The sequence below is a fragment of the Seriola lalandi genome, unplaced genomic scaffold, assembly GCF_002814215.2.
Source record: "Seriola lalandi dorsalis isolate HSWRI2012SDOR001 ecotype SW California unplaced genomic scaffold, Sedor1 jcf7180002054365, whole genome shotgun sequence".
NCBI classification, from domain to species: domain Eukaryota; kingdom Metazoa; phylum Chordata; class Actinopteri; order Carangiformes; family Carangidae; genus Seriola; species Seriola lalandi.
Window position 1 is genome coordinate 237,029 of NW_019524918.1, and position 70,992 is coordinate 308,020.

Consider the following 70,992-nt stretch of genomic DNA (forward strand, 5'->3'; position numbering starts at 1 on the left):
ATAAGGGGGGAAAAGGAGAAGTTGAGATGTAGGCAAGAGAAGAAAATGAAGGAGCCCCTGATGCAATTACCTCAGCCCAAACTGAGCTCACACCTCCTACACCTGTTCCTTCAGAGAACAGCTTTCTGCCATAGCAGCATCCTTTAGTTAATGGGTCTCATTGTTTTACCCTAATGCAGTATAAATAAGTATAAGTAACTACTCCTGACAGCAACCACCTGTAAATTCTTTATGTGTACCGGTCTAGCTTTCCACAATCAATTAATCCATGGCTTTGACCAATTTAAAGAAAAATAATACTTGTTTGTTCATTTTAAAATGTAGCATATTATCATCATCCCCATTTAAGATAAATTGTGCTTATACATTTTACATTGGAATTAAGTGCTCACTCTTTGGTTTGCAGTTAGAGCCTTATATGGCCAACCTCTTCTGCTTTCTGTTATACAGTTTAGTCAGGGCTATTATGGGCTCAAAACAGCCAAATGTACTGCCTGTCACCGACAGGATCTCCATTTTTCATCAAGTTGTGTAACACACATGCAGCACCAGTCACATGTGGCATCGTCTGAAGAGGAAGTACCCAAAGAGATCTAAAAGCCAGTAGAACTTTGCCATTTGTTGGGTTTACAACAGAAAGACTGTTGTACAGGCTGAGTTACCATGCAGCTGATGGCTAGAGAGAGACTGAACTTGCTGACTATCATGCACTGCCTGAAGGGGAAAATTGCATAATCTCTGTCTGCTGATGAAGGATTCTAGAAGTATGCTGTAAGTATCATTTTTGCACCTAGTCACTACCAGAGCGCAATTTTTACGCTGCAGATTATCCCAAACTTTTTTCAGAAATTAGATACCATTTAATGTTTGATTTCGATATTTCTCTATCTTAAGATGATGCATAGTGTGCAGTTAAAGATGCTGACAGCTATTCTGGTGTAAATCCTCAGGAAAAATACAGTGGAAGGCCTTGAGATTAATTCTCTGGCCCCTCAACAACAAAGCCTACTGTAGAGGAGGATCGCCAGGGCAAGGTGCGTAACACTCTGTTCCAGTGGACTTGCTAAGTAGCCAATGGTAGACCGCTTGTGTTAGTAGTGTACTGGTTAATTCCATGATGTGGACCATGGAAGTATGCATCTGTGAATGTGTTTGTGTGTGTGTGTCTGTGTGTGTGTGTCTGTGTGTGTGTTTAAGTGCAGAACAGGATGACAACAAAATGATATTGTGGATTTTTTTGACACAGTAGTGTAGATAAGCTGACATCTGCTGCAAAGCTGATTCACTGCCAGTGACACAGCAAATTAATGTATCCCTGAGTTTCTGTCCTTGCTTTTTCATGTGTTCTTGGGCCAAAGTCTGTTTCTTCTGGTGTTGTCCATAATCTATCAACACTACAAGTGGTCAGCATTACATGAATTTTGGCAGGTATATATATTTTTTTTGCCGAAATTAAATTAAAAAAAAAATGAACAATGTTATGAACCAAAATGTTTGAACACTGCTGAAAGAAATCTTGCTACTGATATTTATTGTACAGAGAGAATGAATTATCCTACTGTGTTATTAATGAGGCCGTGACCATTAATTTCCACTTGTATGTAAGAAATAAATAGCCAGTGAAATAACGATAAAATAACAGAATTGGTAGACCACAATGAAAAGTAAAGACCACCTCCATGCTTTCCAGAGGATGAAACTTTCCTATTTAGACGCTATGAACTTTACTCTTATGCCACCTTCAATAGACTAACTACAAAAGTCCACAAAATAAAATCAGTTCTATATAGGTCAGTATTCAGTCTTCAGTATTTGCTCTCCTATATATTATAGCCTTAGAGTGTTTTTTTAAATTATGCTCCAGTGTCTCCGCCTCTGGATGTTGGGTCAGAGAGAGTTTACTGCAACAGGCAGGGCGGAACTGCTGTTCGCACTATGCCGAGGGAAGACGGACAGCCAGGCAGAGTTACAGCATATCTAAGCAGCAAAGTAGTTAACATGCCAGTGTGCTAGGCTAAATCTCCCGTTTTTGTAACGACATCGCGGATACTGTCGCGGCTTGTTTATGGGTGTTTTTGTGGGGTTTGAACTTCCCTCACATTCTCCCCAACGTATTTTCACGAAGGGAGGCGGCGGTGGAGCGCTCGGCAGCCATCTTTGGACCTGCCTGGGAGTGGGATTCGACTATTCTGGCACCCCAGTTACTTCAAGGGTGGGGATTTTAACATATGATATATAACAAATCTGTATGTTATAATCGATTGACAGCGTTAAGAATCACATGAATTTAGCGGGCGAAATTGCTGCAACTGGGATGAAACCGGAAGAATACTTTTATAATCCCAAACTGTTTTGAATTAATGCTACACGACATTATCTGAAGCGCTGAAACCTGGCCTGTCAGAAGAGGGTGAGTTTCAGCTAACTGGCTAAGCTAACTTAGCAAACATCACACAGGTTAGCCTGCTAATTTAGCAGTTTCTGATAAATGACTGTTAAAGTTGGTTTAATTTAACATCGTTCGCGCACTTACTCAACTCTTCACGTAGTAAACACGCTGTGATTGTTGCTTGGATTGTTTCATCATATGACACGTAACTTAGCTTAGCTAACGTTAAGTTTGCTGGGTTGCTAACATTACAGTCAACGTTGGCCAGTCTGGTTTTTTTGCGCACGCTTGAGAGTGTTGTTGGGTTAGTTTGACTTTCTTGTGTGACAACTGAAACAGCGGTTGAAAAGTGACAACTTTCAGTAAATCCCACTAAGTGCTCTCCCTAATTCCACTTATATTGTAACTCCAGTGAGGTGTTCCCTAGCCACAGGTAACTTAGGTTACAACGCAGCAGGTAAGGCAGGGCTACTAACCCAGAGTTGATATTTGTGGGGTTGCTCTAAGACAAATATTGAAAATTGAACAGTGATTTAAATCTTACAGAGCAATAAAACTACTGTATTTACAAGTGTCTACCTGTCCTACCTTGGATTAGGCCCAATTGCCACTTCATTAATGTACTGTAATGTAGGCCTGTGCATAAACATACATTGACTAAAAGATTAGTCTTTGGTTTCTATTCTTTGACATGGGTGGTAAAGATAAAGGAAACACTGGTGGTTGACACAGTGTAATTGTGTTTTTTTGTACTATGGATTGGAGATCCAAAGGGAAATTACTTAACTGACCTACATTACTGATAAGTTTTAGTTGTGTACCGATTTCCAAGAAGTGATGACACTTGCATTTTATATAGATCAATTATCTGTATGAAATGAAAGCATAAAAAACATTTTTTTACTGTGTTTAAATTTGCAATGTATGTCTGAAAGTATGCCATTGTTGTTAAGTCAAGAAAGACAGATAATCAGTAGTCAGTGTTCACCAGGGCCCAGTCCTACCTCCCTATAGCTGTGCGAACAGGAAATGCTGAGCGCATAGAGGGCATACATTGGGAATTCCAGCCCTCCAGCTTTGTTGTCCTGTCCTGCTGCATTCTTGTGCATGTGTGTGTGTGCTAGTTGGAACGCAAGGGTGTTTTATGAAGGTATCAGTTATCATCACTCACTTTTGTGCTCATGTGTCCACAGTTGAAAATGCCATCATGAGATATGACAACAAAGCTCATTCAAGAGTAACAATGTAGTAAAGAACAATGGCAATAAAGAGGCACAGTCTCACATGGTAATGAGGCTTTATTTCAGGGCTGTGGCTGCATCTGTGTGGAATAGTGAGTTGTTCAGTGTAGTTGTGAGACAAAAGATGTCTGCTTGAACTGGGGGCTGTTTCTCCCAGGCTGGGAAAGAAGTCTTGTGACTCTAGCGTCAGCTCTGCATCTGTTTGCAGCTGATCATCTGAGCCGCGTGTACTCAGTAAACTTTCCTCAGTGATCTTTTACAGTCTACATCTGTATTACAGCAGTAAAGCTGTGTAACAAACTTTTTAATGGGCAGCAAACAGTTAAAATCTAAGTCTGACGGTGGAGTTTCTGTATGTTCAAAGGGTGAGTTGACCTTAAAAAAAAAAAAAAATCTGCATTCAAATGGGATGTTGTGTCTATGGATATCTTAATTGGGAATAGATGGGTTTTTTGTTGCTGTTGGTGATGTGTGTGTGTGTGTTTGTAATTTTGTTGAACTGACTCTTAATCACTTGTAGGAAGGTTACATGGACAATGTTTGGTATGTTTACCAAGTACAGGTTTAACAAGTAGTCCTATCCCTGGAATGCTTTCTTTCAGTTCAGGCATCTATCTCATAGTGAAACATAGTGTTGTTACCTCGGTTTCTTTGTTTGAGCTGGTTCTTTGTATCCTCATCACATCTGTCTTTCTACATACCAGTCACTGAAGGTGTGAGAGGAGGTTGTCAGGACACAGCCCACTGATTTCCTTACTGTAGTTGCTGTTACCATGGAAACAGGAGACTTATCTCTTGCTACCTCAGGATTTCCAACTGGCCATTCTCCACATTCGCACCTGACATCATGGTTCACATTGTGTTTTGCGTCGCCTTCTCTTGCTCGGGTTAATGGACTCTGTTATTGCAAACATAGACAGTCAGAGAGCTGTGATTTTTACACTGACGTTTCACTCATTTGTTTAACATTGCCTCTCACTGTAACATAATAAGGTAGTGAATGTGTGTATCTTGAACATCCAGAAACCCCTTCTCGAGCATATTGTACTTGTATTAATTCTGATGCCCTGTACTTTATAGTGGGGACATATAAATGCATTAGGTTAACCCACTCTGCTGCTGTTGTATTTTTTCCATTGTACTCATTCTTGTTTCTCCTTGTACTTTTAGCTCTGAACACATATGAGACCACTGTCCTGCAGATGAGCCATTGGTGGGGGCTTTCAAGTCGCTGTCGCAGACCCAGATAGTTGCTGGCGGCAGCGGCATTGCCCCCCAACTCCCCATTATGCCCAACAGCAGTCGGGCGGGGAGCCTGAAGGACCCCGAAATTGCTGAACTTTTCTTCAAGGAGGACCCAGAAAAGCTCTTCTCAGATCTGCGTGAGATCGGACATGGCAGCTTTGGTGCTGTATATTTCGTGAGTATTTCACAATATAAGGTTAAGGTTCGAACCTAAGGCCATGTTTTTTCTGACACCTGAGCTGCATCAAAAAATGCAGCATCCCCAGTGAGGACACTTAGGGGTTTGGCAAAAAAAACTTAAGGGCTGTCAGGGCAGTTTCTTGTATACCACTGAGCTACATGAATGGCTAAATTCAGTTGTTACATCTTCATCATAGTGTAGAGGATAAAATGAATGCTGCCATGATTACCTTGCTGAAAATTAGGTAAATTCTTTTTTCTCAATATTCTGCATTTTGAGAGCACTGTTGTATTGAACCTCAAAGGCCTTGTAGATCATTGTAAACATTTCAGTGGGGTCCAAAAGTAAATATGAAAGTGGTCTCAGACTTTTGGTATTTCAGAATGATTCTAGACACGCAGCTCTGTTGTAGCGACGCTGTATCAGTGTGTCAGCCAACAACAGTCAACACTTGACTTCAAGCAAATTATTGAGTAAGCAAAATCAATTATCGTGATATTTTGTGATTCTGATGGTGTGTTTTTGTCTCAGTATCTTTTAAAATGTAATATTGTGGGTGTGACCTGGCTCTTGTGGGTGATTTGTTAGAAGCATTCATTGCTTATGTCAGTTAGCTTACTGAGAATTGTATCACAAGTCCCAATTTGTTGTTATACCGGTGGTTGTCTAACTGGAGAGTGGACCTCTGTTATTCAATGCCATGTTACCCAAACAGCTACATTGATTCTACATAGTCTGAATTCTAATGTGAATCATTTAGCTGAGTCTCAAATACAGATGGTGTTTTCATGATGGTTTGGGCAGTGAGGTCATATCCAGTGACCATCGATTTAACAATGTAAAAACACATTTGGAGATTAAAAAGAACATTCATTATAATTGGTAAAGTTTAAGTGAAGATAATCACACCAAAATGTAATGTGCTTATCATTCAGGCACGGGATGTGCGGACAAATGAGGTGGTGGCCATCAAGAAGATGTCCTATAATGGAAAGCAGTCCACTGAGGTAAGATAGGTTTCACTAATCTACAGCATGTTAACAAGCAGTTGTTACCACATTACACATTAATGTTATTGCGTGTGTTGTTATAGTGCTCTACTTTTTCTGTTTTTACAGAAATGGCAAGACATTATCAAGGAGGTGAAATTCCTGCAGAGAATACAACACCCAAACAGCATAGAGTACAAAGGATGTTACCTGCGAGAGCACACTGCCTGGGTAAGATTCAACATAATTGACAGTGATGATGACCACACTTTATTACCCACTGATGAATAAAGAGGAGAAAAATACATAATTCACACAGAACACTCTTTTTTTCATTGCAGCTGGTTATGGAGTATTGTCTAGGCTCGGCTTCAGATTTGTTAGAAGGTGAGTTGAAAACCTTTGTGATTTTTTTCGAGGCTGTATGACTATAAGCAGATAGGGTAGTCTCCCTTTTCAAATTTATCCTTGTTAGTTTTTTTCTCAATTTACATCTCTGTTGGTGAATGTATCCCTTCCAGTTCACAAGAAACCTCTGCAAGAAGTTGAAATAGCTGCAATTACCCATGGTGCTCTTCAAGGGTTGGCTTATCTTCACTCCCACAACATGATTCACAGGTGAGTGTCTCAAGTGTTCAGGAGCATGCGGGGCACCAAATGCTTATGCCCTCAGGCGTTCTGTTGTCTGTGTCGAGTTATAATCCTTTCTTTCTGTGTTTGACAGAGATATCAAAGCGGGAAACGTCTTGCTGACGGAGCCAGGGCAGGTAAAACTAGCAGACTTTGGTTCTGCCTCCATTGCCTGTCCTGCAAACTCCTTTGTTGGGACTCCATATTGGTAAGTTACAAAACATGTATTTTAAAGGTTCCTCTCACAGCACTGTGGCACATTTTTCATCAACTTGCCATTCACATATGTTTTTATTGTGCTTTGTCTGTTTTTTTTCTCTTAGGATGGCCCCAGAAGTCATTTTAGCTATGGATGAGGGTCAATATGACGGAAAAGTGGACATTTGGTCTTTGGGAATAACCTGCATTGAATTAGGTATAGTCACTGTTGTATATGGCCTGATTCACATCTAACATTTAGACCTCATTTGTTGTTGCACTGCTCACATCCACACATCTGTCTTTATACTTTTACAAACATATTGTAGCCAGCATTAATTGTGCTCATTTAATCAGTCAATAACTAAATCATGTTGCTCTTTCTCCCTCTTCCTAATTTCATTTTCTTTCACATCTGACTCCTTGGTGTAACCTGCTACTTGGTTTGTAGCTGAGAGGAAGCCTCCACTGTTCAACATGAATGCAATGAGTGCCTTATACCATATAGCACAGAATGAGAGCCCCACGCTGCAGTCTAGTGAATGGTGAGTTTAGAATTAAATTTTTAAGAGCTAGTGTATTGTTTCTTAAAAACAGAGTCCACAGAATAACTACTATGTATGCTTTTTCTACATTTCATCTCTCAACTTTAGGACGGATTATTTCCGAAACTTTGTAGATTCTTGCCTTCAGAAATTTCCCCAGGACAGGCCGAACTCTGAAGAGCTCTTAAAGGTACGAATCAGCAAAATGGCTATGATATAGCAATGTTATGTTTCATGGTTAATCCTTATAGCCACATTAGAACTCAGGATTTTAATATAATAGGTTTTTTCTGTGTCCTTCCTTTAGCACGCATTTGTCCAACGTGAACGACCGGACTCGGTTCTGATAGATCTGATAAATCGGACTAAGGATGCAGTGCGAGAGCTGGACAATTTACAGTATCGTAAAATGAAGAAGATCTTGTTTCAGGAAGCCCACAATGGCCCCACAACTGAGGCACAAGATGAAGAGGAGGTCTGTCATGTGACATGTTTCAACTGCTGCTAACCTGCATATCTCTCTTTATCTGTCATCTCCAGTTTAGCAATGCTGTATTTTATAGTATTATATCCATCCATGCTATTAGAGAGCCTCGTTGTAACTTTGTTACCGTCTGCTGTGTATGTCATTTTTAGGAGCCAGAACACAATGTGGGTAGGACAGGTACAGTGAACAGCGTGGGGAGCAACCAATCAATCCCCAGTATGTCAATCAGTGCCAGTTCCCAGAGCAGCTCTGTCAACAGTCTAACAGATGCAGGTGATGACAAGAGTGAGGTGGACATGGAGGGAGACCACACTGTCATGTCCAACAGCTCCGTCATACACCTGAAACCGGTAAGAAGTTAAGGTTCTGGTCTGTTTATAAAACCAGGTCTTTTAGTGTCTTATCGTGTTCACTGTTTAAAATTGGTAATTGTAATGTGTTGTTAATATGTTGTTCCTCTGTGCATTTTTGTGTCCCCTTCAGGATGAACAGACATATAATCAAGAGACAGAACCTCACACCCGGCCAACTGAGCCACAGTCACCACCTGCACAAACTCCACGGCCAAAACGAAACCGCGAACACTTTGCCACTATACGCACAGCCTCAGTGGTAACGACACACTTTATTTTTGGGTTAAATAAGAAGTTGGCTAAAACAACTGCTTGATAACTAAAATAGCTGCTTGTGTACCTGCTGGAAATTTTGAACCTCAATGGGTTGTTAAAAGACAAAAATCTATTGATCAGTGAGTGCTTTTGCTTCAAAGCTAGAAAGTTGTAATTTTGTATGTCATCAAAATCAGTGCCATGATCCAGTTTGAAACATTTATGCGCTTGGATATGCTTTGAAAATAAGTGTCAATTTTTTCATATTTTCTTTAATACCTCAGTTTTACATGATGCATGTAGTTGCTTCACATATATATATTGTTCTTTCAACAACTTGCACTTCCAGCCAAAAAAAATATGAAGAGAATCTGTGTCTTGTGTTTCCAGCTCACTCGCCAGATTAAGGAGCACGAGCAGGATTCTGAGTTAAGGGAGCAGATATTGGGCTACAAGCGCATGAGACGGCAGCACCAGAAACAGCTGATGGCTCTGGAAAACAAGCTGAAGGCTGAGATGGATGAGCACAGACTCCGTCTGGACAAGGAGCTGGAGAACCAGAGGAATAGCTTTGCGCAGGAGATGGAGAAACTGATCAAGAAGCACCAGGCGTCGATGGAGAAAGATGTATTATTTCCTCTCATTTATGTATTCATAAAGATTTAGCATTTACTCTGGCTAATATTTTGCATAGATGAAACTGATTATGATGTGCATTTCTCCATTAGGCAAAAACTGTTAACAATGATGAAAAGAAGTTCCAACAGCATATCCAGAGTCTGCAGAAGAAAGAGCTCAACAGTTTCCTAGAATCCCAAAAACGGGAGTACAAACTTCGCAAGGAGCAACTGAAAGAGGCAGGCAGATCAATTTATATTCTTACTCCACATATATATATATTATATATATATATTGTCCTCCATAAGGGTGTCTTTCAGCTTACTTACTGTTAGCAAATATACATCAATCAGTACTATGAAGTCAGTTCTACCAGTGACCTGTAATCTTTCTTCCATTTAGGAGCTGAATGAAAACCAGTCAACACCCAAGAAAGAAAAGCAGGAGTGGTTGTCCAAGCAGAAAGAGAACTTCCAACATTTCCAAGCAGAGGAGGAGGCCAATTTACAGCGCAAACAGAGGCAGTACCTTGAGTTGGAGTGCCGCAGGTTCAAACGGAGAATCTTGATTGCTCGCCACAATGTTGAACAGGACTTAGTGCGAGAGGTCAGTACTCTCTCCTACATTGTACTTCTTGGTTTCAAATGTTACAAATACTGTTTAATTACTTAACAAAAATTTGGAGTTATCTTGGGTGAAAATCTCATCTCTGTGTTGTTTGTCCTTGCATGTGCAAATAATTAGGAGCTAAACAAGCGTCAGACCCAGAAGGACTTGGAACATGCCATGCTTCTCCGGCACCATGAGTCCATGCAAGAGCTGGAGTTCCGCCAGCTCAACACCATCCAAAAGACGAGGGCTGAGCTGATCCGCCTGCAGCACCAGACGGAGCTCACCAATCAGCAGGAGTACAACAAGAGGAGGGAGAGGGAATTACGACGCAAACATGTTATGGAGGTTCGCCAGCAACCTAAGAGCCTCAAGGTGAGAATAAGCTTGTCAGCATCTATGTACATTGAATTTTCAGTAGATGTGCTCATTTTAATGATACTGATGCTCTAGGTACCTGCAGGATTTGTCTAATAAGCAATTCACCCCTGCTGACATATTCCTCATTTCGTGTAAGCCAAAATGTGGTGAAGCATGGTGCATGGAATTTAGAGCACGAAGACTGCATTAGGGTTATGAGTGTACGGCTTTTACCCCCCCTTTTGGTTGGGCAAATGTATTTGTGCTGTTCACTGTTTGCTTTTGAATATAAAGATATGCATAATTGAATCACTTTTCTCCACAACACAGTCCAAAGAGCTACAGATCAAGAAGCAGTTCCAGGACACCTGTAAGATCCAGACCAGGCAGTACAAAGCACTGAGGAACCATCTGTTGGAGACCACACCAAAGTCAGAGCACAAGGCTGTCCTTAAACGGCTAAAGCAGGAGCAGCACCGCAAACTCGCCATCTTGGCAGAGCAGTATGACCACTCCATCAATGAAATGCTTTCCACTCAGGCGGTGAGTCTGGCTATGCCAAGGATGTAGAATCCTAAAATTGTGAAGGAAGACCATGTCCATGAAGGCACCACCCATATTAAATGTTGCTACTTTTTTTTTTTTTTTTTTTTTTTTTTTTTTTTTTAAGAGGATGTGTCCAAATCAGTAATGGTTGTGTATGTATTCTACTCCTTGGACCCTGATTGTGATCATCTCTCTGTCCTTAGCTCCGTCTGGATGAGACTCAGGAGGCTCAGTGCCAAGCCCTACGAATGCAGCTACAGCAGGAGCTGGAGCTTCTCAACGCCTACCAGAGCAAGATCAAGATGCAGACAGATGCCCAGCATGACCGCGAGAAGAAGGACCTGGAGCAGAGGGTGTCACTTCGACGGGCCCTGCTGGAACAGAAGGTTGCCTTTTATAAATGATTCTTGAGATTTACACTGGTCTGACCATTATTATTGGCAAGATTTGAGTTTTAGAGTTACTCTGAGTACACTCACACAGGTTTTCAGTTATTCTGGTCAAAGGTGGTCAAAGCTATGCTGGGAGGTCAGTGGACTCCCATGTAGGCTACTAATAAAATTGATATAGGTGCAATTAGGTATAGGTGTAATTTATCCAGCTGTAACAGGTGTGACAAAATCAACAGCACAGTTTGTAAACCTCCACTCTGTCCTAGAGAGGTCTAATTAGGTCAAATAAGTGAAAACACCTGTGCCATTGTACCATGGTTGTGCTGGGCCTTTAATAGTATGTACTATATTAGGACCCTGGAACTGAAGCAGCTAAATGGAACGCAGCTATCATTAATTATATTGGTTACACCTGTGCATTTCTTGAGCAGCGTTACACTGGATGTGTGTTTAGGAGAAAATGATCTCTGTTCCATTTGGGATACTATTTGTCCAGGCTACTTCCTATCTAGTCCAAAAATCATTTTTTGTACCATTTATGTTATGATTTCTGTTACAGTTTATAAACACATACAGTATATAAATATTCTTATTCACAATTTTTTCCTGCAGATTGAGGAGGAGATGTTGTCCTTGCAGAATGAACGCTTGGAACGAATCCGGAGCCTGCTGGAACGTCAAGCCAGAGAAATTGAGGCTTTTGACTCAGAGAGCATGCGCCTGGGCTTCAGCAACATGGTGCTATCAAACATCTCCCCAGAGGCCCTTAGCAATAGCTTTCCTGGGGCTTCAGGGAGTTGGAGTCACCATCAGCAGCACCACCACCCATCTGGGAGCTCCCAAGGGCCACACTGGGGCAGTGGGAGTTCAGGCTTAGGGTCAAGCCACCAAGGCAGCCATCACCACTATCACTCCAGTCCAGGAGGGGCATCTATGCAGCAGGGCTGGGGGCAGGGCATGCAGGGAGGTGGGGGCCCACCAACGTGGGGCCACCCATCAGCAGGAGCCCTGGTCTCCCGCAGCAGTGGAGGTGTACAGAACAGCCCCCAAGCAATGGGGAGGACATCCTCAGGAGGGCGCAGTGAGCAGAACATGAGCAGGAGTACCAGTGTCACCTCTCAAATATCTAACGGGTCACACCTCTCCTACACATAGATCCCCCGTCAGCCATGGAGTCAGAGTTTGAGCGTGGAGATGTAGAATCCAACAAACGCAGCAGGACAGAGTGTTGGCTGAGCTCTGCTGCTCTGTCTCTCTCTGTGACACTTCCCCTTCGTTTCTCCCGTGTACAGATGTGGATGTGTGATTAAATAAATGTTGCTCAGGTCAAAAGGGCTGGAAAAGGCACAGCCCGTCCTCACGGCAGTTTATCGGCACACATACAGATCCTTAAATTTATGTTACATAAGCAATTTGAGTGTCAACACATAATACTCCCATTTGTTTTTATTTACAGCTCTCTCATATGGAACTTTTAGAATATATGTTTTGTGCTATTTACAGCCATTGCTCTCATTTTGCACATGAAACACTGTTAAAAAGCCTTTGACATGTGTTAACTATGTCCTTAGAAATGTGGTATATCAAACAATCACTGTTTTGTTTAGGACCCCCCGCCCATCTCCTTGACTCACCCAATTCATTACTCATTTATACACTGGCCAATTCTCTGATGATGGTTAAAAATGCAGCAGACCTAACTAAAGATTTTTTTTATTTGCTTTGCTGTTGTGATACCAGCCTGCTGTAATGGTCATTGTGATAAATTAGATGCCTCCTTCAAATATAGTTTTATTTCACCTGATTTCCTGGTCAGCAGCCAAAATGAGACTTTACAAATTCAGAGCCAGAAAAACTAATCTTAACTGCTTAAGGCTTATGCTACATTATTACAGTGCCTTGTCTGTCTCTTATACACATCTCTCTGTAACTAAAATCACAGGTGTTAAAATAGACTGAACTAAACATACACTGGCACTGATTAGAAGTGGTTGATGAAATTTAAAGTATTAAACTATAAACATCTAAGATTTTTATAATCAAAGGTTACAAGGCACTGTAATAATGTAGCATAAGCCTTAAGCAGTTAAGATTAGTTTTTCTGGCTCTGAATTTGTAAAGTCTCATTTTGGCTGCTGCAGCAGCCAAAATGAGACTTTACAAATTCAGAGCCAGAAAAACTAATCTTAACTGCTTAAGGCTTATGCTACATTATTACAGTGCCTTGTAACCTTTGATTATAAAAATCTTAGATGTTTATAGTTTAATACTTAAAATTTCATCAACCACTTCTAATCAGTGCCAGTGTATGTTTAGTTCAGTCTATTTTAACACCTGTGATTTTAGTTACAGAGATCCCAAATACTTTTTTCAGATTATTATATTCACTGTGTATGCAGTAAAGTTGGTTTAAGTGTTATAGATTTTGAGGAATAGATAATTACTTGTGCATATCTGTAACTATGGTTTTAGGTCTTTAGAGTGGCGGTACTCTAGGGGTGAACTTGGAAACCCCTGCATTACAGAGAATGTCATTGTACATGTTGAGAGGAGGAATTGTGCGGGGAAAAAACTCATTTGCCTTTAAAACAATCCTACTATTGATCTGTTGATTTTTATTAGTGCCTTTTTAAAACTGCTGCCTTTTTCAAAGCACTTTATACAGCAAAATATGTGTAAAATTAATATCTGACTTCTTTTCGCAAAGCACCTGGTAGATGAGTGTTTTATTGGTACGCATGTTGTTAAGTTGAGGAGTCAAGCTAACCTGTGCTGTGATTTTTAGGAGCAATTTCCTGAACACGGTCAAGGCTTAGTGAATGGCAACAAAATATGTAAGTGAAAGCATTTCCCCCTTTCTGCAGCTTTTACTGTGTTTTGAATGTGGGTTTCACTGTAGCTGTTGTAGGTTATGTCCTCCTGTGTTCATGCAGATTTTGAATGAGAAGAGGATGTGAGGATGCTGCAGACTTTTTAGATGTATTTTGGCTATAAATTCTATAGAACAAGTTCAACTGAGTTAACTGAAGAGAGCCCATTATGTGCAGGCAGGCAGTGTAAGGTAATTGTTATGACCATGACAGCAGGCTTGGCACTACTAAAAAAAAATAAATAAAAAAAACTACAACACTGTTGGAAAAAAATGTTGGGGCCCAGTTAAGTAACACTAAAAATTTGAAGGGTGCTAAGTTATAAACGATACACCATCTCAGCAGAACCCAGGTACAAGGGTGACTGAATCAAGCACACGCTCGCATGATGACATTGTAGCATATACATGTAAATGTAAAATTGAGTCAACGCACACGCTGGAAAAATGGCCAAATACAAAATCAATGTGTCAAAAAGCACTTAGGTATTTCTTTGATAGCTCTAGCAGTTCCTATCCTATCTGAATAATATCTTTCTGCTCGCTTGCTTCTTTCTGGTTGATAGAATATCACTGGAGAAGCCAGTGCCCTTTTAAACTTTTAACAGCCTCTCTGTTCATGTGAGGTTTCACATTTCCATACAGAAGATTAAAAACACTTTGATGAAAAGGCCTTTAAGGATAATTATTCATAGATAATAAGAATATATGCTCCCCTGAATCACAAAGCTGGAGTTAAATGTTCATATGTGTATATTGTATTAAAGAAAACATTTAAAAACTAAACTTGCATTTTAAGAAAATAATTTCTGAAACTAACTTTATTTAACTGACAGATCACATTGATATTAGCAAACCTTTTGCTCTCAAAGTTCAAGTGGTTTTGAGTTGTCTGGACATAGCTCATTGGAAGATATTGTTGGTTTTGTGTACAGAAACAAATGCCTCATATGCATGTGTTTGCTGTCATCTCCTATAAATGCCATTTATTTAGTCACCGGGCCATCTGAGCATTATTACTGCAGAGTTTGTTCTCTCCCGCTCTGCACATGTTTGACAATTTGTCCCCATTCCACTCTGATTCAGAGCCAACTTTTCAGATGCTGGCTCTCTCTGAATGTCATACTGTGATATATATTCCTATCATACTCGAGGACACAAAAATGCTGGGGTCTTTTTCTTAAATAGGTGGGATTTCCATTTCCCATGTGTATATATCCTACCTAGAAAGTATGCATTATAACAAGTTCTATATGGTTTGGTCCCAAAACTCATTTTTGTTTTTTTGTTTTTTTATGCCAAGTCCTTAGTTCCAGCTACTGTAACACAACAGGTTGCATTCATCATTTCTGTTCTGATTTACTGATATTTGATAAAGGGGAATGTATTTATCATTATTGGAATCTTACCTTAAGTCAAAAGCAAAGGCCAAGAGTTTGAATGTTAGGCCAAACAAACCTCACATACATGCCAACCTTAAGTTTGTGTGCACAATTTTTGTTCACTTTTGTGTCTGCGTTGTGTGTGAGGGAGTCTGGATATTGTTGTCAATCATTGTCATAGTCATAAGACCCTCTCCACCAACCTGGATTTTATTTGTTATTTTAATTTTTTTTTACTTAAACTTTGATGTCAAATTTTGTCCTACTGACTGAAAGTATATGGGATATTGAATGAGAATCGGCAACAGAAAATGGCGATCCTTTCTATGGTCAAACACTGTGCCATACCTGAGTTGCCAAGCCCAGATACCACTGCATTGTCTCATCTCCATGTTTTATCATTGGGCTGATGGCATGACATGTATGATACATAAAAATAAGTTGGTTCTGGTCTAGTGCCCAAAGTAAAAAGGCTTGAAAAGATGTTGTGGTGACAGGCAAATTATGAAAAGAGATTGCATTTCTTTGAAGATGTCAGTATTCTTCTTTGGCACATTACCACTACAACTCATAACCTGTATTAAAATGTATAGATGGTGGAGATTGTTATTGAATGTCAGAGAGATTATGAAGATACTACACAAGAGATGGTAAAGTACTAAAAGTGGATTTAAATTGTGTAAAAAGGTTCACAAAACAATAAAAATAGGATCAAATTTACTATTTTGTTTGTATTATATATACCATTGTGTTGGCAGAGGGATATTGAACAGAAATCAGCTGTAATAAAGTAATTTTAGTATAACGCCTTGTGTGTGTGTTTCTTGGACCTCACGTGCAACATAAGGTTGCTTCTGTGGCATACATGATATAGTGTCAACTATACTATCATGACAGAAGAGAAATGACAGGACCTCTGAGGGAATCAATCAACCAATGCGAAGTGGTCCCAGAAGCGGAAATACATGCAACGTGATATATGACGAGCATTGTAAACAAAAGTGGATGTTAGCATTAGCTACCCTGGAAAGGGAAGGGAATGCCGTCTCAAGAGTCTTTGACTTGAGTAAGTAGTCTCAAAACAAGATTCAACATTCATTTTGCACGACTTACCTTTGTGCTAGTCCCGTTAACAATATGAATATTTAACTAATGTTAGCTGTAAATTGTGACTTGCATTAATGTATTCCTTTATTGGTTTAAAATCCTCGAAATAACGATGCAACATATGCATTTAAATGTAATCATTAGTGCTAAAGACAAAACGAATGGTTTTTGCTTTACTAACTACACAAACAAGCGGCTTTAAAATAAGAAGCTGTTAGCTAGCTATCTGGTTAGCACAGCTACATGTAGCTGGACTTTTACTAGCATGCTAAGTTAGTCATCGTTATTATTTGTTTAACACTAAACATTTTCCCTACATCGACAACATTGACCAACAACTGTATGAATCACTGCAACGATACACAAACTCTCGTAAAGGGCAATGATATTAGGTCGTATTGCAGATTTGTGGACATTTAACGTTAGCTTACATGTTTGCACACTGTTTTGCTAACTTTACTTTAAAGCAAAATAAAATCAGAAAAGTGGGAGGTTAGCCAGGTAATGTTTCTCAAACATCAGGTTTAACTTTACGAATCAGCCACCACATATCTATTGAATTTTATTTTATTATTTCATATATGTATAGTGTATATACTGCCAAACAACACTTGCTTGTTTTGGCTTAGCTACATTATTATGCTCAACCCCATAATGTTATTGCTTAATACAATACGTTTGTGAAGTATTAGTTATTCAACCACTTCCTATGACAGTATTTTATATCGTGTACTGTAGGTGTCAAATACCAAATATACATGGGGTTGATTAGCACAAACCAATTGCAGAATAAGAATTATAATGTATGAAATATACTAAACAAGTTTGTTAAAAATGTTAGAAAAAATACTTATAAAAACAAGCACATTATTAACCATATTTCCTCTTTTATGTATATGCATCTGTTAAAAGTGGTCCAATACGCTCACACACACTGTCATCAATAAGTTTATTGAAAGCAGCAACATTTTAGTCACAGACCCAAAAAATAGTTTCTGCCTGTAGACACATTTAAATCGTCTTATTGCCCAATCCCAATTCAGAGTTAAAGAATGACATAAAAAAGTAAGAGAACAGGAGAAATTTTTTTTTATAGTCACAATATACATAAGCTCAATTCCAGTAGGTGTCACTTATTTCTTCTCCATGCATGCTGTCCTCACAGAGCTCCAGGATGTTGTGTGAAGTCCTGCTGTCATCGCTATGGTTCCTGTTTGTCATCTTCTGGGTCGAGACAATAAGTGTGTGGCTGTTTCTGTCCATGTTCTACCAGGACCGAGCATTTTACCACTGGGGAGATGGGTAAGAGATGTGTGTCCATGGTTAACTCATTTATGTGCATCACATATTCATAATGGTTTGTTCTAACTATTTTTGGAAGTAATGGGAAAGAAGAGAGCATTGAATGACATGCAATGAAAGGTAAAGCATTGTCTCTGTTTCCTTGATAAGTTCCAGAATTAGACCTTAAGAGTCCTCAACTCCTGTCCTGAACCAATGAATGGAAAAACACTTCAGACCTCATGGGCAGTGTCTATTATGGAATTAGAGTTGTGTGTACTTAGTTCATGGGTTAGTGAGCATAATTTTTAAATGGACCTATTCTTTTGATGTTACAGGGTATTTACAGATGATCCTGGACCGATGATATACATGTTGAGCAGGTATGAACTTTGCCATGACCCTGAATAATTGAGTTTATGACATTTTGTTTTGAAATATGAACTGTGTGTCTAAAGGCAAGGTCTAATCTCTTGTCTCTCTCCACAGAGTTGATACCAGTATGCAGACAGAGATGCAGACCTGAGACAGGAAGAGATCAAGAAGTCAACTGGAAGACACTAAATAGAGGGCTGTTGCAGTTATGTGACAGAGGAACATATGATGAAAAGCATTAGCTCTTTTTCCTTTGCACTGACTGCCTTGTACACAGTTGTGCACAGTCCTTGTTAACATACAACTATATTGCCAAAAGTATTCACTCACCCATCCAAATAATTGAAATCAGGTGTTCCAATATCTTCCATGGCCACAGGTGTATAAAATCAAGCACCAAGGCATGCAAACTGTTTCTACAAACATTTGTGAAAGAATGGGTCGCTCTCAGGAGCTCAGTGAATTCCAGCGTGGTACTGTGATAAGACCTGTGCAACAAGTCCAGTCGTGAAATTTCCTCGCTCCTAAATATTCCACAGTCAACTGTCAGTGGTATTATAAAAAAGTGGAAGCGATTGGGAATGACAGCAACTCAGCCACGAAGTGGTAGGCCACGTAAAATGACGGAGCGAGGTCAGCGGATGCTGAGGCGCATAGTGCACAGAGGTCGCCAACTTTCTGCAGAGTCAATCGCTACAGACCTCCAAACTTCATGTGGCCTTCAGATCAGCTCAAGAACAGTGCGTAGAGAGCTTCATGGAATGGGTTTCCATGGCCAAGCAGCTGCATCCAAGCCATACATCACTAAATGCAATGCAAAGCGTGGACTCTAGAGCAGTGGAGACGCGTTCTCTGGAGTGACGAATCATGCTTCACCATCTGGCGATCTGATGGACGAGTTTGGCGGTTGCCAGGAGAACGGTACTTGTCTGACTGCATTGTGCCAAGTGTAAAGTTTGGTGGAGGGGGGATTATGGTGTGGGGTTGTTTTTCAGGAGCTGGGCTTGGCCCCTTAGTTCCAGTGAAAGGAACTCTGAATGCTTCAGCATACCAAGAGATTTAAAACAATTCCATGCTCCCAACTTTGTGGGAACAGTTTGGGGATGGCCCCTTCCTGTTCCAACATGACTGTGCACCAGTGCACAAAGCAAGGTCCATAAAGACGTGGATGAGAGAGTTTGGTCTGGATGAACTTGACTGGTCTGCACAGAGTCCTGACCTCAACCCGATAGAACACCTTTGGGATGAATTACAGCGGAGACCATCATGGTGCGTTCCATTTACCTCGGCCAGGCCTTGTCATCCAACATCAGTGTGTGACCTCACAAATGCGCTTCTGGAAGACTGGTCACACTCCTAAACCTTGTGGAAAGCCTTCCCAGAAGAGTTGAAGCTGTTATAGCTGCAAAGGCTGGACCAACATCATATTAAACCCCATGGATTAAGAATGGGATGTCACTTAAGTTCATATTCGAGTCAAGGCAGGTGAGCCAATACTTTTGGCAATATAGTGTAGGTAAATGTAGGCCCACTTTTAATGTGAAGACACAAATAAGACATAGAGGGAGGTCCTCAACGATTGACGTGAGCCACCCCCACTGATGTAACATTTATACTTTCACTTTCAGATTTTTGGGAAGCAGAATGAATGTAGCAGAAAATGCAATACAAAGGATGAGTTTAGTGCATCTTTCTTTTATTTCTTAAACTCCATTTTGAGACTTGCACTGAGATGATATTTTGATCATAATACCGTTCTATGCAACTGTAGTTGTTGCTTTCTGCAGCCATATTTGTTTTAAATATCAGATTGCAGTACATCAGTTATAGGTTAGGTCTTTGAATGTCATTAACAGTTATCAGATATTTTGGTGTATGTGTAATGGTACAAGCTTAACAAGGAGGTCATTTTTAATATTGGAGGTGGTGGAGCCATACACTTGAGTTTAGATGTAAGTCTGAACCAAACAGATATATGATGATAAAGAGTTCATAGTTTGAACAAGGATTTTATGAGAACCCTCACCTACATTAGATGAACTGTTAAAACAACATTATTTGAGCTTAAAGGTTCATTATTAACATTGGAAATACTTTCAGCTACATCTTGTGGTCTTTATCGGCAGATGGATTTTGCTCAGTTGTCATGTATCTCTGGCTCGATATAAGACCACCTACTTATTACATGACTGAAATTCCACACTGAGGTCATGTGATAACTGAACCATCTCCATGGCAAGTGCAAAAGCACCATCTGCTGATGAAGATCACAAGAGGGGACTGAAAGCCCTGTGTGAACCTTGTGTTAAGATTTTTTTTTTTTTTTTTCAGAAAGGAGCAACACAATTTTGTGGTTGTGTGTCTAAAGACAGAAATATAATAGTGGTGAGGGTATAACTATGATGAGAATCCGCTCTCAAAATAATATGTTGATGTCATATCCATTGAATGAGATGAAAGTTCAATTATACTTTGAAAATATATATATATATATATATATCTCATTGCAAGCCTGTAAGGTTATTGGTCTGCCAGACATTTTTGTATTCCATCTTGGTCTCTGTCAATTAAAGGGTTTGTATTTGAACAAAACCACTAGATACTTTTGGTCTCCTTTTGTTACTGAGACAAAGAATCTCAATATTGTTGTTTTTTTTTTTTTTTTTATCAATATGCTAAATGAATGGGAAGTATTTTAAGTACAAGTTTTTGCTGAGTATGCAACACTGGGCCTAATACCTCACATGCCAGGGCAGCAGAGGTCGCTCACAATAAAGCAGATCTGCGCAGAGCTGTGAGTCTCCAAACACTACCGGGTCGTTGCCCTATTCTGCCGGGACAAAATAAAAATGCATTGTGGTTGTGATAGAAGTAAGAATTAACAGTCGTGTGTAGTTTCACTTGGATCAAGGGTTCCGGTTGACATCAGGCGTGTTAGTGTTTTTATTTTGTGCAGACAAAGAACTTTGCCTTCAGTTGTGAGCAGTTTGTCACAAACATGGCTCCAACGATTCAGACACAAGCTCAACGAGAAGACGGACACAGGTAGTTAAAATTTTTTTACAAGTTCGTTAACCGAACTGGATGTCTGTATTTGACTATTGGTATTAACGTTAATGTTTTAACAAACTTGAGTCGGTAACCTTCATTAGGCTGCGCAGTTTTCCGTTGTGTATAACGTTAGCTAATATTGCCAGTTAGCTAGCCAAAAAAACAAACAAACAAGCAAGCAAGCTTAACGTCAATTTAACTTAAGCTCACCTGCTCGCTAAGTGAATTAATAATTTTATTCAGCATAAGTTTACTAACTTATAAAAGTGAATTAAGTCTTTTCAGTCAGTTATAATAGGTTACAGTAGTGGAAAATACAACGGCTGACTTTTGTGTTAATGGTAGCTAAACGTAGTGTAAGCTAACCAATGTTAGCCTGTCTGGATGCTAACAGTAACGTTAATAAATTTACGGAACAAATATCTGGAGGTTAACATAAAGTTAACTGAGCAGATCCTTAGAGATAATGTGAATGCACCCCACAGTCCTCTAGAATATGTTTTACGTTTCATTTTAATGGTACCAGTACGAGTACTACACTCAGTGACCACATTGTCAGGTGCAGGAGTACAATCTTATGCAATTTAATATATACAACTCTGCCATAAATTTTACATTTGTGAAGTTAATGTTCAGCTTTTGTTGACATTTTCGAAAATATGTGAATTCACTTAAAATGTTTATTACTGAGGTCATAGTTGAAGTTTGTGCTGTACTGGACTACATTATATTGAGAGGTGTTTCTAATTTTTTGTGCTCCCTGTTACATACATGAGGAGGACATCACAGTATAGTGTATACGTCACAGTCTAGCAGTAGTTTGAGAGGTGGTAACAGAATTGACGGATGGCTCTTTTCTCTTTCAATAGGCCATCCTCTCACAGAACTGTACCAGAGAGGTGAGTAGAATTAACACCGTTTTGTATTTGCTACCATGTACAGTAATTTGAAACATGCATCTGAAGTGAGGCACATTAAAATGACTGGCTAACCACAACTGAGTTTGTCCTTTACTTCTGTGCCCACAACAGGTCAGGAGTTGTCTGTCGTGTGAAGTACTGCAACAGCTTGCCCGACATCCCTTTTGATCCCAAATTCATCACATATCCATTTGATCAGCACAGGTAAATGCAGTTGCCCATCTGCCTCTGCACTCACTAACCATAACGTAAACACTTGTAAACACAGACACGTCTTAACATTTGTTTTTTTTGGGTTTTTTTTGCTGTGGCAGGTTTGTACAGTATAAAGCCACTTCTCTAGAGAAGCAGCACAAGCATGAACTCCTGACTGAGCCAGACCTTGGGGTCACCATCGATCTCATCAACCCAGACACCTACCGCATAGACCCCAACAGTAAGTCTTTTGTGATCACATGCCACATTCTATTCTTAGTTTTTTCAGAGACTGTCTTGGTCAAATATCTGTGTAAACTGAGCCAATCTTTTAAATTGTCAGTATTGTTGGATCCCGCTGATGAAAAACTTTTGGAAGAGGACATCCAGGCTCCATCCAGTTCGAAGAGGCAAGTCTACTAAATACACAGCCTGATGTTTTAAATTTATGCAGAGATTTTTGGTTTACTTTTTTTTTTTTTTTTTTTTCTCCTCTCAAAGGTCACAGCAGCATGCCAAAGTGGTCCCGTGGATGAGAAAGACAGAATATATTTCTACTGAGTTTAACAGATATGGCGTTTCCAATGAGAAAGTGGAAGTCAAGTAAGTTATTTACTGATTTTACCTTGAATCACCCAACAGTAGAAAGGTATATGATATAGTTTGTGTGTGTGTCTAACCTAGACATGTTTTGTGTTCAGGATCGGTGTCTCTGTCAAACAACAGTTTACAGAAGAAGAGATCTACAAGGACAGAGACAGCCAGATTTCTGCTATTGAGAAAACATTTGAGGATGCACAGAAATCGGTGAGTGAACATATAACTAGGCTGGCCAAATCCTTGTTGTTTAACATCCTTCATCCTTCAAGCAATATGAATAGCTAAATGGACAGTAGTTTCAAACTGGGTATTGAAAGACCTCATGGGTTTGCAACATCACATTTGGGGATTGTGTGAAAATGTCTGAATATTAGGATGAGTAAGATATCTTCCTCTAAAGCTTTTGCTGTGGAGCAGCTCTGTACAGTAGGATACTGTTTTTAATGGTCAGCTGTTAGATGCACATTATCCAAAATGGTCAACATGCGTGGTTAGGTAATTGAAAAATGAGCCATGGTTTATAAAGTTGTGGTTGTTTTGTTGTTTCTCTCCAGATTACACAGCACTACAGTAAACCCAGAGTTACTCCTGTGGAGATACTACCTGTATTCCCTGACTTCAAGGTGAGCGAGCTATTAACAGAAATAATTTCACCCAGTTTATCGATTTTTGGAGTCTGTGGGGATGATTTCACATTGCGTGCCATATACACTGTAGTGGGAGAAGTGCAGAGATGGGAAAAGATAATAAACACTAAACAGTAAAATAAAGCAAATTTATATGCAACAGTAAAAATATGTTGCTCAAATTGCCTTTTCGAATGGTACTTTAGTTGACAAACTGGCACTTTATGGACTTAGATAATTATGCTTTATACATTTTCTCTTTCCTCAGATGTGGATCAACCCATGTGCTCAGGTCATCTTTGACTCTGATCCTGCACCTAAAGACATATCAGGACCAGCAGGAGTGGAAATGATGTCTCAGGCCATGATCAGGTGTCTACAAAATAGCTGTTGTGCAGATGTGTGTATAAAAACCATTTTTGCTGAAATACTAATTTATGTTTCTTGTCTCTTGAAAACAGAGGTATGATGGATGAGGAAGGAAATCAGTTTGTGGCCTACTTCCTGCCCAATGAAGACACACTTCGCAAGCGCAAGCGAGACTGTGAGGAGGGAATGGATTACATGCCTGATGATCTGTAAGTAAAAATGTTACATCAAATAAAAACCAAAAATAAATCTTTTTTAGTGCATTTAAAAATAACAGTGTTAATTTGCTTGCTTTAAATTGTATACCAGGAAGTAATAATGTATTTTATTTTCTGTGTTTCAGGTATGATTACAAGATAGCCAGGGAGTACAACTGGAATGTCAAGAACAAAGCCAGCAAGGGTTATGAGGAGAATTACTTCTTTATCTTCAGAGATGGAGATGGTGTTTACTACAATGAGCTCGAGACAAGGTAAATCATTGATTACAGAAGACACTTCTCTATTGTTGCACTTCAACATGATGAAAGGGAGAAGTGTTTTTGATAGCAATAATTACAGCTGGTGCAGTTAGACCAAGCAAGTAAGTGTGGATGTGAAAGTGTTGATTGCTATGCATTAGAAAGTTTGATGCCAGTTAGTAACGCACAAAAACAAACAGCACCACCAGTGACATATGGGGCTTTCATTGGAAGCTGATTGGCCTTGTCCTCTGACATCCTTTCCTCTCTCCTGCAGGGTGCGTCTGAGCAAAAGAAGAGCCAAGGCTGGAGCACAGTCGACCACAAATGCTGTGCTGGTGTGTAAGCACAGAGATATGAACGAGAAAGAGCTTGAAGCTCAGGTGAGTGTTCTTGTGACTTTCCCCTCAGTTTTATCAACATTACACTTTCAAGGCTTGGAGTATCTAATGGTGCATTTAAACTTCGGGCAGTCGTTTTATGTGTTGGTGAAAGTGTAACTTTTGAGTTATAATTTGTGGATTATAATAAATTAATTACGTAACTAAAAGTTACTATTTATTACAATACATCTGACTGTATTTGTTTTAAAGAATATTACATGAGTTTAGAAAATTGTTCAGTATGTATCATTATAAATTAATGGTGTGACATTGATCAAATACAATTGGTCCTTTTGACACATTTCAGCTACTGAACAAAGTAGTTGCAATTTAACACCGGTGTGGGAGGTGATTTGTGAATAGCATTTTAACATTTCATATAATGTAGTCAGTGTTTGGTTCTCTCATATGCATCATACATTTATATATATTATATACATATTTAATAATGTTTTTCAGTAAGCTGAACAAAAGTGACCAGAATAATTTAATATGTAGTAACAGCTATAAGCTTGCACTCCTTAGTGCACCTTGTTGTTTACCAGTGACTGATGATTCCCTTTGTTTTGATTCTTAGGAAGCACGTAAAGCTCAGCTGGAGAACCATGAGCCAGAAGATGAAGAGGAAGACATGGACTTGGATAAGGACATGCAGGACTCTGGTCAGTTTTCCTTTATACTCTGCCACTGCAGTTCTCTTCACTTACTTTTTACTGAATTGGCTATACTATGGTAATGTCAGTGTGTCTGCTAAATCATTCACCATCTGCTCTGTGTGATACTTGAATTGTTTTCTGCAGGTGATGACAAAGAGAAGGGCAGCGGCAGTGAGGCAGAGAACTCTGGTAGTGAATCTGAGAGGGAGGATGAAGAGCGGGAACAAAGGGGAGAAGATGAAGATGAGGATGAGGACAGAGGGAAGAGAAGGAGGAAAGCAAGCGGCAGTGGAAGTGAAAGCGGTGAGGAGAGGACCAGAGAGATGCGAGATGAGGAGGAGATCTTTGGCAGTGACGACGACAGTGACGACAACGAGCCCAAGAACTCAGCCAGGAGCAGCGGAGACGAGGGCAGTGGGAGTGAGGATGAAGGTGGGAACAGAGGAGGCAGCAGGAGTCGCAGTGCGTCTCCAGCGCACAGCGACCGTAGCAGTGACCATTCAGAGACCCGGGCTCAAAGTGGAAGTGGAAGTGAGAGAGGCTCAGACTCCAGTGATGCCAGTGACAGTGAATGAGACCTGTGGTCCGGACAGCTTGGCGACGGCTACCTATCTTATCTGTATATTCAGCCAGCTACAAACACTGATGATTGCAAATATCCAATGAAATTTGTGAGCGAGATGCTCATTGCTTTTGGACTGGGATCTCTCTTCAGTCCAATTTTTAGATTTAGCCCAAGCACCAGTAGGTATTTGTACGCCATTCCCCTGATTTTGTCTGTCAGATATTTAGTATAGTATCATGTAAAAATGTCTTTGTTCTCTCAGCTATTGACATGTCATTATGTTACAGCTTTGAAACTGATAATAAATTGCAGGTGGCATTTTGTAAGGAACTCAGTGGTCAAAGGTTGTTGTTGTTTTTCCTTCTTTAGTGAATGAAGGGAACCTATAAGTCATTCCGTGAATGTGACCGCTTAATTTAGTCCAATAAGTATAGGATTATTTGTGCTCCATTTAATAACAATAAAACATTTGATTTGTTTAGTTGATGCTCAATTCAGACTTTAGTTAGAAAACAATATTAATATGGTTTCAATGCAAAACTGACAAATTAAAACATAATTGTGCAGAGTAAATCATTTAATAGCAATAGCATACACAAAAATTGAAACTTAAAATTGAAGGGCCTGTTTCACAAAGAAAGAGACTGATAGTTTAGGAAATAAGAGAAACTCATTCAGCGAAAAAACGACAGTTGGTTCTTCAGCCATTCCTCTGTCAAGTCGTCAGCGTTTCTTGTTTCAAAGACCTCAGAGTAAAGCAGAGAATGTCACATTCAAACAAATTGCACAACATTAAAGGGATGATTAACTGGCTAACTAGTCCAACAAGTGCAGGTATTAACTTAAAATGATTGTGTTTTCTTTTCTTGTTTTTAACTGAATAAACTCTGAATGCATAATTTCCATGTGATTCTCATAAATTAATCAAGTTCCAGATGTGGAATTTTAAAAAATGCAGAAATCGAGAAGGACAGATTTACCTATAAAGGCACTGCTCTGAACAAGGGTGGTTTATTTTTTAAATGACATTAAAATGATTAAAAAATACAAGGTGATAAAAATAGAGGTGAAATTTTGATATAATTACCTTTGTGAGCTCTGCAGCTTGGACCAGTCGATTCTTGCTGCCAGCGTACATCATCTGTTGCTCTGGCTTACATCCTGTTAAAATGCAGACGACATTTTTCCAAGGGATTCTGTCTTTTGACTAGTCAAACATAAATCAACAAACCCAACTGATGCCAATTTTCATAATTCTGCCTTCAGTTATTCTTCAAACAATAGTTCAGTCTATGGAGAAAGATCAGTTTTGACTTAAAAAAAGATTATTACTTACCCATTGGACTGGAGAATATGAAACAAAGAGGGTAGGACACCCTGCCATCATCATGGACATACTTGTAGCTGTACACAATGAATGTGCACTTTTGTCAAGGAACTTAAAATACAGTCAGTTTGCAGTCTTATTATAAATGCAGTGTTTGCTAATATACTTTGTGAGATTTTTCTCTATTCACAAGACATTCAGTGAGGATATCTGGGTTGCCGCTCTGGAAGTTCATCTCTCAACTCATCCAGTGAGATGTTCTGAAAGACAAAGTTGAGTGAGTGACTTTCAGCTTTGAATTAAATCATCTAAAAGAGAAAAATTACAATACTTTGACTTGCCTCATATTCCTCCTCGAGAATAACAAGCTGTTTCTCCATGTCTATTTTCACTAAGACATAACAATGAATATTTAGACTTTTGGTTCATGTTTATATTTGCTGATGCACCGATATTTATATGGGATTTAAATCCGTGTTGATCAAGTTAAAAATGTGTTAGAGTGGAGATGTGATACTTACTTAGTATGGCAGCATTGTTGGTCTCTTTCCGAAATCTAAACTTTTTCAGTTTATCTTTCAGACTTTCATCCACTTCACACACAACCAGAGAGCTTGACTGCAAAATGGCGTAAAAAATATTACTCAAACTGTGTCAATCTAAGAAATATGAAGACATGATCTTCCTGTGCTTCTGATAAAGTTAAGTGGATTGATCTACAGGACATAAATAGAAACAAAGAAAGAGGGTAAGAGACATCTGCTTGATCTGTTCAGATGTTCATGTCTATCCACCTTGCATGGATGCATGAAACATTTATGCCACTATTCTGACATATTGAGGACAGGAAATGTTTGTGCTGCAACAAGCAAGAATGTAGTTTCCTGTATGAAAGAGCGCGGGGGACGTCCAACTTGTCGCAGTGGTAAAGTAAAAAATATATATGCATAGATACGTTTGAGTGACAGTTCATCAAATCCAATAAATTTCAACAGAAAAGCAAAATGTTTCCAACAATTGCATCAGTTTCACCTACCATTCTCAAAGGATTCCTTTTCTGCCTTCCTGTCTTCAGGGTGATACTGCCTTGCTGAAACTGTTTGCGACAGACTGACAGCTACTCTGAGTCTGTCAAGAGATCCTCCTTAAGATGGCAAGGGGAGGACACACAGAAAGGACAAGCATTAGTGCTGCTTCCTCTTTTCAACAGCACGAGATGATGCCGACATGAAGCTCAGCCGTGTGTTGTAAGAAACAGTGTGACCATCTTTTAAAACAAAATAGATCAAGGAAAAAATACGCATACAAAACCTGTAAATGTTAGCATGACAGAAGAGAGTGGGGTGTTTAACTTGAATAGATCCATACTGTTTGTAGCTGAAACAGAGCAATTTTACCATAGGTTGTGTATCACTATCACTTTACTGTAGGATTCTTCCAGCGTTGGTTACAGTTACTTTCATTTCCCATTAACTCACCCGAAGTAAATCAAATACTTGAATCCTTAAAACTAACAATACCACATTATAAAAAATACTCTTAAGATATAAAGTCTCACATTCACGTTTATAAGTCAAAGTATAGAAATATATGCAATAAATTGTACTCACTGTTTTTGTTGCATTGCAACTATACTGTCGTGGTGCATAATGTTACTGAAGTCGATCAGATTATAGTGTATGTTTTCTAGGCATTTGATCATTGAGTCTTGCACTCGCTCTGTGTTGCACTTTGTGCCACTTCCCTGCATGTTTCAAACTGTAGCCTACATGACCCCACTTCAGCACACACTACATGACTGTCATAGCAATGTCACTGTAACTGGAAGAACAGGTTTATTATCCCAGTGAATATCTTACATTACATTACATTACATTGGGTGCAGTTGGGGTTCAGTGGAGGAGGAGCCATAGACCAAACCACCAACCTTATAATTAATTAATGATCCTCTATACAACCTGTGCAAACTAATGTATCACATACAGCAAAAAAACTGCTGCTATACTTCTAACTAACTTTAGGTCATGTTGCAGCTCTGGCCACACCTCAGTCTGTGATGTCACAGCAGGCCTTTTGCCAGTCACAGCTGATAGCGAACACCTGCTGTAACAACTGATATTGGCCAGAAGACATTATGCTTAAAACCCACTCTGAAGAAACAATTCAATAGTTTACTGTAGTGCTGAAATGGTAAGCTGATTCATTTTTGATAGTCAGTTAATCATTTAAGTCATTCTCAAGAGGGCCTGTAGCTCAGATCTTAAAGCATGTTGCCTATCAATTGTGGAATTGACAATTTGATTCCCATATGCTTGAGCAAGGCACTGAAACCAAATCAGCTCAGAATCAGTGTGTGTGTGTAGTAGGCAAGACATCTGTTATATCCTGTCCTGTTTTCTCAGTTCCATAAAATAATAAACAGAATAGCCTTGTGTTGATTCAACATGATATGGTTAGGGTTGGAAACATGGTAGTCATTTTTCCTCATTTCTGAGACTAGTGGTAGACTAGGACTAGGTAACTGGTTACTCAGTTACAAGCCACGGAAAATATGATTTTTCTCTCATACTAAAACTTGTATCATAATATATATATATATATATATATATATATATATATATATATGGTTGTCGTGGGTTTTTTTTCCTATATGAATATGCCCATAGTGTTTATTTTTACTACAAAAAAAGTCATGTTTACCTGTTAGAATCTGAACCTTTTTATTTACCAGACTGTGGGCGGAACACAACAATACGTACCGTCCAGACGTATGACGATGTGCCCACGTCTTACGTCAACTCAAAATCGAAGTAGATTTCTCCAGGCGTACACTCTTTATTTTCTGTATTGCAATAAACATTTTTGTACGTAAATTCTTAAACACGGTATGTTTGAAACCGCTGCGGCCTGCCGCTGTAAAGGAATACCCTTAAGGAACAACATGTATGGGATTGAAATCTACGCTTCTTTCAGCTAAGCTAACGTTATTGCATCTATTAGCAAAACTCGCTAGCTAAGAAGCTAGCGCTAGCTGTTAGCTATCCTACCCTACCGTCGAGCTAGCTATGCATTAGCAATTTAGCCTAGCTCGCTAACCAGTGACAACTGACAAAGGTAAACAACAAACCTTTTGAGTGCATTTTTTGTAAATCTCCACTCTTATAACTTTATCTTGTTAATGAGCTACAACGTGATGTCGATTTAAACCGCGTTTCAACGTCCCTGTTTGTACCGCTAAGATTGAAGTACGAAGCGGAGAAAAGGGGCAGCAACAGCGTCAACGAAAAACAATACAAATCCCGAATCCCTCATCACCGACTAGGCCAACCGAGCTAACTCTGGCTAACCGCTACCTAATGCTAGGCTGCCGGGTGTAATGTTAGCTCATTTCAAGTTAATAAACCTCGCAGGGATAATCACAACATCAGTCTGCTGACCGGAGCTCTTAGCCAGACACTCAGGTTTGTCCTTTAATCAAAAGTATAGCTGTTAATGTTACAGGTGCTACCATTTGCAGTGTTGGCAGTAAGTAGTTTTGACATGTAATGTTACCTATGAAGTAAGTATGTAGCAGATAAACTGTGTATTATAAGTAGCTGTTGAAATTACTGGACACCAATGACAGCCCTTGTGCTCAAGATTGCAGCCTATTTCAGTGTTATGCGTTAAGAATTACTCTATGTTATTGGCCTGGGCTGTTATCCTGTGTATAACATGTTTGGCACACCTTTTGCGAATGACTTGCGCCTTTATCATTATAGTATAACTCAAGCAGCAAGAGCAATATTGGCAATAGTCTCTGTAAATTGATAAAGTTTAAGTAAATTATAAGTAAAAGGTTATGTAAATCCTTACATTAACTTTGACATTTCTCTTATCTCACTTTATTGTGAACCTATCAGAGGGATTATACACATTGAGTCTCTTTTGTAACTATGGGAAAGTTATAAAACTCCACTTGTCATTCATTGAATGTCATAATTAGTTGAAGCAGTCTGTTCGTCATGTAATGACTGTTTGTGCCATCATCTCTTATGAATGTAATATCCATGTACCTTCAGTTTAAAAGATCAGTCTCCCACAGTTAGTTCAGTTTTTCACTCATCTAAGCTGATGATCCATCTCCATCATCAAACAAAATCACAACTCCTTTGTTTGCAAATCTGGGGCAGAAAACTCTGTCCCCAAATATTAACAGAACTGTCATCGGCTAACAGGGAGCCCATGTTCCAATATTAAATCTGTTGTATGGACAGACTTGATTTGTCAAAGCACTCATCTTCACATATAAAAATGTGATTGGTGTGATAGTGAATGCAGTAAAATTAAAAAAGCCAAACTAATTTGGAAAGGATGTATACTGAATAACTATTGGGTTGGTTAAGATTTTAAAATTGAAGAAAACATTTTGTGAATTCGGACCTAAGGTTTCTCTCTTTGTCTTTTTGTTGATTTAATAGGGCGCGGATGATGTGATCCTGAACACGCAAGAGTGAATAAAAAGATTTTCCTGTTTGTGTCATTACCAACTACAATTGACACACACTTTCAGCCTCACTTCATAAAACAACTTTTCAATAATCCACACGGCATCCCTGTCTGCAGTTCTTTCTGCACCTGAACCATGTGAGGGCCCCTCGGTCCAGTCTGAGGGGATCCCAGGACTGTTGCAAATACGACCCCGCTGTGCGGGGCGAGACTGATCCTATCTGTGTTTGAGAGAGCAGTCTTTCCAGTAGCCCCCTCCTCATCAACACATTCCTGTTCTCCTTACTGAGGAGACACGCCATGATGTTCCGAGACCAGGTAGGTATCCTCACAGATTGGTTCAAAGGCTGGAATGAGTGTGAACAGACGGTGGCACTGTTGTCCCTTCTGAAGAGGGTGTCCCGCACCCAGGCTCGCTTCTTACACATCTGCCTTGAACACTGGCTGGCAGACTGCACAGAGATCCACATCCTTGAAGCTGAGGCCAACAATGCAGGTAGCTGAGAGTTTTATGAGCCTTTTGTGCTGTGCTGTCAGTTATCTCTTAGTATGAAAGACTGTTAGGTATATCTTTTTCTACAATTGGAGATAGCTTATATTAAATCAGTAATAAAAGATTAATCACTGGTGAAATTCTCTGTTTTCCCATTGTCATTAGCAATTGTCAGCAAATGGCATCAGGAGCCAAAGGAGAAAGTGGTGTCCTTGCTGCTGTCACATCTGCCTCTGCTGCAGCCTCGCAACAGTGAGGCCAAGTGTGAGTATATGAAGCTGCTGCAGAAGGTGTTGAGTCACACTATCGAGAGTAGCCTGTTTGTGGAAGAAAGCAGACAGCTGCTTTCCTATGCTCTCATCCACCCTGCCACTACACTGGATGACCGCACCTCTCTGGCCATGTGGCTAAACCACCTGGAGGAGCACCTATCCAGTGGCTATGCACCCCGGGCCCCATCCAGCCCCTACCACCCACGCCAGGGCTCAGATGAATGGCCCAGCTCGGCTGAGGCTCTGGACCCTGGCCTTGGCTGGCATGACAAGTCTCCATCGTCCAGCACATCTCCAGCAGGCCAGAACGGACACATGCCATTCCCAGGCGGGATGTCCTCTCCCATTAACAGCAATAACACAGGTGATGTTTCTCATTCACCTATTATTTTTTAAAATGGGGAGAAAGTGCAGACAGGAAATAGTTTGGTATGACTGACTGTTTTTATGAGACCACTGTGGACATAACACCCATATTATGCAAATAGGGAGCATTTAGTTAAAGTGTTAGTGTCAGAATGTAATTTCAGTTTTTCCTCATACCTCGATTGTTTCCCTTGCCAGGTCTAGGTGGGCAGATGCAGCCCAGCCCTCTGAAGAAGTCCATGTCCGTTATTCCTTCCAGTCCCCAGGCTTGTGGCTCTGAGTGGGTTAGCCAAGATGATGCAGGTGGCCGGCAGAACTTCATTCCAACAGACCATGCACCCCTTTCACCACAGAGCAGCGTAGCCTCCTCAGGCAGTGAGCAGACAGAAGAACAGGGCTCCACTCGAAACACTTTCCAGGAGGATGGCAGTGGCATGAAAGGTCAGAGTTCATTACCTATCCGAGCCAAGGGCACTCATGGCATTTGGCTCTGGTAAAAGCCGTGCACAGCCAACAGCTGTGATGATATAATCCAAAATGTAACATGACTTGCAATGTGTTTGTTCTAGACGTTCCTGCATGGTTGAAAAGTCTCCGCCTTCATAAATATGCATCGCTTTTCTCCCAGATGACCTATGAGGAGATGATGATTCTCACAGAGCAGCACCTGGAGTCGCAGGTTTTTAAGCCTCCCTTTACACACACTTGGGCAGGGCTTTGACTATTTCACCCTCCTTATCAATCGTGAACATTACTGTCCTCAAACCTGATGATACATCAACTCTCAATGAGGCATGAAATTAAGCACCGCACCCTACAGTTATAGCAAGCCAGTCACACATACAAACGGCGTGATTTTGCCTTTGCCCCTTGGCTTTAATGAAACAGATGGTGATTAGCTTTGTTATTTAGTAACTGTATAAATTGCCCAGTGTTCCCACAAGAAATGACTTGCCTGCGTCTCATGCCATCTTGTTATTTCCTATCTCTCCTTTTTAGAATGTCACTAAAGGAGCACGGCATAAGATTGCCTTGAGTATCCAGAAACTGCGAGAGAGACAGAGTGTGCTCAAGTCTTTAGAAAAGGTAATTCAAATGGGATGATGATGTTCTTCTTGTACTAAAAAATGGGGCAATAGTGTTTTGTCCTGATGATTTTTCAGTCGTACTGATAAAAAAATGGACTTGAGTATGTATTCATTGATGATCATGTGACACTTTTCCATTGGGAAATCCCCATTCTTCTTTTGGCACAGAAACAGACATGGAGCAGAGCTGTTAAGAGTGTAATACATTCCTCTAAGACATTTAAGGCGGGGAAATGTTTGTTCTTAAAGCTTAAATCCAGATTTACAGTTTGGATATTTTCCTCTCTACTCTACAACATCAGCCATGCGCTCAAATTGTACCTCTCTGAATAGCTTATACAGCATGTGACACTGAGCTTGTCTCTTGTCAGGATATTTTGGAAGGAGGAAACCTACGTAACGCCCTTCAGGAGCTGCAGCAGATCATCATCACACCTATTAAGGCCTACAGCCCACCCAGTACAGCACAGCCTGCCTTGGACACTGCCTCCTCCCCGTCAGAAGCCACAAAAACAGGAGCAGATAAAGAGCCAGGCTCAGAGGGCTTCCAGTCCCACAACCCACCTCCCTGTGATGGAGACTCCTCAGCCACACCCATCTCAGACGGCGATATTGCTGGACAGTTCACCCGTGTCATGGGCAAAGGTAAGAATATGATGGTTTATTTATTTATTTTTTTAAATTCCTGATAAGACAGTGTACAGTGTAACAAAATACTGTAATAAAAATGATTTAGACATTTTATGTCAATGTCAATATTCAACATAAAACACATAGATACTTAAAAACTTATCTACATTTATATCTATATATACATATCTTTATATACACATACCCTCATATATACAAATCCACAGATTTCCCTCAGATCAAAATGGACACAAATATATAAACCCTGGCTTTTTTTTTTCACGCAGTGTGCACCCAGCTGCTCGTCTCCAGGCCAGATGAGGAGAATATAAGCTGTTACCTTCAGCTCATTGAGAAATGTCTGACACATGAGGTGAGAACCTGCACGTTAATTATTTTAATTTGCTGAATATATTTAATGATTTTACAGTGTCGTAAATATCTTAGAGCGCCAAAAGTTATACCTTTAATAATACCTTAAAAGTATGAAATAATAATATTATCATATAGACAAATGCACATGAATTGTTAATAAGAGAGAATCTTCTAGTCATCTCTAGCTTTTTTGGCTTGACTGCTACAGCAGGACCAGCCCTATAAACACAAATGTCCATGACTGACTGACCGATGGAGTGACACCATTGGTTACCCAAGTGTCGTGTGAGTCATAAGGTTACACCATTGGTCTGCTGGCCAGGTGTTGGAGTTTCCTCATTAGTCGCGAACTAGCAGTGTTGCAGTCCTGATTTCATGCAGCAAATCTGAAGAGCAGAGAAGGACAATCATAACAGGGCTACAGAGAATAGGATTGGAGTGGAGTGGAGATCGGGATTAAAGATGTGCAACCGGACTAATTACAAGATTGTAATGGATAATTCAACCAGAAGGAGATATAAAATATCTATATCTATATCATAAAACCCTAAAAAAGAAGAAGAAGCAGTGTTGCCAACTTAGTGCCTTTGTCACTAGATCTCCCGACTTTCCCGACCCTTTTACAGAGATTTTTCAAAAAAGCACATAGCGACAAATTTGGCAGCTTTTTGGACAAACCTTAGTGACTTTCCAGAGAAGAGTGTCGCCAGTACTGTTCTTTGAGTATGAGGTCGGCCTCCGCAGACACACCTCTCTATGCTGACAGCATGGCAGCTGATGTGAATTAGCTTCGAGCGTTTTCTCTGAGTGATCAGTTTACAAGTAAATATAGCTGAAATCACAGCACAGCTGTTGTCTTTAACTCGTTCTTTGTAAAATACTGTATATGTGAACACAGAGTAGAAGAAAAGCAAAGACATAAAAGCCTGAAACCAGCTGACACTAGGTTGAATGCAAATACCCTACAACAGGGTCATATACTTGTTACTTGAAATGAAGAATGAAACTAACCTTTTGGTTTTGAAAATCACAAATTTCAGGGTATCTCTGTGGCTCACCTGGTAGAGCGTGTACCACATGGACTTAGTCCTTACTGCAGCGGTCATGGGTTTGAATCCAACCCACGGCCATTTGCTGCATGTCATTCCCTCTCTCTCTCCCTGATTTTCCTGTCTAGCTCTCACTGTACTATCAAATAAAGGCAAAAAAATGCCCAAAAATATAACTTAAAAAAGAAAAATCACAAATTTCAAAACCATCTCCCGAAACCTTACTAATGCTCTTTGAAAGCTGATGCCTTTTTTTTCTCTGTGGCCCTTTTCTCTCTCTGTCAGGCTTTCACAGAAACTCACAAGAAAAGGCTGGTCTCCTGGAAGCAGCAGGTCCTCAAACTGCTCCGCCTGTTCCCTCGGAAAGCTATGCTGGACATGCCAGTGTACCGACAGAAAGGGTAAGACTCTGCTGGTCTTCCATTACCTTTGATCTCCCTATTTAGCGGGGAAGATGTCACACCAGATGAATGTCTCCCTGCACTCATATCTCCCTTCCCTTTTCTCTTTCACTTTCTCTACCTTATTTAAATAATTAGTCATTTCATATGATATAGTTTCAGCAGTTGAACAGACTTATCACTGATTTCTGATGTATGTCCTTTTTGTTTTGTTTGTTTTTAAAAAAATCTTTAAATTTTTTTACTCCAGCTGGACGTACGGGTCCAACTCCCTCCCCACAGCAGGCTCTGTGAGTGGAGGTGTAGGGCGAAGAGGGCAAAGGCAATTCCAGATGACTCCTCGTGGACTTCCAGCCGGGCGCATAAGTCTTCTGAGTCCCGGTGGGATCGGGGGAGCATCTCCACGCCACACACTCACTAATCCTGTGCTGGCAGGCCAGGGTAGACAAGTTAGTATTCCTGTCATTGGATGGGCATTTTAATGCCAGTTTGTGACATGAAGATTTCTGTAAATTGCGGACAAAATGGATTGTATTTATCAGTTATGTCAGGTTTTTTTTTGTCTTAGGAGATATTTGATTTTTTTTTTTTTGTACTAAAAGCTGACTGCACAGCCAAAACTAGTTATTTAGAATAATTCAACCTGACTATATTTTTTCTCTTCAAGACTTTTTAGCACAAGTTTGTGTTTTTAGTTTTTCTTCAATATTTCTTTATCACTATACCTGAAGGTATTGACCCACATATTGGAATGCTCAAGGAGTCATAATACACCTTAGTAAACATTTACATTGAAAGTGAAAGAAGTGAAAAACAAAATGCCTTGGCAGTTTAATCAGCACTCACAAGGCAGTGCAAGGGGTTAGGCAGCATATGTTGATACAAATTGATTCATTATCATAGCTTAAAGAGTTTTTGCATCAGGATTTAGCTGAAAGAAAAACAAACCAGAGTCAGTGGGAATCATTTAATGAGAAAATGTGTTTTCTTCTATAGAATTTGTGGTTTGCCAACCCTGGGGGCAGTAACAGCATGCCAAGTCAGAGTCGTAGCTCTGTACAGCGGACCCACTCACTCCCTGTCCACACATCCCCGCAAACCATGCTCATGTTCCAGCAGCAAGGTATTGTGTGAGGTCATGCCTCTTTGATTCTTCATTAACATGGGTGTATGCTCTCACCCACAGCCTATCTCTATCCTTGCTAACATTTTGACATACTTTATTCTTTGACAAAAGGTAATTACAGCTGTCAGTCTTGCCTCCTTTAATCTCCTGTTTACATTTCAAGTATTACCTACATATTGCTCATCAAGAACTCCTTTTATTTTCAAAGTTAAATTATTCTTTTCAAGCTAAACTGGAAATGGTTTGTTTGGAAGTGGCAGATTTGTTTCTGATATTGAGTTTTGCAAGCTATATAAGCTACACAACTTTTGGGGAAAAAAATAGCCATTTGGTCTGATGCCAAACTAGAGGGCTGCTCTCCCTCTGTGCCAAGGACAAAATAACGAGACAGCTTAGCGGCATGTTTCAGTAAACAATCAGTCACCTCAAACAATATACTTAACCTTTTGGTTGCTTCGTCTCATGTGCCAGACGCCACACTCAAGCATTGCCAATTCCTCTGTGATAATTTTGTCATGTTTTAACGGAATTGATGTAAACGTTTTCCATAATTGAATAGTGTGAAACCCAAAAATTCATAACTTTAACTGGCCAGCCTCACATTGTTATAAATTCCATGCCTTAAATGGAATGTATATCATACTATTGTTTTTAAAATTATTTTACCGAAATCCCAGTTTGGATATTTGCTGTGTTTTAAAGAAACAATAGTGTTAATGTTTTTCATTCTCAAATTAAACTTTTCACAAGACCATGGAGACCATAAGTTTCTCTTAAATCATTATACATGAGGTCATAACTGTGTGTGAACAGTTCCACTAAAGTGTTAGCTTGTACAGTTCACGGTATGCTGTCTCAACATTCATGGTTAATGCAGTGACAGCTAAAAGGGATGAAAAGCATTGGTGTCTTTTTACCAACCAGGCTACCTCTGATATTGTGTTTTGCTTACTACACCTTTCTCCGTAAACAGTGCTTCAGTTACTAGAAATGACATGTCTAGCACCCACACAACATGCTATATTACACCTTGTCAAGTGTATTATTTTGCTGATTGTTTTAACTTAAAAATTACAACAAAAATATAATACTTTGCTTCTTTTCTGACTTTTAATATGCATTTTATATTGCACACATAAATGGATTGTTAAAACTGATTTTTAGGAATCATTTCATAGTAAAATATAGAATCCACCATAGACCTTCACCTTCACTCTTATAAAATCTTCTTTATAAAGATAAGGATTACAGAAATATCTCACCTTTCTAGGTTTACTGTAACAGATCATAGAAAACCAAGGAATCAAACATACAAACGTGTACAGAGACCACATACAACAAATTAGGCAAGAACTAGAGGGAGTTCAGTATTAAAAAATATGTTCCTCGATAAAGAGACAAAAGTATTATAAGAGTTTATTCTTCTGGGTACTCCAAACAATCCAAAATTAAAGCTGTGTAGGCATCACTCATCTCTGCACAGTCTTGCAGCTGAATATAAGGACTTCACGCCAAAATGGTCATCGCTGGCCTGTGTACTGTGAATTCACTTTGAAGCTCACTCACACTCTGTCCCTCCTCAGACCAGTATTACATATCGTATCTGCATCCACTTGAGACAGATTGCAGTTTACGCCTGACATCAGAATACATCTCAAGTGTGTCCTGAGTGGTCACATTTTGGTTTGTAAACAAGTGAAATATAAGATATGACTCATACTAGGCAAAGGAATACACACTTGACTTTAGCCATAGAACTAGGGAAGAGGATTGCAGAGGCAATCTAGTACCCTTCCTCAGTGAATTGTCTCACCCACTTACATGAACAGATTACATACATTTAAATTTAAACTCAACTTTTATTTATTCATTATTATATAGTTTTTATATAGTCGCATGGTGAAAATAATTTCGCCCTTTGGTTTTGTTTGCTTTGGCTTGAATTTAGTCAAACGGATTATCAGGTTGTTCATTGGTTAATGGCATGTTTCAGCAGTAGTTACGTGGCTTGAGTCTGTTCCCGGCACTCAGGGGCATCTTTTAGATGTACTGTTACCATAGCATTTTCATTTAACATAAAGAAATATTAAAATATAAAAATTTTAAGAATTCTATTTGTCTGTGAGTGTGACACACTTTGTGCACTTTTTACTGGGCTCTTATTTTTGTAGTTTTGACTATGATTTTTGAAGCTTAAAGCTGCACCAATGTTGGTACACTCACTTCACAACCGAGCCCATTATAATAAGCGACTCAAGTAATCAGAAGATGAAACAGTTTCAAACTAAAATCAATCATTCAAATTTGATTCAAAATGAAGCTAAACGTAGCTAAAAGGTTCATTATAGTGTGTTGTAAAACTGTGCAAAGCTGAAAAAGGAATTAACTGCAAACTCTAAAAGACATTAACAACAGAGTTGAATAATGACTTAACATTCAATAATGTTTTAACCTCCAATTAATTGGATTACAGTTATCTGTGCACAGTAAAATGGGCCAAAGGTTTTGTGAGCATTCCTATGTCAGCCCAATAGCCAATAAATAATATGGTTAAGCTGTATACTATTAACGGTCGCTTGTAGTTTTTGCAGTGTCAGCACAATTGGATTTGATTCATCCTTACTAAAAGCAGATTCATCATGTTAAATTTTGTTTGTTTTTTTGGGCTAATGGTACAACTACTCAGTGCATTTAGTATCAGTCACCTTGTTCTTATTATCAGGCCAACGAATTATCTGAACTTCACATTACCATAATGATAGCTATTCTTTAGCGCACATAAAGTGGTAATTTTTCCCTCAAACCAGATAAAGCATACTTGTGTCTTGATAATGGAAACTGTTGTTTTCCAAGTGAAATTGGCAAATTAATCCTCTGTGGACATTATCTATTAAGAGCAAAATATACTGGTGCTTTTGTAAATTTAGAGCGAGAAGAAAAACAGACTTTATGGCAATCCTCACAGTAATTTAAACCTTAATCTTCCTTTGGACTAAACTGTTTTTACTCATTCCCTCAGAATGCCAAGTTCCAGGTGCTGACCTGGAGATCAACCCCACGCTGGAGTCACTGTGCCTCAGTATGACAGAGCATGCCTTAGGGGGTAAGTGTCCTCAACAGCCCAGTACTAAATAGGCAACTGACTGTTAGACCTCACACAACTGACAACTATACAACAGCACCTTATTATATTATTATAATAAGGCAGTGAGAGAAAAAGGTTTTATGAGCAGGCTGTGTCCATCGGGGAAAGCAGTACATACTAATTTGTTCACACACATGCCCTACGCAAACAGAGATGAAACAAAATCTGTTGATTTTCATAATACACATTTCCTATTTGTGTATTAATATTAATAACATCTGACTTATACAATATAATTAGTCAAGTCACAGGCAGGTTCCCCTTGCAGAGAGAGAAAGGCGCAGAGATACCTCTGTGCTTTGTACTGTATGGTGTACTTGAATGACAAGATTTGCATCATCATGTCAAACAAGCTCAAGGCTCAGTAGCTCTGTATTATTTTTCCTGAGTATTATGTGACTGCTAGACAGGTATTCCTGTTGCATGAATTTGAGTTAGATGGAATTTGGGGAATTTAAACTATTTTCCTTCCTTTCCCAGAGACACATTAGGTTATTGATGTCTTTTTGTGTCCATGTGTACAGTTTGAAAGTACATAACCAGTCAAAAGTTTAAGAACGCCCCCATTTTCCAGTCTTGATTGAAATTCCAGCAGTTCAAGTCCAGCGAACAACCTTTAATGGTATAAAGGTAAGCTATAAAAAAAAAAGTTTTCCTGCAGTAATCGAAGTAAATGAAGCCTTTGAAAGTTAATGCAAACAATTCCTACAGGTGCCCCAACTTCTGTTGATGATTTACAAACCCTTTGTCTTTACAAAGCCAGTGTTGGAAAAAACTGTGTTACTACACTCTCTGATGCATTATTAGGACAATACTGTACTGCAGGAAGTAGTACTCTGTAGTGCTATCAGTAACAAAGGAAGACAGACTGGTTGGTGGGGGGTTCATCCTACAGCGAGATAGTGACACAAAACAAGAAGAAAAGAACGAGACAGTGTCTTCACATGATGAAAGAGCAGCACAGTCTCCAGACTTCAACCCCATCCAGCTGGTTTGGGATGAACTGGACAGAAGGTGAAAGCAAAGCGAACTACAAGTGCAACACATTAGTGGGAACATCTGCAACAGTATTTTATTTCCATTGTAGAAAGAACATCTTGAGGAGTGTGTTCATCTGCTGGATGAGTCAAAAATTTAGATTGAATTTAGTTCAACAAGAAGATTCCGTGATTCCTTGTTTTTAAAATCCCAAATTGTGCATTTGTTCTATGTATCAAAATTTCAGAAACACCGAATTCACACTGAATAATGTAAATTTAAATTTTTTTAAAAATTTAGCTATTCTAAAACTTTTGACCAGTAGTGTAAGTTTAGCCTGGTTTAGCTTACTTTCTGGGTTAGTAGAAAATGCAGTGTGCGTTTACTTAATTCGCTGTTTCACTGTTAAAGGGAAATTACATATAATCAAACATCCTGTGGGCTTTTGATGAAAGGTATTGTCAGGATATTGTACATACTTTCATTCAGCTGCAAGGTGCATTTTTCCAGCTTGTAGAAGGAGCTGTTATTAATCCAGAAATGTATCTACTAAATATAGGATGTGCTAAGTTCAATGGCAGGCATACCATAAAGATCTATGAAAGGTATGCAATGAATATAAAGATTAATGGACACATAAGAAGGCATCGATAGCTTTTTCTGCCCATGGGAAAGGAGGAAAAGTAGTAGCACTCTTCAATAGTGAACTACCCTTTCAAGGATGAAATGTGAATGGTGCCATATATTTTATGATTACAAATGTCTTGAATCGCGTTTCTTTCCAATCTCCTCCACAGATGGAACAGACCGGACATCAACAATATGAACAGAAGAAAGGAAAAATACACTTCAGTTGAGGCCTGTTCAGTTCCTCATCACCCAGCACAAAGATATACGTATGCTTAAGAAAACCAGGCAAAGCAGTCACTACAAAATGACAAAAAAACTGTGTATATGTTCTCTAATATTTTTGTACTTTATTATATACAACTAAGTTTATTAAAAATGGAATACAGATGATTATTATATTGCAGGACAGAGAAAAAAAAGGTTAACTGTGCAAACTGCTCCATGTCACCTGCAGGACTGTGACATGATGTGCAGAGGCTCAGTTTGCCGTGGTCTGAGAGAAAAATGGTGGATTGGTGCTGTCTTAAAGGGGTTCTGCCCTATGAGTTACTCTTCTTTTCCTCCTGCCATGGAGCAAGGCTTTCTATCCAGAACACGCCGACAGCCACAGCCCCTGCACCACATAATGTGTAGATTCAGAAAATTTCCAGCCAAAAGTAAGGCACTTTTATTAAATTATCTCTAATATTAGGCACTAAACCGTAATTGGCCCGGGGATACATTCGATGAAAGGTTCCACTTGTAGACAGGTGTTGATATACCGACACCAATACACTTCCTAGCAACCCGAATTGTTCTATAACCAGTGCTAGTGAGAGCTTGTCTTGGTTGAAACTTGGACTCCTTTCCTTGGTTCTTTTTATCCTCTTTAGAGAAACTGGTTTTTGCGGCAAAGGTAAGAAAGGGAGGACCAAAAGGATTGAGAAAAAGCTTGTAATTCAACTGGAGGCATACCTGTTGTCTTGGTTGTTTTCCCTGAACACGTAGTTAAAGTAGAAGTGACTGTCCTCCTCTAAACTTCTACAAAGCCAAAGAGAAGGGTTGTACGATTGTTAATTTGAGAAGGATATTTGTAGTGAAATGCAACAGAATGGTATACTTTTGTAAAAAGAACAGCAGTTTGAAGAATTTATGCCAGCTGCAATTTGTCTCTGTTATTTTATGCCCTACTACAAATGATGATGAATCTCATTTTGTGCCGAGGAATCCCCAGAGGGGTGAATAAGGGCTGGTGTGGTTTGTACTGTGCAAGAGCTGATTTGATATTGCATTGATAAAAGCAAGGAGGGTAGAGTGTTTTCAATTTACACTAATGCTGGGTGAGAAAACTAAATGAAACCCATTTCAACCCTCTGGCCCCCTTATGATTGGCTCTGGAAAATGAAGCTTGATCTTCTAATAAATGCTCCAGAGCGCAGCGCCCTCATCCTCACAGTGCCCTCTTCCTCAAACGGCCAATGTGATGATTTGATGAATCATACTTTTCAAGGTGCTTGACTATGTCCATATTTTCTGTTTGTGTCTCAATGTGTTTCAGTCTCAGAACCCTAACATTATCATGTGGTATCAGTGTTGAATCAAAAACAGTCTTATACAGCCTCTGTCTTTGAATGTGGCAGAGCGGAGGTGCATGTATGTGTAATATGGTCTTAACTTTTGGATCACTTTTGGTTGCATCATAAGGCAGGGATAACCATTCACATTTTATTTAAGCAGAGCCATAGGAGGTCTGTCTAGTAAAGATGGTTATTTACAGATATCTTTTCCAATTGTATTTTTTACTCTCCCTTGATAATGATAACTTATGCTTATTTTCTATAATCGCATGTTTTGCCACACTAATACAGCACTGTTGTAGATAGAGGACATGGTGGTTGATGGTGCCCAGTGTCACCAACAGCTAGAGAGCAGAAATCTTGCAACTAATGTTGTATGTTTATATCGCCTAAATGTCACTGTTTACATCTCTCTGGGATAATGCCCAATTCATGTTATGTGATGTCATGAATACTCCATTGTCTCACTATGTAACACATTAAAGAACTGAAGCCTTCTCGCACATGAGCTGGCTGGGTAGAGCCTGAAAACAGAAGCCTTCTACCCCTTACTCCATGGACTCCATATGAGTCTTAGTAGATTTTTCAAGTGATAACTGTATGACGCATGTAACACCTGCTTTTTCTGGTCATGCAGTGATGAGAGAGAGTAGCTTTCCTGACCTTGTGATTGAACTGTTAGCTGTCATGTCCTGATAAACTGTTCATGTGGTGCCTGAAATGCACAGCTCCAGTATCCTCAACAAGTTGATTTAATGGTCTTGAGTAGTATTCTAGTCATGGATTTCTTCAGAGCAGGCTCTTGGATAGATCTGACTTACTAAAAAAGCATCACACTCATGCCCGCAAAGGACTTCAGTGAGTTAGCAATGCTGACAACTTTAAGATCTTATTTTTAGCTATTCACTATACTGTATATCAATTGTGTTATGTTACAAATGGCTCAGATTATCCTTTTCATAGCCTCTGTAGCTTTGGACAGCCTACACATAACTGCAAATAGACACAGAGGTACAATGCAATGTGTCTGTGCATAATGAAGATGCAGCAGGGGATGACAATGCTTATCTGAGCCACAAATGATGTGATTATGAGTAAACTGAACACTAATAACAGGCCAAGGAATATGTTTACTCCATGTTTACATTCCAGTGATGCATGAAATGAGTTGGGAAATGCACTTCATAAGTTCAACCGGGTGTATTTTTTACATACCAAGCATCCACTAGGAGGTACAGAGCCTGTGTCATATGGAGACTTCTACCAAGTGGTCCTGAGATCATGTTAATGTCCCTGCCAGGCTTAATTATTGAATTCATGCAGCCAGCTGTAGGCTACATTGCATATATTTGTCTTGTACAATTTATATTTAATTCTGATGACTCCCAAGACATTTTCTAATATTTTATGAAACCTTTTGCATCCCATGCTTACACTCTACTTTTTTACTGTCACTCATATGTGTGAATGGTCTGAAGTGCAGCATCCGTCGGATCACTGACAGTCCAAATAAAGAGGTTCAGTTCTTTTGCAACTTCACTTGTGGTTTGTGTTTGTCTACTTACTTTATACACATTAGACACGCCATTTAACAGCTGTCATTTTTTTATTGCTGTCGTTTGTGGTGTAAAAGGCGCAGTTATGTTCCGACGTTATCGAAGAAATTACTCCAATTACTTTTTACATCCGGGTTGCACGGTTTCAGCTGTTCATTTATCAAGCTAATGTGAGCTAGCCGCCTTGTTGTTCCCGTCATTAGTTCCATCTTAGAAGAAACAAGCTTTTCAGTCGGGAAACTTGATAACAACTGCTGAGGTATGTTTACAGTTTATGGTGTTGTCGGGAAAGCTAGATATAAGTAGGTATAAGTACAATTTAACCTTTCTTCCTACAGGAAAAAGTGCCCAAGTTAACAGATAGCTAGCTGCCTTGCTAACTTAGCCTGCCGGCCGTAAACAGCTGCTTGCTAACGACGCTAGCTTGGAAGCTAACGTTAATGTTATCACTTGGTATGTTTTACTGTTAAGGGATGACTGAGTCGCCGGTTTACCTCAAGACATTTGACATCTTGCGAGTGTTTAACGCTAGCTGCCTTCAGTTGCAGTGGAAAAAGTTTACATTTCTAATTTTAATTGGTCATTTACTTTCTCCCGATAATGTGACTTGTGAGAGGACAGCCACATCCCATTTGCTGGGATCGTGATCTTTTTCGAGTCAAAAGGAGGAAGTTGGGTTAGCACAACAACTGGGTTAAAATTGTTGTAGTTCTCTGTCAACTTATTTTTTTTAATCACAGTCCCTAAGCTGTAGCTAGCCTATAGACTGTTTTCAAAAAGGGAAACCCAATTGCTCTCTGGTTTTTGAGTTTGTCACCGTTGCAACTTACGGTAAAAAAAAAAAAAAAAAAAAAAGATGGGTCTAACGTAACTTTGACTTAAAGGACGCTTCAAATCGTATGAAATCAGAGCAAAGAGCATCACATTTATGTCAACCTTCTTTTACCTGTTTCTGACTGTCTGACATTTGTGTGCTTTAATAATAGGCAGGATATTCTAGGTTTTAAGGAGTAAGAATGGACTCCATTTACAGTTCTGCTGAAAGCTAAGATAAACTAATGCAGGCTGGACTCAGACAGCTTTACAGCACAGACAATTTTCTCCTAGAGCTGGAGGCCACAGAACTAACACTGTGGTTTGATAAATGAAACTGGATGTTGGACGTGTGTTGGCTGTTATTTCTTTCCTTTAGTTGCCTAATATACCTAAAATAGCTTTAACATGAACATTACAACCTTCATGAAGGCAGAATTTTAAGCAGAGCTGTTGTCTCCGATTGCATCAGTTTTTGATGTTTTGAAGTAAGTGTTTCCAATAACTTCAACATTTAAGCAGATCTCTCATTTTATTTTGCAGGTTCTCTAAAGTCTGTGGCCACAATGCATAGACAATGATAATTACGTCTCATACAAGGGATGTGGATGGGAGACTTCCTGCTAATAGCTAACTGCAATTACAAGTTATCTTTTGGCAAGTCCCTGGAGCGGCGCAACTTTTGCCATTTCACCATATAATCCATCATGTCACTACAAAAAGAATCAGGGAACCGAGGGAAAGATCGAGAAAGGGGGGCCCGTCCCAAAGTGAGACAGAGCCGGTCAGAGGAAAGACGAGATACAGGTGTTGGACGGAAAGGCGGAAAGGGGAAGAAAAAAGGCCTTGCCTGCCATGAACCAGCTGCTGAGCGGCCTGTCAGTGATGGCTTTGAGTATGGTGAGCTGTTAAGTGACCTAGAAACCAGGGACCAATCCTCCTCTTCTCCTCTGAAGGAGAGTTGGAGATGGCAGGGTTTGGAAGTCGCTGCCTCTTTACTAGGGCAAGAACGGGTAACAGCCAGGCCAGGGCTGGGAACAGTCAGCTCTGTCAGTGAGTTACCTGCAACAAGTGATGGTGAGAGCAGGGGGTCAAGCAGCAGTCGCACTCTCCGGCAAAAAATCCAAGATGCAATGGGGCAGTGTTTTCCAATAAAGACGCACAGTGCAGCAGCACCAACACCACCTCCACAGGCTCTTTCATCATCAACCGCCTGTGCCTCCTCAAGGCGGAAGATCCATCTCAGTGAGCTGATGTTGGATGACTGCCCTTTTCCTGTAGGATCAGAGCTGGCTCAGAAGTGGTATCTCATAAAGCAACACACAGCCCCCATTACCCAGCCTCCCATGCTGGATTCTGCAGTAGTGTGCAGTGCCCCAACTTCAGCCATGGCTACTGTGGTGGAGGATGTAGATGACAGGTTGCGAGAGCGCAGGCGCATTAGCATTGAACAAGGTGTTGAACCACCACCCAATGCAGAAATCCACACATTTGAGGTGACGGCCCAAATTAACCCTCTCTACAAGCATGGCCCTAAGCTGGCTCATGGTATGAATGAGTTAGCCGGGGCTGAGAGAGCCCCTGCTCATCAGCAACAGCAGCTTCTTTTCCAAAGACAGCAGCAGCACCACCAGCTGCTACTACAGAGTTGTTTGGACACTCTGGATGAAGTGGTGGCCTCAGCCTCAGCCTCAGCCTCAGCCTCAGCCTCAGCCTCAGCATCAGCCTCAGCATCAGCCTCAGCATCCGCCTCAGCATCCGCCTCAGCATCCGCCTCTGTCCACACCTGTGATACTATCTCTGACCCTGTGGTTGACCCAGAGGTTACAGTGACCAACATGCCCTCTAGAGCCATACTTCCTCAGACTGAGCATCACAAATCTCAAGATGGCTACCGCATTCACACTCAAATTGATTACATTCACTGTTTAGTTCCAGACCTGCTGCAGATTACCAACCTCCCATGTTACTGGGGGGTCATGGACCGCTACGAGGCAGAGACGCTGCTGGAGGGAAAGCCCGAAGGCACCTTTCTCCTGCGTGACTCTGCCCAGGAAGACTACCTCTTCTCCGTTAGCTTCCGCCGCTACGGCCGCTCTCTACATGCACGCATTGAACAGTGGAATCACAATTTTAGCTTTGACGTGCACGATCCCAGTGTCTTCCACGCTTCCACAGTTACAGGATTGCTGGAACACTACAAGGACCCCAACTCATGCATGTTTTTTGAGCCCCTGCTGTCTAACCCCATCCACCGCACACAGCCCTTCAGCCTGCAACACATCTGCAGAGCGGTCATAAGCAGCTGCACCACCTATGATGGCATTAACATGCTTCCCATTCCAAATGCTTTGAAAAAGCACCTGAAAGAATACCACTATAAGCAGAGAGTACGTGTACGGAGAATGGATACCTGGTGGGAATGAAGAACAACAACTGACTAAAAGAAACTACTAAATATATTTTTAATGCAAGTCTCTCATAACTGAACTGAACAATGAGACTTGCTTCACTCTATCTGGCTGTATTAACCTACACTGCACTGTACTTATTTATTTTATTCCTGCTGTACATGTCTTAACAATTGTACTGAACTACACTGATGAGATAATATGTAATCTAACTGATCTTGCACAGTACAAGTTCTTTATGCTCAAATTAAAAAAACTTATTTTGATATGTGGTGTTCATAGACCTACCTTCACACATCATTTGTGTTTTCAGCCGTGGTGTGAATCAAGATGATTATAATAATAGAGTTGTTCATCAGTCACGTGCTGAGAAGGTGGAATACATACTGACAAAGTTTCCAACTTGTTACTTAGGTGTGGAAGTGCAGCACGTCTGCTGTATTAATCATTGGCTCCCACATTGAACCAAGAGCTGATTATAAGGGGTGAGAGGTAGGTGCATGTGCTACCTGCTCTCATTAAAAAGCAGAAGTCTTGTTCTAGAATATATATTTGTCACACACTGCTCACATTCATTTTCGAAGTGGTGGTTTCATTGCAGGGTACCATACAAAGAATGATATTACACATCTACTAGTAAATGAATGCCATACGCTCAGGTAATACATCATTCTGCTGCTTTGTTTTCACCCCACATCATCATCTGTGGTATCTCCTATGAGGTAAAATTGCACGCCGCCAGTGCCAACAGTCTTCATTAGTTTTGACGTAAAGGATCAAATGTATCCTTCACAAACTGATGAAGGTCACAGGTGAAGCCGCTGTATTACCAGAATTCAAATGATTAAGGCCAGACATCAATGGACATTATTTTGCTCAAACACTGACTGCTGTGATGTGCAGTCCAAATCTACTCTTACTTAGTCCAGAGGTTTGGCCAGGCTGTGTTTTTTTATTCTGCGTGTAATTGCAGTAAAAAAAAAATTATCTTGCTTCTCTACTTCCTGCTGTGCATATTTTAAAGAGGTGGGGTGTCTACACACTAATCTTTCATTCCAGCAGTTAAGTGACAAAATTACCGTAGTGAATTAGCACTGATGAATCTTAATTAACAGGAAAAATGATGGGAGAAGGAATGTATTTTGAGGTTTTTCTGGAGTTTGACATTAAGCCAGTTACAGCGACAAAAAACCTGCAAGCTTTGTAAAGATGAATCAGTCCTAAGCAAAAAAGGCACAGAGGAGAGGTAATGATCAAAATGCACTATATGAACCTAAATCAAGGAGCAAATGCCCAAAGACAGTGTATGGGAGTCCAGGGTATAGTGCACTGTATAGTACATGATATATACCTACATGCTCAAAAAATATTGGCAAATTAACAAAATATAAAATACAAACTTGCATCTCTTAAAACTCTTAAATGGCAGACAAGAAACATCAGTATGTTTGAATGTGCAAATAAAATGAATGACTATGCCACAAAAGAAAAAAAAAACCATGCTAGACCGACTTTCATTTATCTTATTATCTAGGACTTATTCATAGATTAATTACAAAATTTACCTATGCAGTAGAGTCATTTCACTGCTGTGTGTGAGCAGCATTTTGTATTAATGAAACCACACAAGAGACCACACAGCTAATTGTTGTATGCAGTAAGTAATAATCACGTAAGACAACCGTCCCAGTGTTAATGGGAAAGCATGGAGAATGGATCCCAGTTCATCTTCTGAACCACTGTGATGCTGCTTTCTCCTTGAGATGGGCGATTTGACACGCTAGATGCAAATTGTTCATGACAAGCACTCATCCACTAATGAAGCTGCTATAATTTAAACAGCAGATCCAAGGCAGCATTGATGTCTGCATTCAAAATGCAAAGTCTGGACCTTTGACATTTGTATACTTAATTAAGTCACTATAAAAACGAAACTATAAAATAAGATTTACTGCATTGGAAGACATTTGACCTGTCATGCATACACAAGTGTGGCCTACACTACGAACTCTCTACACATGCAATATCAGTCCCTTGACAGCTCAAGGCTGTTGTCTTATATCTCCCACCACCATCTAGTATTCCTGGCAAGTAAGAATAAAATGTGTTTTTGTGTCTGGGCCACATTTTAATGTTTGTTTATTAGGTTTATTTTATAGATCCCACCTTTCCTAAATGGCACACTTCTAATCAATGATTTACAATTGAGTCTTGGTGCACAGCAGGTCAACTGAACATAGAGAAATGTTAAATTTAAGCATACAATCAAATATATGGAGGACAAAGTGATTTGATAATAAATCAACAATGAATTAATATGTAGTTTGGTCTCTTCTAGAGAATTCCTCTGGAAAGCAACAGTTTATAGACTCATCACCACTACCTAAACTGTCTCGGATTTTGCACAATGATATATGATATTATGAGGAAATTACTTATAAAATAGTGTGTTAACAATTCAATATGCAATTAAGATTAGATAAGATCGTCCTTTATTAGTCCCACAGTGGGGAAATTTGCCATTAGATAGATCATTAATTATTCATATTAGCTATTTATTTATGTTGACAAAACAGCACATACAGATTAATAGCTTTTCATTTAATATACTGTGTCCATGCAAAAATGCTGTATTACATGAAGCACAGCAGGTGGCTGTAAAGAGCTTCAGTGTGTTTTACACTGGCTGCTCTCAGGCCTGTTTGTGCTCTGTGTGTGGTGCCTTGTAATGGTGGGATTGAGTGTGGCTGCTGCAGCTGGCAGCTCTGTGGCACTCATCATGCAGGTATTACAGGTCCTGGGGGGAAAAAGAGGACTTTTCTTTGCCTGGATCAACGGGCCCAGAGGGCCAGCATGCTCAAGCAAAGCAGAAAGCTGATTGGCTACACATACTTAGTGCGTTTGTGCCTCTTTGGACGTCTTTTTTTCCCTCTCTACCATTGAGGGAAGAGATTTTCCTCTGAGCCTAATCTCTACAGTTGAGCATCATGGGGGTGGAGAATAAGCTTGGGATGTTCATAACACCTGGGGACAATTACTTCCTCAAATAATCTGCTGGTCATAATCTAACAAATGCCCTAAAGGGCTCAACTTGGCACAGACTTGTCTTATTTGAGACTGAAAATGTTTACAGCGAAAGGGTCTCTTCGTAGGTCTATGCTTTTGGCTGCTGCATGTAGACCCATATAGATTGATAACTACCATGAGTTGTAGTGTGAATCTAGGCCATTAATTCAGGGTTGGGCTTATCAAACTTATTTTAAAGTTCTTGCAAGATGCATGCAGCTAGACATGATTCTTCTTATCCACCCAGACAGGAGGAATACATTTCTGTGGCAGAGGAAACACTGCAGCTGGGAGGGAGTTATTTTTGGTCAGTAAATGAATCCAGTTGAATTTCAGTCTTGAACATTAGCAGGAACATTCTTGCCTATCAAGCCATACCTTTTCAAATAGAGCACTTCTTGTCAAAACCAAGTAAGTCATTCCTGACTTATTAAAGTTTCAGTTCTTAAAAGTCTTGCTATTCCCCCCCTTAGGTGGTACATTGTCACCCAGTGTCATGCTCACGTTTGATGTTTGCTTCCCTGGAAGCAAGCCTTTGACAACATAGTATTTCCTTTCCCTCCTATTTAAAATCTAAATCCACTCCACTTCTCTCAGGCATGTAATAACTCATATGAAGCTTTTTCTTCACAAAAACATCAGTATTGTAATTTGGAGCTGCCTGTGTTCTTCCTGTGCAATCTCTTGCTGCCTCTGTTTTTTACCTCCTCTGCACTGACAGGTTGTTGATGGAATAATGGAGGTGTTGGGCATGCTACCGCTAAACCAGTGACACAACACAGATTGATGGGATAGTAGTGTAAATGACACACAGCAGCCCATATCCCAGGCTTCAGCCCATGAAGTCATCAACCAGCAGCCTGGAAATAATACAGGAACATACAGGGGACAGATAATAATGTTTGATTATATATGAAGCTTTGCAAATTAACATATCCTGTAATTTGATATATGTTGTTGTAATATGTATCATGATTTGTTTGTACATACAGACTGTAATGGAGCCACAGATAACACAGATATAATTATAGATAAGCATCGTTTGCTTTGAGAAGAATGGTTAATTATAATAAGCCTTCACAATGACTCCTAAAAACACCCATGCATCATTGATACAAGGAAGGGAAACATTTATAATTGCCTAAATGATAAATTAAACTACATAAGTCCTGCTCTCCATGAGTAATTATGCTGTTGTTGCAACAGTTGCATTGTCCAGTGTGTTATAGTGAAAAATTACAAATGGAATAAGAAATGTGCAGACCTCGCCAGCTAGTTATTGTAAGAGCCATTCCTCACAATGGGCACCTTTTGGACCCATTGATATTTCCAGGTATACATTTTCCATCCTTTCAACATTTTGTCACAGGGTGGATGAGTTTCATTTGCTGGAGCACAGGCAACTAAATTATCTGGACTCTAAGGAAATCAGACAAACCATAACATATCCACTCTTTTACCACCGTGCACACAATTGTCATGCAAATGAATTGTTGTTTACTGCCATAGTATGTCAGTAAGTGTTTGATAACGCACCTTTGTACTCTGTTAAAGTGAATGCATTTTCTTGGGAACCAGGTTGAGATGTACAGTAGTTTTTTGAGTCACATAGTATAATGTTATTTTCATATCCCATTTATACAATCTAGGTGTCTTTTACAATAGCTCATAGCTAAATGTAAGCCATGACAGCATGCACATGGGAGCAGAGCAGCTAAATGGATCTAAACCACCATTAGTTTTACTACTTAAACCTGTGATTTTCCTTTTGTGACATGTCAAAATGTCTTTGGTGAAGAAAGCCTTTTATAATAATTTTGGTATCACAGGTAAATCATGTAATGACAAGTCTGTATTGTTTTTGTCAAGTAGAGCAAGTGACTATGATGTTTTGGTTATTTTTTCAATTCACATTGCATTTCCATGCATTCAAGTATGAATGTGAGTTATTCTTCTTTTCATACTGTATGTTTATCATCAATATTCATTGCCTCATTTAGCATTTCTGACTGTTTTTATAACCAAATGTCAATCATGAAACTGTGCGAGCAGCAGGCTGTAACTGCAATATTGTATTGGTTTGGTTTATCATAAAAAACTGTTTTAGTATTTCTTTACTAGGCCTACACAGCATACTTAAAAAATATACACATCACAAATAACACAAATATCAAAAACTATCTATCTATCTATCTATCGATCTATCTATCTATCTATCTATCTATCTATCTATCTATCTATCTATCTATCTATCTATCTATCTATCTATCTATCTATCTATCTATCTAGCCATTTACCCTGTACTTCTGTATCTGTATTTCTATGAAGACAGTTCTAGCCTCTTCACAGACTTTCCTATACAATTAAAACGGAAACTATCATCTTGCTCATATTGTATGCTACAAATAATTTATGAATATAATATTATATATCATGTTTTAAAATAATTGGATATAAAATAGGACTAATAAATAATAATATTATGTAATTAAATTATCTGCTGTTATTAGCTGGCGGAGGAGAACAGGATTCTCGTATCTTCAGACATGTTACTTCCGGCTGCCATCTTTTGGCGAAACAGGTTAAAAAATGTTGTTTGTGCACCCCAGGGGGAATGTTTTTGTAACAACTCGACGGGGGACCCTTTGTCGTGTCTGGAGATGTCCTCAAAAAGCGGTAGGTGTTGTGAAATATCCTGCTGGGGTTTTGAAATTTTGGGCTGTAATTAAATTTGTGAAAAACAGATCTGTGTCTTGAGCTAACTACAGATTATCAATGCAGAAGTACCAAAACAATGATTAGATACCTGATGGATGCAAAAACTGCAGGGGGCAGAAACGGCCCACTAACAAAATATACCTTTTCATTTTTTAAAGGGCATTGGAAGCAAAGACAAATACGACCAACACTTGTTCCTGGCCAAAAGCAGGATGAGGACGTTAGCATGGACGTCAGCTGGGCAACTTTCCAATGCTAACTTTGGAGGAACACCACTCCGGGCCAGTTAGTTGAGACATAATGGACTGGATTGTCAGGTAAACAACACACTTCTATAGCCGTGTACTGTGGAGAAAAGAGGAACACAACACTACTGTCTCAGGAAAAATATATTTAGCACAAACACACAGGTGCTCACAAAGCTGCACAACACATTATGGACAATTTAAATAATGAGACTCTGAAGAAGGTGTGCAATATGATGAGATGAACAGAAGCCCATTCAGATGCTCCTGACCCCCTTTGGCAATATCTGTGTAGGATTTAGAGGACAAAGTCATTCTCTTAAAATTATATATTGCATTGTTGTGCTGCACTGAACATTAGCTTGGCAGCATGCTGCTGTTATTCTCTTGTTCTTCATGAAGTGTACTGTGTGTGTGTGTGTGTGTGTGTGTGTGTGTGTGTGTGTGTGTGTTTGTGTTTGTGTTTGTGTGTGGTATTTGCAGCCGCATGGTTTGATTTGTTGATCAGCATTATGATAGTGGTTATTGATTGTTGAAGTTCAGTCATATTTTGGGTTGTGCTCAGTTTGTCTGGGTAATGGATTGTTGTTTGGAATTAGTTTTAGTTATTGATAGTACATGTGCATTATTCTTGAGCCGTGTGTGCCTGCAGTCATGTTGTTCTATGTTACAGTATTTGTGTAATTAGCTTTTGTTAACTTGACCGGTAGCTGCACTGCCACCCAAATATGGATAAATTGCGCTGTCTAATGCAAGGTAATCTGATAAAAACACACTTCTTCCACTGTCATCGGGAGCTGTGGTGATGTGCAGCAGACATGACTGCCTTAAAAACAAAGGTAAATGTCAGCAGTGCTTTTAAATATAGATTGCCTGTATTAACCATCTGCAGTGCCTGTGGTAGCTTTAGGCATAGTTACGCAAAGCTTAAGGCAAAGTATGCTTCATTCTGTTAGGCACCGCATCATCATGGGCGACACATGTTGGGGAATGAGCTTGAGGGAGGGGAGGCAGGGAGGATCTAAATATACACTTCCTGCCTTCAAAGCAAAAAGGTGCCCATATTGGCTTTAACTATACCGCAGCCAAACAACTTCCTTGTCTTGCATGTCAAGTTGTTTTTTTCAGTGATTGGTGTATTTTTGCATCACGCATGTCACTCAGTACCATGGAGTGTTTTACACCTCTGTGGTCCAGTTAATATATTTCTGAGGCTTACTCAATCAGTCCCAGAGAAAACAGTGCGACATCACAACACACTGAGTACAGCGATGTAAGAGAGCAAGTTGCAGCCTCAGCTATGGAAGCTGAGAATAGCTATACTTTTTCTTATTTTTACTTTTACTTTTTATTATTTTTTCACTGATGTTATCTCGAGATCATGCGTTAATTATTCCCATATCTCAAGATAACAAAGCTAGTTTTCTTGTGTTAATGGGTTAATTTATCTCATTATCTCCAAAAAGCTTTGTTATCTTGAGACAATGAGATAATCAACTTGCTATCGCAAGAAAGCAAAAGGTCTTTTTCTATTATTAATGATAATGTTTATCAGAGATAAAGAGTGCCATGCCACCATGCATAGATGGAGTCTTGACAAGTGTAACTGATTTAAGCTAAGAATGGCACATCAAGGAGTACCCATAACTGCAGCCAATGAAACGACACATTTATGCCTCGACTTACTGCTCAGTTATGTATCTTCCCCCAACAGTCATGACAATGATCTTGAAGGCTGAAATCAGGTGTGATAAAGTGAACTTGACACTCATTTTCAAAAACCCCATAATTACTTATCATCTTGAGAAATTGTGATAAATGATCTGGAGAAATTGTCTTTTTTGTTTTCCATGAATATAAATATGGCCGATATATGGCTTTCTTACTCTACTTTAAGTTTCACTAACGTGAAAAACAATACTGATGCACTGGCACAGTATGGCTCAGTAAAGTTTGGCGATGGACAACAGATGGTCCTGATCCAAGATCATAATAATGTCATGGGGTTTTCATTTAAGTTTAGTTTTTACCTCCTCTCCTACGCTGAAACGACTTTACAATGTTTACAAACTACAGCAACACAGGGTTAGCCACCCCAAACAGATTTCTTTTGTAAATTTTGATGCCATGAATATGTAGATCAGAGCACTTCTAATTAATTCCATACACTGGGCATAGCAGGTGTGAAATAGTCTCTAATTATGTCTACAGTGAAAACCAGCAGGAATCTGGCATTTTGTCTGAAATCACTCATTCACTGTTCCCTTCATACCAAACACTCAAGAGTTTTTAGTGAGCAGTAATTGTAGACTTCAGACAATAATGAATCATTATTTTGAATCATCACTGACAGGTGTAGAGTTGCGTGACTGATTTTCACATCCATCAAATGTGAAGCTTTAGCTTTGCTTTGGGGTTTAGTGTACATACCATGGATACTACTTGTTTTGTAGTGTTCTTGGAAATTCTGATGGGGTCATGTGGTGCATAAAGTTCACACTGAAAAAATGTGAATACGCAAATAAAAAGGGTGGAAAGTAAACATAGTAAAGAGCAAGGATGGGTAAACACTTAGCTAAGTGGTGTGGGTTTGAATCTTGTGCTACCGTGAAGGCATAGAGAGTTCAATAATGTTAATGATGACACCTGTGATTTTCCTGCGAAAAAGGCCTATTGTAAGGTAAAAGGTCTAGCCGTTACTGTCAAGTGAAGTTGGAGCGCCTCGTCTTTCAAAGGCCTTGCAAACCCACACAGGTGTTTATAATAACTGTGGCTGATTAGACCTCAGGTCTAGTGGAAGCTGGGTGAAGCTATTCTGGGAATTGTGTGATGTAAAAAAAGAAAAAACGACAGAAATTACAACAGTGTAATTTGTCCCTTCCCTACAGTTGCAACAGACTTAACAGAGGACTGAGGGAGATGTCAGTCAAGCACAGTCTGTACACGCCCACACAGTTCTAATCAGTCAACAGAAGTGAAAACACCTGTGTGGGTGGACTATGGGTGTGTAGGGGCAGAGGCAGGGAGATGTTGAATCCTAGCAGAATAATTATGTATATCTTAATAATATTGTGAGGTGCTCAAATTTTACTGGGGCACAGTCTAGGAAAAACTAGAAATTAGTTTGGCCATTCTTGAAAACCTGTAAAAACCACTGTGGGATTCCACAAAAAAAAAAAAAAGAAAAAACTGTATGATGCAGATGAGGGTGAAATTTGTCTGGCAGAGAATTAGTGCTTTACTGGTGAGCCAATAAGTTTAGTGTTTACCTGCTGTGAGTACATGTTTGAGGAGGAGAAGATCTTGATTATATTTTCTGGTTTAAAGCAAAAATGAAGTGATTCTTGGCATAATGTTGTGTAAATTGATGGAGAAAGTGCAGGTTGCTTATTTACACAATGTTTGCCAATGAGCAAGCTACTTGCTAGTTTGCAAGCTTTGACATGCCCGCTGCGATGACTGAGAAGTGGCAGAGGCCACTCCATGCCCTGCTCTCTCTCTTTCTCTTTTTCTCTCTTTCACACAAACACATTGAGAATGGACCTGTCCATCTGCAGTGGAGATCCTTCTATACAGTTTTATTTAATAATTAACTTAAGAAAGTCCCCTCTGAAATTAACCTGCAGCATAGGTTACCATGGTGATCTACCCCGGTCAAAAGTTAGTTAAACAAATGACATTACGATTATTGTTGTATGGATTTGTGTGTGCAATGCTATGCTATGCTACGTGCTATGTTATGCTACATGAAGACTGCAACATAATATATTATAATATTATGGACAGAAACTGGAGAATAGAGGAAAAAAGTTTAACAAACACTTTTAATGGCCTTTAATCTTAAAATTATAAATAGATCAGGAATATGGGACTTTAGAGTACATGCAGGCTTGTAGGAGTATGGCTTATCTTTTACTGTATGGCAAGGCCATTATGATTTATATTGTAGGAGTATTTGCATTTTGTGCAATATTGGAATTGGAAGCTGGTGTCGAGTCCACAGGATTCACTTAACTTAATCAATTTGATCATTTCTAGTCAGTCTGTCAGACATGTTTTAATTTTTAATGATTCACTGACACCAGTGAATATGGCAATAAAATCTAAATGAAGTTTAAAATTGTGTAACTTATAACAGTTTCTGAGATTGCTGTAGAAATGACTTTTTTCCATTTTTATTTAACATGTAGTGAACATCTGACCAGGATAAGGATAGAAATGCAGCCATTCTATATAAGGGAGTAAAAAAAATTCTTATATTGATATATCGGCTGATATATAGATGTAAACACATATCTCTAAAAAGATATGTAATGAAAGCAGGATATTTTACAGTTTAACAATAAACTTTATTGTCCAAAATGACATCAGTGCACTGAAATGGTAAACTTCACTTAATTAAAATAACTATAAAAATAAATAACCATAAATAAAAAACATAAGAACAAATGTGTCTGTATATGTATGTATATATATATATATATATATATATATATATATATATATATATATACACACATACAGTACTGTGCAAAAATTTTAGGCAGGTGTGAAAAAATGCTGTAAACTAAGAATGCTTTCAAAAATGTAAGTGTTTATTTTCATCAATTAATAAAATGCAGTCAAGGAACTCTGCGGGTAGGTTGTTCCAAACATCTTGGAGAACTAACCACAGATCTTCTGTGGATGTAGGCTTCCTCAAATCCTTCTGTCTCTTCATGTAATCCTAGACAGACTCCATGATGTTGAGGTCAGGGATCTGTAGGGGCCATACCATCACTTCCAGGACTTCTTGTTGTTCTTTACGCTGAAAATAGTTCTTATTGACATTGGCTGTATGTTTGGGGTCGTTGTCCTGCTGCAGAATAAATTTAAACGCCTCCCTGATGGTATTGCATGATGGATAAGTCTCTGCCTGTGTTTCTCAGCATTGAGGACACCATTAATCCTGACCAAATCTCCAACTCCATTTGCAGAAATGCAGCTCCAAACTTGCAAGGAACATCCACCATGCTTCACTGTTGCCTGCAGACACTCATTATTGTACCGCTCTCCAGCCCTTCGGCGAACAAACTGCCTTCTGCTACAGCCAAATATTTCAAATTTTGACTCATCAGTCCAGATCACCTGCTGCCATTTTTCTGCACCCCAGTTCCTATGTTTTCGTGCATAGTTGAGTCGCTTGGCCTTGTTTCCATGTCGGAGGTATGGCTTTTTGGCTGCAACTCTTCCATGAAAACCACTTCTGGCCAGACTTCTCCGGACAGTAGATGGGTGTACCTAGGTCCCACTGGTTTCTGCCAGTTCTGAGCTGATGGCACTGCTGGACATCCTCCGATTTCGAAGGGAAATAAGCTTGATGTGTTTTTCATCTGCTGCACTAAGTGCAACTGCGTCTACGATCCTTTGAAATCTTTGTCTGGGAGAGACCTTGCTGATGCAGTATAACTTCCTTGTGTCTTGTTGCTGTGCTCAGTCTTGCCATGGTGTATGACCTGTGACATGAAACTGTCTTCCACAACCTCACCTTGGTAGCAGAGTTTGACTGTTCCTCACCCAGTTTTAAGCCTCCTACACAGCTGTTTCTGTTTCAGTAAATGACTGCGTTTCAACCTACAAGTGAAATTGATAATCATTAGCACCGGTTTGGTATAATTGGCTGATCATACACCTGACTATAATCCTACAAAATCCCTGACTTTGTGCAAGTGTACTTATAAGAATTGATGCTGGTTTGAAGGCAAAGGGTAGTAACACCAAATAATGATTTGATTTAGAGTTTTCTTTTGTTCGCTCACATTGCATTTTCTAAATTGATCAAAATAAACAATTATTATTTATATTTTTGAAAGCATTCTTAGTTTACAGCATTTTTTCACACCTGCCTATAACTTTTGCACAGTATTTTATATATATTTAACTTGAATGAAAACAATGGACCAAATATATATATAAAATGCTGCCTATATAACTTGACTTGACCTGAGCATTTTCACTGCATTATTACTTCTTAATAAAAGCATTCATATCAATATATGCACTGATATATCTGTGACAGGCCAATATCGGCCGATAAGATCAGCCGAACGATAAATTGATCTGGGTTTAATTTAGTTTCAGTGTTTACTGAGTACATATATAATAAAAAACAGATTGTTACTCTAACTTGCATTAAAAAAATAGAAGTACATAATTGAGGGCAGGAGAGTCATGACACCCTGGCATCTTTCCTTCACATCTTTTTTCATAGTTTTGTTTAAGGCCTGACTAAATATTGACAGCAAATGCAATGCTTAGAGCAGGGTACATTATAGAAAAACTAAATGGGCTGTTTGCTTGTTGACAGAGCAAATGTTTTAGACAGACGTGTTATTTCCTTTTCTGCTTTGGTTTTATTGTTATCCTGTATCTCAAATTCAAAGTAACAGGGTTCATTGCAGACTTGTCCACTGCTGCATAATGTCTTGTTTAAATTCTGTTTCTCATTGAGAATAGGGAGCATTGGGAAGGAAATACTCTTTCATTTTTGGCCATGAGGTAAAGCATGTTTTTTTTTTGTTTGTTGTTTTTTTTGTCAATAGAGTTACTTCAATAATACTGAGGATACGTCAAGAGGGGCAATATTAAATGTTGTGGTTGTTCCTGAAATGTAGCGTGAAGACTTCCACTAGACTAATACAGGTTTTTGTTGAGGGAACTGAACTGAAAGGGAACTTATGGCAATAATGAAAAACCCCCAAAAGCTATTGAATAAAATGTACACCATAATAAGGAAATGGGGCTATATATTTGTTACTTAATACTAGTTTTCCATATTAGGTTGTGCTTTTCTTTGCACAGAACCAGAAAATAGTTAATGATTTATTTGTGAGGGGCCTGCAATGCAGCATTTTGTAGTTTCTTGGCATAAAAAAAAATTGAATCTGCACACGGCAATGCCACAAGCGATGGAGACAGAGAAAGTTACAGTGGCTATGCAGAGTAGGCGTGGCAAAGCAAAGAAAGGCAGATTTGATCACATTATGACTTGGCATGATGACATGTCTCTGGCATACTGCGAGTCCAGTCGAGCTGCCAACTTCTTCCTCCTGTGGTCAGCAATGACCAGTGGCAATAAATGTTCTTGGCACAAAGCATGTTTTGTGATTTACTTATTAGTTCAACAAAGAGGAGAAGTGTGAAATGATGTACGGTATTTTGGATTTTATTGGGTGTGGTGTAGTGTGGCTGTCACAGTTTCACTTTTCATCTTCACTTGTTGAGAAAAGAGTTCCAGCAGCAGCAGCAGTGTTGTGGCTACTTTTTTTGTAAGGGGCAGGTAAAAAACAACCTATTTCTCAAAGCTTTAGTTGTGATCAATATTGCCCATGAGATTATTTTCTGTAGCTGACTGGCCTTTTCAGAAGGAGACACCACCACCATATGTTTTATGTTTTTATGTGTACTTAAGATTTAATGTTGTAAGCCTGGGAAGAGGCAATTTCTCAAACCTGTAGAAAATATCAAATCCATCTCATGGCACTGGCTTCCACATTAGTTAGATTGGCTCATGAGAAAAGCTACCCTGTAGCGTTTAAATTGTTCTACACCCTGCAAGATCACTTGAAAAATAAAACCATCTACTTGAAAATTCTGGTTCAGATGCACTGTAACATACATTTTAGAGATAAGGTGAGATCCACATTTTACTCTGTATAAGAAATTTGTTTTATGTGGAGTTAATATCAGCCATTTGTAGAAGGCGTTTTATTGCAATTGATTTGTTCTTTTATTGAACAAATGATAAAGTTGAGTGCCACAGTGCACCTACAGTCATGTGAGAAATTAACTTCCTCAAGGAAACTGTTGACTTTTTCAACGTATTTGAACAAGCAAACATTTGATCCTTCTTCAGACAGTGCCTATAGATAAAGGTGACTTACAAAACCTCAAAGAAAACTGGCTTTTTCAGTCATTTATTCAATAGAAATATCAATAAATGTTGTTGCCTTGGCCCCAGAAACTCGTATCGTTCCCTTTAGCAGAAATAGTTGTCCACCAGTTTCTGACATCAGGTCTGTTCCTTTAGTTGCAAGATATTTTAGGGTTTTCTTGCATGTGCTGCCCCTTTCAAATCCCCCCACAACAAACTGGGCTTTAACTAGGCCATTTCATAACCCTCCATTTCTTCAGGTTCAACATCAACTTTCAGACAGATGGTCTCACATTATCCTCCAGTACTCTTTGCTACGATACAGAATCCATGGTTGAATCAATGACTTCAAAATGCCAAGTCCCTGAGGCAACGAAGCAACCCCAAACTATATATATATATATATATATATATATATATATATATATACCCCAAAACTTATCCACCACCATGCTTCTCAGTTGGTATGAGTTTGTCTCCTGAAAAGCTGTTTTTGGTATGGGCCAAACATGTATACTGTTACTGTGGTCAAACAACTCTGTCCAGAGCACATTATTCCAAAAGGCTTGGTGTTTGCCTGTATATTCAGTGGCAAACTGTCTTGCTCTAATGCTCTTTTTGGACAGCGATGCCTGGGCCGGCCAATCCTGGACAACTTTGGATTTGAAATCTATGCCACTTGTAGATGATTTTCCTTACTGTGGAATGATTTATTTCAAATAATTTGCAGATCTTTTTAAATCCTTTGTCAGACTCGCAGGCATCCACAACCTTTTCTATGAAAGCCTCAGAGAGCTCTTTAGATCTTGGCATGATGACACCACACACACATTTCAATAGCAAAGAGAACACCAGAGGTTTTAAATAAGACAGGTTCCACCTGCACTACCTACGGAGGTTCTAGTCATTAGCACCTCACCTGCAACTCCTGATTCTACTTTTATGGATTTGAAGGTGTGATAAATAGGGGGGCGTGCTTTCTCTATCCATGGGACTGCTACTATTCTTTTTTTTAAATTATGAAAACATTTTATTTGTCACTTGTTTCAGCACATCACCTCTTATTAATAGGCACTGTTTCAAAGATGTAGCCTATAGTGTTAGAAAGGGTGTCTGTTGAACTGGAGCAGGGTAGCTGCAGGTTCATAAAAGTCTTAAAAAGCTGTGAATTCAGTAACCTCAAAAAGGCCTTAGAGGGTATTATAAAGTCTTAAATTTAATTTACAAACATCTTCAATAATTTCTCTAGCCTGCCATAAGTGGTAAGGTTATAAAATGGTTTTGTAGCTGATTAGGCTGCCAAGAGACATTACACACTTAAACTAAAAGTGGGATTGTTTCGAAAGTGAATTTTGTCTGTGCATGAGGCTTTTCAGTCCTTGAAAGTTTCAGCCAGCACCATCTGACCTATTGCAACTACTGTCACTACTATGAACTACAGTAGCTGAGTGCCTCATATTATGGGCAAATATCTTTTAATTTTTTAGATAACTTATAATTGGGTAGTCAATCCATGCATTTTCCATTTTCGCTTATCTGAATCCAGGTCATGCTAATTTAATTAATTATAACATTAAGAATTATTGTTATATACTGCTGGGAGGTACTAAATGATGATGATATTGTAAATGGACTGCACTTATATTGTGCTTTTCTAGTCTTATTGATCATCAATACATCGGCAGGTTCATCTTACCCAATGGCACTTCACCACGTGGATCGGAGGAGCTGGGAATTGAACCGCTGTCCTTCCAATTTGTGAATGACTCGCTCTCTTAAGGCACAGTCGTGCTATGATAATAATCATATCATTCCTGGCCATACCATCTGTAGAGATTTTCTATCATACTTTGACTGCTATGATTATGAAACAAGTATAAAATTGCATTGTATGTGGTATTTAAAAGGGTCTTTAAAAAGTTTTAATTTAACTCAGTGAACCCTGCAGAAACCCTGTAAGAAGCTGGCTAAAGGGAATACGTCTATAAAATGTTTGTATTAATACTCATCGCTTGGTGCTCCAGACTAAGAGGTTTCACTGTTCAAAGAGAACTGAGCTTCCAAAAGTGGTATCCATTTGAGATAGGTAAAATTGTCACTAGAAACCACTCACAGTAATAAAGTCTGATGCGTTTACTCTACATCTCCAGTAATCATGGGCTATGTATTTGACTACTTCCACAAAATCCTTCAACTGCTTACCATTTGCTCATGTCGTGTTCAGTCCTAGTCTAAGCTCACTGACACTGACACTGTGTAGGTAAAGGGCAGCCAATGACTGACTGTCCCATGTTGTATCTATGCAGGACTTTGTTCATCTAATGTCTAATGAAATGCCCATGTGAGAAAATAGAGGGCTAGGTTCAATTAATGAATTAATGAATGCTGGTTGCTTTGTTCATACACTATGCAGCCGTATGGATTGCAAGACTTGATCTTTACCATTATTTTGCATGTTGCATTGCCTTTCTAATAAAAGTAACACAACTGGGTCCAAGGGTATTTCAATCAGCTGCACCCAAATGTAGGAATGCATGCTCAGCCATATTTGTTTCGGGGTCAAAGAAGTGAGAAGTAAAGCACATGTGCTAAAATATAATGAATATTTATAAGCATGAGTAATAAAAGTAAGTCCATTTAAACACAGTTCTGATGGAAATCAAAAGAGGAATGGAGGTGTTGCCTGCTCAGGGACATGCTGAGAAAAAACATCTTCATAGTCAACTTCAAAATCCATAATTGAAAGTTATAATTTTAAACACCAGCTGGTCTGAGAAATCCTTTACCTGCTAATTTGCATGTTCTACCCAACCATAGCAAGACCCTATCCTGACAGACTGAATCTCACACAGCTGCACAGTGCGTTGGGCATCCTTCCCCCGGAGCCAGGTATTAAAGCAAAGTCAGCACATTGTGTACCTCACTATTATCTATGTACAACTGCCTAGAAATGAGGCGATGAACCTGTTTGTCTGTTTGACAAGGGAGTCAGAAAATGTACATCTGTGTTGTGGAGAGTGAACCTATTTTATTGTCTTCCAACTGCATGTGTCACGTGACTATTTTGGTCCAAGTTTTCACATCTGCGGTATATTCAAGGAGAAAAAAAACAACGCAGGTATCAACTGAACCGTGGCTTTTTTGTGTTAGTTTGAAATTCCTTTAATGCGGAAATTGAAAATGTGCATAAAATCAGCTGGATGGAAGCTGTGAGTGTAGACGTAGATGTGTGTGAAAGAAAACAGAGTGAATTGTTTTTTCTGATGTAATGCATTACAGTGGGTCTACGGGCCATTGCATTGAACATCAATCAGGCATTAGTTTGAAGATTGTTCATGTATGTGATGTTTTCATATATTTATCGTATTGTGATGTGACATCAAAAATATTCTTATTAATAATGTGATATCGATTTCAGTCGCATTATGCAGTCCTACTCGCCCTCTCTATCAGCACAGACAGAAACAAACAGTTCAGTTGATGGACACCTTTTTCAGTCTTTCAGTTTATTGGGCTGTGTGTGAGAGAGACGGAGGGAAAGAAAGAGTGAGGTTTCTGTTCCCTTTGGCATATCAAAGCTGAAAACCAGTTGTTGGCTGAATTAAACAAGTCATATGGAATTATGTTGGATATTGGAGATTGAGTTTATTCTTTGATCTTGATTCGTGAGATAAGAATGACAGATAATGTGGTTGTCTATTGCAGAAGGAACAGCAGACCTTCTGCATGACTCACTTGGACAGAGTGAGGAGTTAAGATCAGATCTTTTATATTTTTTGATTTTTCTGCATGTGAAAGATTTAATTGTGTATATATAATAATTAAATACTAATTAAATTATAAAAGTAGACTTTGGTACACAACACTTGTATTGGAATGCATAAGAGTGTACACGTGTGCCTAATAAAGTGGCCATTAAGAGTACATTTTCAGCACAGTCCTCAGTACAACCTTTTCTCATAACTTGTAGTTGCATCTTTAACTTAATACTTGAATAGGGGAATACACCAGCTGACTCTGTGGCTGTCTGAGAGAGTTTTGTTTGCCAACACCAGATGCTATGCTGTGTCTTTTTGAGCTCCAAACTATATATAATTACAGGGGCAGGGTGTTTTCAGATAAAGGTTAACATTTAATGGGGTAGTGGCAGTGTGACTCAATATTTAGCCACCTCAGGGCAGGTTTGGTTCTTATCTCTGACCTCTTTTGTGTGGAATTTGCATGTTTTAGTGTCCCAGCAACACTGTTATCTAGTGGATTGGATGAGAGATGCTATATATAAATGTTTGGCTGATTATCTGTTTGTGTTTCAGCTACAGAATGGACTTACTATGTTTTGCAAGGTGTCTACTTTTATTGAAGTATAATTAAGTCAGAAGGGAAAATTAATTAAATTAAGGGAAGGAAACTTCAAGGTTGATTTTAATTTTTGCTAATTTCCTGCATTCCTTTTCTGTATTATACCAGCTTGGATACATTTCCTGTACTGTCGTGTTATGAAATATTTGCCAAATTATCACAATTTTCATCAACTTTTACACTATCTACACAGTTGGTATTTGCAGTTAATTGTCAAGTTTTAAAAATCTCTTTAATAGTATGGCATGTGTTTAAACTGTTTTTACAGTTAAATTTATATTAAAAAGTTTACATTAAATAGATTTCCCATAGTGTACAGGTCCACTGCTTCTAATTAAACTAAAACTTTGTCATGTTTTAAATCATGCTTTTTTTGTGAGCGAGTGAATGTGGTGTTGCAATTCAGAGTGACAAACTGATTACATCTATTGAAAAATTTTGTGACGCAAACCCGAAACTCAGTTTATCTGATAAGATTGAATTTGGATGCAGCATGTTAGTGCTCTACTGTATCTGCAAGGTTTTGATTTGCATCTGCTGTTGAAATCCATCCTACAGTAACAAACTTGCACCATTCAGGAAAGAAAATATATGCAGCCGGTGATGAGTTAAAATGTGATGCTATGAAAATGTGCTGTATTATGGGTAAAATACAAAGATATTTCAAATTTCTTTATTCAATTTCTCATATGGAGCCAAACACTGCATTACTGTTGTTATTGTGTTACAATGCATGAAAAAGGTGGTATAAATTAAAATAAGAAGTAACCTGTCATTTCTGAATTTAGCACCAATATAACACCACCACGGCCTGTTGTGACAAACCAGAAACATAATGGTTTCATTGGTCACCAGTTTCCAATGATAAAGCTACGTTACCATTATGCAGTATATCATTGCATATGTTGTTAGCCAGGAGGCACTGACAGTCTCATTAAAATGGAACTTTAATTAATGATCTTGTCTGTTTATTACAAGTGCCATGATGTGCATGAGTGCAACCCCTGCACGTTTACACATTGTCAACATGACAATACACCCTGATGGCTATCTTTGGTTACGATCTAGAAATCAAGACAGTGTTTGATTCATCAGGAAGGATAGGTTAAACTTAGAAGCTGTCGCAGAGCCCAATTCTCCCTATAGAAATACTGACAGAGTGCCTGAGGGTCTGGTCACTATCATTATAATAGACAGCAGAGAAGATTTGGTTTCTGCCTCAGTCACCAAGCAGCTGCAGTCAGGAGCACGGCTCTCTCACACTCTTGCCCAGTAATTAGAGACAGGGAGGATGGAGGGAAGAGCTTGCATTTAACCTTCACATCCCCTTGTTTTATTACAAGTGAATTTCCACCCTTTATCTGGACAACTCGTGTCTTGCTTTTCAATTTCCATTGTGTGGTCATGGTCATCCTTATAAACATTAAAATGTATTTATTGTACTCCATTTGTTATTTCTGGTATTCTGACAGTAATTATGTCTCTAGTATACTAAGGTTTGGATTTGTGCACATTCTAAAATAAGACTTAATACTGCTTATGCTTATCGAAAAGACTAGACTTGACAATTAGAGTTCAGGATAATTAGTTTTGAGGTGTTTGGTCCTTATCCACACCACAACTAATTTTGTATGCCCACTGGGATGCTTGGCTTGCTGCCCTTCACTCCGTGCACTGAGGGAATCCCAAATTCCTCTCGTAAAAGCACAGGAAGCTGTGACCTCTTTTGAAAGACTATGAATCATCCTGTTATCTCCATCTCTTCAGCAGGGACTCTCATTCCAACGAATCACTGTCGCGTCAGGGCTTGGTAAATGAAGTGGGATGGCAGTAGTAATGACTTTGCGGTGGCATTCTCGGAATTCAATTGGGGAATCAAATTTGCATGGCCTCAGATATGCAAACAATATTATACACCAAACTCAAGAGAAAGTTGATGTAGGAGGGAATTTAAGTCATACAAAAGGTATGATGATAGAAAGATCTGTTCAGTAATACTCATTTCAGCAGTGCAGTCCCAGGCTGGGGTAATGAAGCGCACAGAGTCATTAGCATGCCCTATGTGTGTCTAGTCAAATTACCTCTTGGCCTTGCCTCTGCGATTCAAAACAACCAGCCCTTCAAGTCAGCTGATTAAATGCAGCAAATCCCTGCGTTGGCTGATTTTCTCTTAATTGGTGGTGAAATCTTAAGCCAAGTTCACACTCAAAATATCATTCTTGGGATTCCCATTAAATATGCACTGTATTCAACATCACCAGGGATCTAATTTATGTGGAAACATTTACAATTAAATGGTAAATTTGAAAGACAGTTGCAAATAAAAAAGATAAGCTGTTTTTCAGGGCAGTACAACAGCTCACTTACATTCATTTGAGTCAACATATCCACACTGTAGCCTCATACCGAGATTTGACTGTTTCTCTTTGATCGGTTTTATCCTTTCTGGCATGCACATTAGGTCTGCATCTGTCCCCCACATTCCTCCAGATAAGATATGATTTAGACCACTGTGTGTCTCTGAATTAGCAAACAGTCTGGTAAAATGAATTGTTTTAGGCGTATGAGAATGGGTTGTCGAGTTTGCTATTAAAGAAATGTTTTTTTTTTTTTTAGCATTTCATTATAACATTAATCCTGATGGACGATTATTCAGATGAGTGAGACCTTACAAACATGGAAAAACATTTGATTGATAAGAGGCGGAATTCATGCTCTCCTTTCTAATCCGTGTGCAGGAACAGAATGAGTTTCAAAGGTCACTTCCCTGCCTCAGACAGACATAATGGATATGTCACTTCTGTCTATGTTTGTTGTGGCTTGAGGTGCATCATGCCACACATTAGTCCTGAACATATATCATGAAATTATATTCCCAACCCTTTAACTAAGGCAGTAAGAACAATTTATATTTGATAGTTTTAGTGTGGAATAGCTGCAGAGGTGATGGGGGAGTTACCTAAATTGCAATTTTACTATCCAGGGAGAATGAATAGTGGTTGGCTTTTTTTTTTTCGTGTCTTTTTGGCTCGCCTTACATAAGCACAGAATTAGACAACAGCATCATAGCACAAATCATGGTCAGAAACATGTCACCACCAAGCCATTTACAGGTATAAATGAATGTGTTTATACATGTGCTCAAGGGAAGGACACGATAATTCACCGGCAGTGTTCACATGTGGCATAATGCCAAATTGAATTCTTCAGAAAAAAATAGGTTGAAGCTGGCCTCCTGCCACGACACTAATATTGTGTGTGCCAAATTACAATGTTATCCAAGCTGGATTTGATATGGCTTTTGCTGTATAAAGATGGCTAATAATGGCTGTTACAGATGAATTAGAAAATTCATTGAGTAATGTACTGTAAAATCATATCATGTGTGCTAGCCTCTCTTTTTGTTCCTGAAGAAGACACGTTAGGTTACATTTTTGACTGTTAATGACTGTGACATTTCTAAATGTCTTGTAAAATGGGCCACATTGCCTTAGTCTTAAAAGGGGGAGATGGGGCACCTGGTGGTCCAGAGCTGGCAAGGGGCCCAAGAGATGGAGAAAAGGCTAACCTTTTAAAATAAAATAAGATTAGGTCATTCATCCTTGTCTCAGCATTTCCATTGTACTGTTTTGTGCAAAGAGATGAAATCACAGCAATCTGAGGGGCCTCTCCCACAATACCTAAACTCAAAATCTAGGTGTCATACTGCCCATCTAAAACATATAGCACAACACATATCGAGTAGCAGAATATTAGAAAGAGTTGCATAACAGTTTCCCCACTCTATGGTTATCTGTTTTTGCATGAATTTCGTCCCGTCATCTCCTGCTGTGTAAGGTCAATCCTTATCTCAGTTAGCATATTGATCCTGTGAAGTCATTGTGAGGAGAAAAATATCTAGAAGGCATTTCTGACTTTCCTTTAAGTCCTCTGTCAGGATTATAGTTATACACAGAATTTTGCATATCACACGGTTAACATTGCTATCTCACTATCTGCTGGGTGAGAGCTGTGGAAAGAGGTGTTGTCATCCCAGAAGTCATTGCATTACTGAATGTAGGTCAGAATATTCAGATTTCTTGAAGTGATAATTAATTCTCCATAATGCTCA

The 70,992-nt window shown here is 39.2% G+C and overlaps 5 protein-coding genes across 8 annotated transcripts; 4 read left to right on the plus strand and 1 right to left on the minus strand.

Moving 5' to 3' along the window:
* The first annotated feature begins 950 nt into the window (after positions 1-950).
* On the plus strand, positions 951-12,935 carry taok1a (TAO kinase 1a). 3 transcript variants are annotated; one of them, XM_087174580.1, is made up of 20 exons: positions 951-1,034; positions 4,801-5,050; positions 5,992-6,063; positions 6,175-6,276; positions 6,387-6,432; positions 6,567-6,663; positions 6,770-6,883; positions 6,999-7,090; positions 7,325-7,418; positions 7,527-7,608; positions 7,726-7,893; positions 8,055-8,255; positions 8,389-8,517; positions 8,904-9,140; positions 9,242-9,370; positions 9,534-9,737; positions 9,876-10,115; positions 10,431-10,643; positions 10,850-11,032; positions 11,651-12,935. In XM_087174580.1, the coding sequence occupies exons 2-20, from the start codon at positions 4,919-4,921 to the stop codon at positions 12,191-12,193; spliced, it is 3,078 nt and encodes a 1,025-aa protein (XP_087030706.1). In that variant the 5' UTR covers positions 951-1,034; positions 4,801-4,918; the 3' UTR covers positions 12,194-12,935. The 3 variants fall into 3 exon arrangements, with proteins under 3 accessions (XP_087030706.1, XP_023264288.1, XP_023264289.1); XM_023408520.2 differs by lacking the exon at positions 951-1,034 and adding an exon at positions 1,926-2,410; XM_023408521.2 differs by lacking the exon at positions 951-1,034 and adding an exon at positions 1,926-2,212.
* Positions 12,936-20,865: 7,930 nt separating this feature from the next.
* Positions 20,866-26,207, plus strand: paf1 (PAF1 homolog, Paf1/RNA polymerase II complex component). The gene is made up of 14 exons (XM_023408525.2): positions 20,866-21,097; positions 21,973-22,002; positions 22,135-22,227; positions 22,338-22,459; positions 22,562-22,628; positions 22,720-22,821; positions 22,920-23,025; positions 23,373-23,441; positions 23,713-23,816; positions 23,906-24,022; positions 24,157-24,285; positions 24,551-24,656; positions 25,234-25,318; positions 25,457-26,207. Exons 1-14 carry the CDS (start codon positions 21,051-21,053, stop codon positions 25,885-25,887), a joined length of 1,608 nt encoding a protein of 535 aa, XP_023264293.1. The 5' UTR covers positions 20,866-21,050; the 3' UTR covers positions 25,888-26,207.
* Positions 26,208-26,436: 229 nt separating this feature from the next.
* gmfg (glia maturation factor, gamma) lies at positions 26,437-28,354 on the minus strand. Its single transcript, XM_087174581.1, has 7 exons — positions 28,241-28,354; positions 27,726-27,822; positions 27,546-27,595; positions 27,413-27,464; positions 27,214-27,294; positions 26,965-27,038; positions 26,437-26,623 (listed from the first exon to the last, which is right to left on the minus strand). Exons 1-7 carry the CDS (start codon positions 28,241-28,243, stop codon positions 26,552-26,554), a joined length of 429 nt encoding a protein of 142 aa, XP_087030707.1. The 5' UTR covers positions 28,244-28,354; the 3' UTR covers positions 26,437-26,551.
* A 1,643-nt stretch (positions 28,355-29,997) lies between these two features.
* Positions 29,998-45,340, plus strand: samd4b (sterile alpha motif domain containing 4B). Of its 2 annotated transcripts, none has more exons than XM_023408522.2 (13): positions 29,998-30,665; positions 31,665-32,188; positions 32,351-32,821; positions 33,022-33,264; positions 33,393-33,502; positions 33,823-33,909; positions 34,283-34,556; positions 34,829-34,914; positions 36,251-36,366; positions 36,617-36,815; positions 37,363-37,489; positions 40,512-40,595; positions 42,413-45,340. In XM_023408522.2, the coding sequence occupies exons 2-13, from the start codon at positions 31,993-31,995 to the stop codon at positions 42,439-42,441; spliced, it is 2,022 nt and encodes a 673-aa protein (XP_023264290.1). In that variant the 5' UTR covers positions 29,998-30,665; positions 31,665-31,992; the 3' UTR covers positions 42,442-45,340. The 2 variants fall into 2 exon arrangements, with proteins under 2 accessions (XP_023264290.1, XP_023264291.1); XM_023408523.2 differs by having other exon boundaries at positions 29,998-30,318.
* Positions 45,341-45,465: 125 nt separating this feature from the next.
* Positions 45,466-48,847, plus strand: socs9 (suppressor of cytokine signaling 9). The gene is made up of 2 exons (XM_023408524.2): positions 45,466-45,616; positions 46,714-48,847. Exon 2 carries the CDS (start codon positions 46,878-46,880, stop codon positions 48,594-48,596), a length of 1,719 nt encoding a protein of 572 aa, XP_023264292.1. The 5' UTR covers positions 45,466-45,616; positions 46,714-46,877; the 3' UTR covers positions 48,597-48,847.
* The last annotated feature ends 22,145 nt before the right edge of the window (positions 48,848-70,992 follow it).

What these genes read in the sequence shown, in the direction of transcription:
- taok1a (XM_087174580.1), top strand. Translation starts at nt 4,919, where the DNA reads ATGCCCAACAGCAGTCGGGCGGGGAGCCTGAAGGACCCCGAAATTGCT. An exon ending in ATGGAAAGCAGTCCACTGAG is followed by an intron (nt 6,064 to 6,174) that starts GTAAGATAGGTT and finishes CTGTTTTTACAG; the next exon opens with AAATGGCAAGACATTATCAA. An exon ending in CCGTCATACACCTGAAACCG is followed by an intron (nt 8,256 to 8,388) that starts GTAAGAAGTTAA and finishes TGTCCCCTTCAG; the next exon opens with GATGAACAGACATATAATCA.
- paf1 (XM_023408525.2), top strand. Translation starts at nt 21,051, where the DNA reads ATGGCTCCAACGATTCAGACACAAGCTCAACGAGAAGACGGACACAG. An exon ending in CAACGAGAAGACGGACACAG is followed by an intron (nt 21,098 to 21,972) that starts GTAGTTAAAATT and finishes CTCTTTCAATAG; the next exon opens with GCCATCCTCTCACAGAACTG. An exon ending in CACAGAACTGTACCAGAGAG is followed by an intron (nt 22,003 to 22,134) that starts GTGAGTAGAATT and finishes TGCCCACAACAG; the next exon opens with GTCAGGAGTTGTCTGTCGTG.
- gmfg (XM_087174581.1), bottom strand. An exon ending in CAACAATGCTGCCATACTAA is followed by an intron (nt 27,596 to 27,725) that starts GTAAGTATCACA and finishes GTTATGTCTTAG; the next exon opens with TGAAAATAGACATGGAGAAA. An exon ending in TTCTCGAGGAGGAATATGAG is followed by an intron (nt 27,465 to 27,545) that starts GCAAGTCAAAGT and finishes TTTGTCTTTCAG; the next exon opens with AACATCTCACTGGATGAGTT.
- samd4b (XM_023408522.2), top strand. Translation starts at nt 31,993, where the DNA reads ATGATGTTCCGAGACCAGGTAGGTATCCTCACAGATTGGTTCAAAGGC. An exon ending in CATTAACAGCAATAACACAG is followed by an intron (nt 32,822 to 33,021) that starts GTGATGTTTCTC and finishes TTCCCTTGCCAG; the next exon opens with GTCTAGGTGGGCAGATGCAG. An exon ending in CCAGTGTACCGACAGAAAGG is followed by an intron (nt 36,367 to 36,616) that starts GTAAGACTCTGC and finishes TTTTTACTCCAG; the next exon opens with CTGGACGTACGGGTCCAACT.
- socs9 (XM_023408524.2), top strand. Translation starts at nt 46,878, where the DNA reads ATGTCACTACAAAAAGAATCAGGGAACCGAGGGAAAGATCGAGAAAGG.